The sequence below is a fragment of the Lactuca serriola genome, chromosome 5 (assembly GCF_051521515.1).
Source record: "Lactuca serriola cultivar US96UC23 chromosome 5, Lser_US96UC23_V15, whole genome shotgun sequence".
Taxonomy (NCBI): domain Eukaryota; kingdom Viridiplantae; phylum Streptophyta; class Magnoliopsida; order Asterales; family Asteraceae; genus Lactuca; species Lactuca serriola.
In genome coordinates this window covers 251,960,216-252,032,304 of record NC_136412.1, presented here as the reverse complement: position 1 = coordinate 252,032,304, position 72,089 = coordinate 251,960,216, and the positions used below count along the sequence as shown (strand labels likewise).

Below are 72,089 nucleotides of genomic sequence, written 5' to 3'. Positions count from 1 at the left end.
TTTGAAAGCGAGTATCAGCCTAAAGCTGGTGAATTCATATGTATTTAAGTGTCATTGTCTTGTTTTGGAATGCTGTTATGAATGCCATGTAAATCTTTAAATGAAACAGTTGATGTAAGTATGAAAACCCTAGAAAATCTCATGTTTCCTACTAGTATGAAATGTAGTCTTCTACCAAGACCTGAATGTTTTGCTATAAGAATGATAGTTTTTCCTTCCTTTTTGACTATTACAAATAATAGTTAGTCTAACTCATTTTTATGTAAATGTATCACAAAATAAAGTAAAATAGGAAAAGAATATAATCGTCTTCTACCAAGACCTGAATGTTTTGCTATAAGAATGATAGTTTTTCCTTCCTTTTTGACTATTACAAACAGTACTTAGTCTAACTCATCGTTTATGTGAATGTATCACAAAATAAAGTAATAGGAAAAATATAATCATGTAAGTGGTATCCTTTTGTATTAGGATTAACACGACATCGCGATTTGCGAAATGTATAACCTTTGAACATCCGTAGATTGTTCAATTGTCCTCTGTAGCTACAGCAGGTGGGAGGAAGGGTTAGTCCCGTAAAAGTATTCTTAATATAAGTATTAACCGTAGGCATCCGTAGATGTTCATCAACCTCTGTAGCGAACAGTAGGCCCAAGGAATTGTTAGTCCCGTAAAAGTACTCCTAATATAAGTAATAACTGTAGGCATCCGTAGATGTTCATCGACCACTGGTGCTAACAATTGGGTTTCGGAATGGTTAGTCCCGTCTAGACATCCCGTTGAACTGGGATAGGCAGGACAATTTACACAGAAGGTACTAATAAATCATCCTAGTGAATCGAGGTACAAGTATCCATGTAAATGTATACAGGAAAATGTATCTACGTAAAGGTACTCATGTATGGTATTCATGTAAGCGTATTCATGTAAGCGTATCTATGTAAGCGTATTCATGTAAGCGTATCTATGTAAGCGTATTCATGTAAGCGTATTCATGTAACATGTAATGTATAGTATAGACTCATGAATGAACTGACTCTGATGTAATTCCTTGTAATAGGAATAATGTTATGTATCTCCTAACTATCCCTATAATAGTTAACTGGAAGTTAATTGATTGTCCAAACATGTTTATACACCCTTGCAACACAAGAGTGTGGGAAACTGAATGAAGGATGAAAACTATAACATCAATACATATAAAAGAACAGATTGGTCTTTTCTGACCGTGAAATTTGGGATGTCACAGTTGGTATCAGAGCCTTAGTTTAAGCGAACTAGGAATTTGTAGGAAATTTCTAGACTTAAACTTAGAATGCTAAGTGATGATCGTGAGGAGTGTGTCTAAAATATGTTAGGTAGTACACCTAAATTGACACAAGCACTAGTTTATTTTAGGAATGATGCCTAAAATGCTTTTATGTGCTAAATGTTTTGTGTGATAGCTAAGCGTCTGACTACGATATTAGAACTAGCATGTAAACGTTTCGGGGTGATAAGGAAATATATACGTTTATCGTAATTAAAGCTTTCTTATCTTAAATTCTCACTTGGTACACCGAATATCTGCTTGGATGTACAAAGAGGTCATGGTGAAGACTCGTAGAGAAATTGAGTAAATGGAGGAAATGAAGGAGGCTTATGATAGTGAATGACACATATCGGAAGATATTGTAAGATTGGTATCTTGCCTTTAGTTTATGTCTGATAAAATAACAGAACGTTTAGAGGAGTATGGTATGTATGAAGTACACCTTCGATTGGCAGGATGATGGAACGGTTGGTGTAATTCTTGAAGTTGTCCCATTCTGGAATTTCCATCACCAATCGAGTTGAAGTAGAATTGATGATTGTAGATAGAGCAATGAAGAAATCCTAGTAGAGTCTAGAGAAATTTCTATGATTATTTGGACATATTCGTATGTGTTAAATTGTTTTGTGATTTTCTTGTATGGTGACTTGGTCGACTGCGGGACAATACTTGGGACGAGTATGAGTTGGTGTGAAAGGTAGTAGATGCATATACTACTGGAAGCACAGGACTCGCACTTGGATTAGGGAAAGTCACAAGGTTACCAAGAAGCTAGTGATTGATTCCGTTTTATTTTGGTATGTCATTACCATTGTTTTGGTAATGACTAGTAAGATGGTTGTTGTTCCGACCCTAGTGGTCATATCCAATTGGAGTCCGACTACGGTGAGTATGTTACGTGGTTCGGAGAACCTAGTTCGAAGTAACATCTGACGTAAGTCAAAAGATTGAAGTCAATGCGATCATTGGTATCGCACTCGTTGTTCATAAAGTTGTAGCTAGAAATTCTACATGTTGAAATGTGATTATATCACATTAGAATATGAAGGAAGGTATATTCCATTCTCGAATTTAACTTTAAAAAGACCGAGTCTAAGCGTCGCATCGTGCGATGAGTGGTCAATGGAGCACGACCCATCAGTCTGTTACACTAGATAAAGGAAAGTATTTATCCTACGAAGAAGAAGGAGTCCACAATAAGGACTTATTTGGTAACTCGAAGGTTACGATTGAAAGTACGGCATAGTATGAAAAGCAGATGCAAGATTGGGCATCGTCTGTAGTCAAGAAAGCCATAGAGTTAGATACTCTTTCGAGGAAACATAGAAGTTACTGTTATTACCTAGGATGAAGAAATAACATGTGGAATCATTATGCAAGTCCTATTTCGTTGATGATTCCGGGAAGTAATCATCCTGGGGGGGAGATAATTGTAACGACCGCAGATCAGGGCTAGTCAATTTAGAGACGATAGGCGTGAAAAATGACTTTTTGATATAAGATTATTTAGAATGAATAATCTTAACTAAGTTATAGTATATGTTACAAGGTTTCCGTACAGATAAAGAACGCCGAAATCCGAGTTATAACGAAGAAGTTATGACCTGTCGAAGTTTTGCAACAGAACCGACACGACGCAGCGCGATGTAAATAGTGAATTTATGTTAGAGCAATATTTATCCTTAGCGATCTAAACGAAAGTCGTAGAGTTCGTTAAACCGTGAGCGTGCATAAAAAGAACGTCCAAATCTGACTTCGTATGAGGAAGTTATGATTTTTCTAAGTTTCAGCTTAGCAGTATGCAGCCCGAATACTCGATTTGAGATCGAGCGGTTTTTAGCCGAAACAATCTAAACGAGAATCAAAGATCTCGTCAATTGTATTGAAACGATAAAAAGTTAGGCGAAAACGGACGACGGATGAAGAAGTTATGAATTTATAACGAAGTTTTTCTGTCCCGACCTACTAAATATAAATAATAAAAATAAATGTCAAAATTAGCCAACGGAGTCAAAATGAAAGTTGTAGAGTATGGTCTGACCTACGCGAGGATATAAAGAACGTAAAAAACGGAGCTCGTATGCGAAAGTTACGCAATTTAGAAGTTTGATGAGTCAAATTACACCGAGCGTAATTTGAGTACGCCCAACGTACTCAAAAGGGTGCAAGTTGCCTGACCAATATTCGAGTGCCACCAATGACGCATGCAGTTACGTCAAAGTACGCCAATCGTAACCAAGATTACGTCGAGCGTACTGAGTACGCCCAGCGTAATCCCAGACCCAGCAGCCTATAAATAGAAACCGAGATCAGCCATTTTCCTTGCCATTTTTCTTCCTTTCTCTCTAGTTTTTGTCTCGATTTGCGTGCCAATTATATCCCGAAGCCCCAGTATCATTCCCGAGTCTCGAAGCAAGTCCCGAAGCCCCGAAGACCCTGAGAAGTGAGATTCCCGAGCCGAAGCTCTGCCCTCGAGGAGACTGGTTTTTGTGAAAATCTTCCAGATCTACCGAAGAATACTACTTCTACAAGTCGTATCGCTGTCCGATCATGTTCTGATCAAGTGAGTGTATAGTCAGTTTCTTCTTACACATAAGTATTTAGTATTTGCTATGAAATACGTATTATGTGTGTATATATTTGTTGTTTATTCGAGATAATTGTGGAATGGATAAATTATATAGGTTTTAATGAGTTAAACCGTATACGTATTTTGTATCAACGAATATGTTGGGTTAAGCATGGGTAGATGAGATTGTTGGTATGGGATAAAAGATGATTTGGATCATAAGATATAAGGGTACATAGATAAACTTGTTATAGATTCGGGAGTATGAATCAGATCAGGAGGTTAATTTCAGATCCGAGAATGTGGATTACGTAATGAGGTAAATTTTTGATCCGGGAGTACGGATTATGTATTTTTGAACTATGTGTCATTCGATAAGGTATCATATGTATAGTCCCTTTTATGAATGTGATTTTAATACGAGTATTGATTTAAGTATGAAATATATATGTGTGTGAAATATTTGCTATTGCTCAAAACATGTGTTTATATATATATATATATATATATATATATATATATATATATATATATATATATATATATATATATATAATTGATGATATACAACATGTGAACCAGTATGGTCCAATATGTCTTAAGATGTGTATATATGATATTATTACTTAAAACTTTATGTTAAGTATACACTACTTAGCGTTTCCTAAACGGAGTTAGTATCAAAAATTGATTATAGGCATTGTAGGCTTGCCTAGTGATGGGTTAAGACTTAAATAGGGATGTTTAGTTCCATTAAGTTTGGACATTGGGTAGCCTCTTATTAAGAGTACGTATGTTGCGAGATTGATGATCGGTGGAGTACGTCCTACGTACAAAAGTACATTTTACGTACGAAGTCCTTTTCAAAGCTATGTGTCTTGGGTGCTGCTTGTGCCAGGGTACTATTATGTTTTCAGGTACGAGTCTTTCGCCTACCAGAGTACTATAATGTGCCAGAAGTACTATCATGTACAAATTCTTTTTGAAAATTTTGTGTGTCGATTACGGGAGCGTACGGGAATACTCTATTAGTATTTTCCCATACTTTTATTTTGAGAGAGCTTTGGAGTCAGCGTTTCTTTTATGAAGTGATCGACCGAGCTTTATATGTCAGCCTTTTCTTTCACGAAGTAATTAAGGGAACTTCAGAGACTGCCTAATAAAGTGTGTCGGTAATAGACCACTGCTAGGTATGTCTGGTGTTATATTTCTAGATAGGGTGCGTCTAGGGGTGAAATACTTCATGTATTCAGACCACAGCCTAGGCATTAGTCGGTGTTTCCATTTCCGATGCCGGATAGGGTGAGTCTGGGGGTTCAGACCACATCCTAGGCATTAGTCAGCGTTTCCGTTGCCTGATAGGGTGCGTCTGGGGGTTATACACCTCACGATATCCAGACCACAGCCTAGGCAAAGTTCGATGCTGGATAGGGTGCGTGTGGGGGATACATACCTCACGATATTCAGACCACAGCCTAGGCATTGATAACTACCCCTGACTTAATTGTCTTGTGGTTCTTTCTTTTACGAACAAAGGTTCGTGGTTAAACTTATTCCATTCATTCGATATCTTTATCGATATTTGTTTACTGCTTGGGAATTTCCAAAGCAGTTTCGTCAGTTTGTGGTTCATATCGATTCCTTGGGCTAGATCTCGTAAGATCATTATATAAGGTCAGTATGTGGGGATCGACGGGATGGGATATACTATTTTAGAAATATAATTTTCATGTGTTTATAACATTAGTGGTTTTGCAGGATCGAGATATACTTTATCATCACGTTGTTTGAACTAAGAGCTTTCGTACTCTGTGTTCCTTAGGTGATTGGGTTCACCAGGGATATTCGAACTAAGTGTTCATTAGATATTTGAACTTAGTGTTCATCAGGGATATTTGAACTAAGTGTTCATTAAGTGTTTGTGAACAAGGTGTTCATTGGGTAATATTGGAACTAAGTGTTCATTAGGTGTTCTTGAACTAGGTGTTCATTAATTATTGTGAACTACGTGTTCACCAGAGGTAATCTAAGAACCTTGGCAGCACTAGACTTTGTGCCAATTCCTTAGGACAATTCTTAGGAGTGAATGGGAGAAGGGTAATCGGTTCTTAGGGTAAATCTCTATGAAATAAAGGAAGATAATGAGGGTGGGTAATTGGATTGATTGTTTGATAATTAAATATAATAATGATATTATTGTGGGTTGAAAACCCTATATGCTCACCAGGCTCCCAAGCCCGACCCACTCAGTTTTCTTTGCATTACAGGTAATGGAACAAGAGTATAAGTTGGTGGACTTGACGAGAGATTTGGATTATAGGCCAGTAGTTATGAATAAGTGTTGTAAGGTCTATTTTGTTCTGTTTATGCTTTTTGTCTGTATTGAACATGACATCCCGAGATTTTGTTATATAATGAAAATACATTTCTTTAAAGAAATGCTTTGATAATTTTTATCATATTTTGTTTTGGGAACAAATTCCACAACTGTATTCTTTAAAAGATTACTCTGATTTTAAAAACAAAGCATAAACAAATCGGTCTTTTCTGATCGTGAAATTGGGGGTGTCACACAAATCTAGGTTAAAATCAAAGAAAATGCAAATGCTAGCTCAAAAATGATGATTTTCACACTTTCTTCTTCTTATTTTGAGTCTTTTGTATATAAATCTTTTCTAAACTACCAGGAACTTATTTTAACTCCATGCATGCGATTTGGATCAGATTGCATATCAAATCAGATTACATATGATTGATGTCTAGATCATGAGTTTTGTTTTCATAGATTCCTCAAAAGTTCTAAAAATGTGACTTAGTAATGATCATGGACTCATTTATTCAAGAATGCATCTAAATGACCTCAAATAATTAAGTCTGATTTTTCTCAGTTTAGGAATGGTATAAAGAGATTTTTTGAATATTTTGAGATTCAAGTGTATTTTATTTTATTTAATACAAAATTTTTAAACTTTAGAGTGAAAAATCAACATAAAATAGTTCCCGAATTCAAAAATTAGACTTTTGTAGTTCTAGTGAGAGAGTCTCTTGTGCCATAATCAGTTTAGATGGGATTGAACATGAGAGACAAAGTAGTGTCTAAGAGAGTTGTCAGAGGAAAACATGTCCAAGACATAAGTTTCATTCTGTCAATTTACAGTGAGCACAGGCACATTCCTTTGATCAATTACTTTTCCTTTCCTCTTGTTGAAGTGAGCCTTATAGTCAGCGTCATATAGTTGCCTAACTGAAATGAGGATGTGTTGGAGGCCTTTGATGTATGACACATTCTTGAACATAACATATTTACACTTGATGGTGCCATAGCCTTTGGTAGCTCCGTTCCCATTGTCTCCTTATGTAACGGTAGGTCCATCTTTTCTAACAAAATCATCCAAAAGAGACTCAAATCTAATCATGTGCCTTGAACAACCATTGTCTAAATACCAAATATGATGTTTACCCTGAAGTGCTAAGGTATACAGTTAGTACACGCTGACCCATTTTGCAATGGGTCACATAGAAAAAATATCATAACAATTATTAGGGAGACAATTTAAAGAGTTTTCCTTTTTAATCCATTTGTTGTTTCGAGCAATGATATTATCATCATGATTAGAGTTCACTTCAAACGTGCAGTCACTGACTTTGCGAGATGAATCTCCATAACGATAACATACCCAAATTCCAGAATTCTTTCATTTAAATTTGAATGTTGATTACTATTAACATTTGGGTTGGAGGAATTTTGTTCATTTAAATTGAAAACTCTTTCTTTATTTCTGGACCAAGGTGAATTATCGATGGTTACATAGTCACTACACTCAGAGGAGTTGGAAGAAACATCAGTGAGAGAAGATTTTGATTGACAATCGGAGTTAATGTTACTGATGGAACAATCAGGGAACTTGCTAAGAATTTCATTTACGGCGTGAACTTCACCGTTAGAGATGGAAAATTTTAGAAAAATTTTAGTTGTAGGCAACACATATTCATAGAGAGGAGGTTTTTAAGAAGGATCAAAAGAAGATAATGGTGGGTTATGAGTATAAAATGTATTCCTAAGTGATGATGCAACCCTAATGCTTTGGATCTAGGTTTTCACTAGTTGAACATGCAACCTTGAATACACAAAGAAAAACCCTAGAAACTAGTATATAAATCGAAATTTACACAATAATAGGGTTTAGATGTTTACCTTGCTTGTTATGTTGTAATAACAAGAACACCTTGAAGATCTTTGACTCTTGAAATGAAGTGCCTCAAATGTTACACCTCTAATGGCTTACAAACACTATTTGCAAGAGGATGAGAGGAGGAGAGAGGAGGGAATGCACCAGAATTTCGGCTAGGGTTCTTGTGTATTTGTGTTGGCCGAAAATCCTAAGGGTGGGGTTGCTATTTTAGCAGTTGGTTGCTTAGTCCCAAAGCTAGGGTTTGCTGGAGGAAACCCGAATTCCCAGCGTAAGGCCTAAGCAACCTATAGACCCTCATTAAGGAGCCTTGGACGAAAACTTATAGGGCTACCACATAATTTTCGTCCACTCATTTTCAAGGAGTCCCTTAGCCCAGTTTCACAACTATCAACGATTTGCAAAACAGCCCCTTCATTATTAATTAGTTCATTTAATCCCAAAATTAATTCAAATTTAATTTCTGATTAAATACTAATTAATAATATGATTTCTAATTAACATATTATTCTTATAATATATTAATAAATCATTTTAAGCATAAATTTATTATTCCAAATAATAAATTCAACTCTCTCTCCAATAGTCATCCTGTCAAGTTGCATGAGTGAAGGCAACCCAAAAGGACGTGTGCTACTATCAATTCAAGTATATACCAATTATAGTTATGGGCTTAGACACCTAAACCAATAGATAAATGAGACATAGATTTAGTATTACCATCTGAGTTAGTGATGTAATGTTTATCAATTAAGGTTGGATTTATGTAATAGGTACTAACAAATCTAATTTTAAAGTCCTTCTCAAGATCATCAAAATTCTAAAAAGATTGTTCGGTTTTGATCTTTTGAAATAAAGAGACAACATCATTAATATCACCACCAAGAATTTTCACGCACCGATCAGGAATTGAAAGTTGATAATTTTAGTGACATTAAAATGAGAATGCGACCAATTATTTATGATAAGTTGAATGTTATTGGCACATTCATTGGATTTTTCTTTTTCTCAAAGGATATATTTGTTAGTCAACGAAAAATAAGAATTTTCTTAACTCAAAAGAGAAAGAATATTCACAGTGGCAAAAAACTTTTCTTTTAAGGACTTCAACTCATCTTTGAGAGAGAATTTTTTGTTGATTAGAGTTAAAGTGATCAAAACATAGATAATAAAAAATGTCAACCTTTTCATTAGAAGAATAATTAATGTAATTATTTACCTGATACATTGAGGATGAGTCCCAGTCATGTGACTATAAATCCTTTGATGCTCGAGAAAGATTAGTGTCAAATGTGTTGATGTTGTTTCTGGACTCTTCAAAGTGAATATCATCAATTCAAGCCATAAGACTCTTGTTGTAAAAAGCCCTCCTTTGTCGAAGGAAACTATTAATGTAATCACCGTCTCTTGAGCAAATGTGCATTTTTGAACTAATCGATAAACATGAGAGGGAAGATAGTTCCCTATATCAATCCTTGCATTCTCATCTAGATCTAAGAGTCTTTTATCTTCCTTGTTGTAGCCAGACACCAATTTCTTATTTAGTCCACCCGAGGACACATCATCACTTGAATGATGATGCATGGAAGCTATAGGTTCCTTATTAATGACATAGAGTATGTAATAGTCCATGATTTCAAGAACATCCATAGCCTTTATGTAATAGTCCATGATTTCAAGAACATCCATAGCCTTTGATTTCCACATAGAAAAATCACCTTCATCAGATGGTGGAATTTTGGAAGCGGCAGAGGATTGAGGATAAAATGTGGAAGACATGACAACTAGAATGTATCAAAGAACCCGTTCTGATGCCAGTTGAAAGTTTGCTTGATCGGATACAAACAAGTATAAACACAAAGAAAAGATGACATATAAGAACAAAACAACAAAAGAACAACGATGATCACAAAGATGGTTTTTCACTAAGAAAAATGTCCTCATCAAGAGAACAGGTGCACAAAGCAGTCATAAAGACGGCCACGCCACACATTAGGGTTTAACCCGAACGTAAGACTATAAACTAATACAGTAAACAAAAATCCCTTTATTTAAGGGATGTAATCTAAGCTACATATCATCTTGTAACGTCCCAAAAATAAGACCCGAAAATTTTCAATTTTAAATTACTAAAATAGTAAGTCATATCATTTTCATAAAACCAAGGTAATAATAGCTTATCAATACATTATCGTTATCAGAGTAAATCACAGAATACAGAAACATGTGGTGTGTGCTCTGCAATCATCCCAAGCTCTTCCATTTGAAAACAGAAGTACCTGAAAACCGTAAGCGCAAAGCTTAGTGAGTTCCCTAAGAGAGCACATACCATACATACATATCACATAACGGGCGCCACCCACAAAGTATAACCGGCCCCGCCCTAACTCGCATAACGGGCCCCGCCCACTGAGTATAACGTGCCCCACCATAACTCGCATAACGGGCCCCACCCACTGAGTATAACGGCCCACACCCAAACTCGCATAACGTGCCCCGCCCACATACAATTCATATAAGCATAATAAGTATTAGCATATGGAATAACCATCGGGCCCCGCCCAGTAAGCATACAAAACGTACACATATAAGTGTCACATAGACAATGAGTAATCTAACATAACAGATCATGGGTCGGCATTGGTGCCTTCGACATGCTAAACATAGTGATGAAACTCACCCCAGTCGATAGATAAAATATCCTACACTCACAGCTACTACGAACCGGCTCTTCGAACTGAGTCAAACAAACCAAAACCATACTTAATTAATATTCATGGCTAAACCCAACCGTTAGTTTTAATAATGTCTCAACTAATCAGGCCCACTAAGGGACCAAGCCTATTGTGCCACTAAAGCCCAACAACACAGTTTTAGTCCCAACGGGGCAAGCCCAACAAGGAGTCCAAGACTCTAAGATAATATTGAGTCTATTATAAGCCTAATAACACATAACCCAACCAAAGTCCAAAAGATGGCCCAAATGGAAAGTCCACTACCTAATGCTACGTTAAGCGTTATCCTGGTATGTCTTGCGTACAGGGTCGCTTGGTTAGAACGGGGAAACACATGCGTATGCTTAGCGTACGAGAACTTACGCCCGACTTACGTGCCTCTTAATCCAAAATCAACTTTAAGAACTGAATTGTGACATCCCCAAAATCTCGGCCAGAAAAGACCGATTTCATTTATGCTTTTTAAAATAATTTCAGAGTAAATCCTTTTGATTTAAAAGTGTTGCAGAATTTTTTCCCAAAACAAAACATGATAAAATAATATTTATCAAAGCATTTCATCAAGAGATGCATTTTCATTATATAATCAAAACTCGGGATGTCATGTTCCGATACAGACCATAAAGCATAAACGATAACATTACAAGTCATTCAACAAATATATACATATACAGACTTGTAAACAAAACCACTCGATGATTCATCCATATTACGCCCTTGCGCCACTTCCTGTAATACAAATAAAACTGAGTGGGTCAGGCTTGGGAGCCTGGTGAGCATATAGGGTTTTCAACCCACAATAAATAAATGATATTTAATTTCACCAACCAATCACTATCCCGATTACCCATTCCCGTTATCCTCACTTTACGTCCCTAAAATAACATCTATCTCAAGGGACCTAATCTAGGATTTTCATCGGGACGGACATTACTGCTAAGGGGTTTCCTCAACAATAGATATCCTAAAGGCAACCATGAGGGGGATAGAGTACACCGGTGAACACATCGTTCACAACACCTACAGGTTATGAACCTGCTAGCGTTCCACTGGACTGTCTAGAAAGAGTCTGTGGTCGTTATCCATACTCCGCTGAATAACTAGATCAACAACAACAACAACATCGAGGCCTCTCATCTGTTTATTACACACCAACTATCTACCCATGTTCTACCCAACATATTAGTAGATAAAAATATATATTTTCATCATAGTTTAAAACCTGTATATCATTTTCATTCAATACATATTCCACATAACAGATGAGGCACACCCACGTAACACGTATTTCATAGGAAATAGATCAGATCTATGAGATAGAAGAGAATGAATATACATTCACACATATAACAACAAAATTATACACATAAACAACAATATACTTAATACACTCAAACCATACTTGTATTATTATCGTGTTTATGAAAGGTAGTATACACTCACTTGATCAGAAGACGATCAGACAGCACTACGGCTTGTAGAAGTAGTAATCCTCAGCAGATCTGGAAGATCTCTACAAAAATCGAACTTCTCGCGGGCAGAGCTTCGGCTCGGGAATCGCACTTCTTGGGATCTTCGGGATCTCGGGACTTGCTTCGGGGCTCGAGAATAATACCGGGGCTTCGGGGTATTTCTGGCACGTAAATCGAAGCAAAACGGGAGAGAGAAGAGAGAAAAAGAGCAATTGAGTCGGCTGTCCTCGCATCCTATTTATAGGAGGCTGGAGCCTCGGAGTACGCGGGGCGTATTGCGTTACGCGGGGCATACTGCCTCAGAATCGTCATTGCTTATGTATCCGAAGAACTCGAGTGCGAGGCGTGTCATGCTTCGCTGTACGCGGGGCGTACGCTAGTACGCTGGGCGTACTTCGGATGAGTCCGATGACTCCTCTTCGGATAATGCCGGATTTAATAATTAAATTTAATTATTAATTATTTAATAAACTTCGAAAATTCATATCTTCTTCATACGAACTCCGTTTTCGACGTTCTTTATATCCACGCGTAGGTGAGACTACGCTCAACAACTTTCGTTTAGACTCTATCGGCTAATTTTGATTTTATTTTTATTATTTATTTTTAATAGGCCGGGACAGAAAAACTTCGTTATAAATTCATAACTTCTTCGTTTGATGTCCGTTCTCGCCTAACTTTTCACCGCTTCGATACCAACAACGAGACCTTCGATCCTCGTTTAGATTGCTTCGGCTAAAAACCGCTTGATCTCAAATCGAGTATTTCAGGCTGCATACCGCTAAGCCGAAACTTCGATAAATCATAACTTCCTCATACGAAGTCAGATTTGGGCGTTCTATATATATTCGGAAACCTAGTTTCAACTACTACAACGTTATCCAAAGATATCAAGTTTATTTTACACTTAAATTTTGACGCTTATTTTTATTCTTAATTAATCAAACCACATAATTAAGCAATTAAGCACAAAACACATAATACTCAAATAATACACTCTTATTATTTCAAAACGGGTTACAAAGGTTAACCTAGACTATTACATTGTTAAAAATGGTAAGCCCGAAAACACAGGCGTTACAATGAATGCGTAAGACCAGGAGTCCAAATTATAGATCTAACCCTTGGGAATGTCTAAACCCATAAAGTCACTGACTTGGTGGCTTTTCATGCTCCACAAAGACCCAACCTCAAGATTTAGCATCCCTTTATCACCCAATCAACATAAGCTCATGCATGGGTGGTACTTTAACCCTAAAGATGTCAACTTTATGGACAATAAACCTCATAAACATCAAGAGGAGCAACTCATAACTTATGGAGTGGTATCAAACCACTAGATCTCATTAATTTGACCAACAGAGAACAAAACTCACATAAACATAGATCTATGCATTCAATAAAAAAGTTCAGAGCTTTGTACCTCAAACAAGCTGAAAATGAAGTGGGAAATCAGGATCCATAAACTCTTTCTAGATCAACTACCTTGCACCAAGCTTCTCTTTCTTGAATATGCTTTAAACACCCACCAAAACACACACGACGAGCTAAAACTCTATTGGGATGATTTAGGGTTTCAAAATGGGACTTTAAGGACAGTGGGGCTCAGAAATGAGAGAATATTGGGCTATAATGTTGTATAAATAGGGGTCCCAACCCTAAGAAATAGGGTTTGCATGTCACGACATTACGCCCAACATTCTGAAAGGAACACCCAACATAATGCGCTCCACCCCAACTTCTAGATTCTGGAAAAACTACTCCCTCTAATCCCCAAGTCTTACATTATGAGGACCAAAAAGGAATAAATCTCAATATTAAGGGCCAAAACCGATTAATACCTGAATCAGGTGTTACAATTCTCTCCCACTTGAATTAGATTTCATCCTCGAAGTCCGCTGCACCGAATAACTCCTGATAGCGCTCCTTTACCTCACCTTCTGTGGTCGACGAATCAATAATCCCTAGCAGAGTTCTCCAAACCTGAAAATGAACGAATAACTTCCCAGCCTAAACAATCCCATGCAAAAGAACCAGATCTGATCAACCTGAAATCTGAAGTCTCGAATTGGTCTGACTCCTTGACAGACCGCCCATACCGAACCATTGCCAATTCCATTCCACTTGACTCCCCAATTGACTACCCAACTTCTGGTTACCTGAGGTTCCCACTAGAAAACAGAGTCACAGACCATATGTTGCTACCGAAAACTTTTCACTTGACCAAAGGAATTAGATATTCCTTCGAGAGAAAGCTCGCCTTGATGATAACAATTCCATGAATATAATGAACAACACGAGACAAACTGTGAGATAAGCCTTCTAGTGCTAAACAATACACTGTTTTCTTTAACTGTCGAACCAAGATACCGCCGTCGAGATCCCGAAACCCCATACAGATAGAACCAATCCAAAACACAATCACATGACCCAGATCTACCATCAAAACCGAAACCACCCTTTAACCCTGAACAATTTAACTGATACCCTCGACATATAGATTCCTAAATTCATATCCTAATGAAATGAAGACCTTTCACACAAACACTCGTGATTCCCAATGCGAGTTCCCACCAAGAACTAACTCGGTACTAAACTCATAACCCAAGATCCAAGGATCTACATTTTCATTTCCTTCGAAACCTTCTGATTCACGTCGCAACCCTTCACTAAACCGGGATATAAAGGTTCCCAACCCATTACTGACACTACCAATCTCGCACCTAGTCTAGCCGCCAGATTCTCAAAATGTCCAATGACAATAATGTTGGATTAGGTGTCTAAGCCCATAACTATAATTGGTATGTACTTGATCTGATAGTAGCATGGTCCTTTTGGGTTGCCTTCACCATTGCAACTTGACATGATGACTTTTGGAGAAAGAGGTTGATAAATGATTTATTGATATGTTATAAGAATAATATATTAATTGAGAAATCATATTATTTAATTAATATTAATAAGAAATTAATTTGGAATTAATTTTGGGATTAAAAGAACTGATTAAAAACAACGGGGACTGATATTACAAATCACTGATAGTTGTAATATTGGGCTGATGGACTCTTTAAGGAAGGAGTGGACGAAATATATGGGAAGCCCATAGAGATTTCGTCTAAGGCTTTTTAAAAGGAGGTCCATGGACTGCTTAAGGCATAAGCAATCATATTAGGGTTTCCACCTAAAAACCCTAGCAGCCTCAACGATATAAGGAACACCTTGGTATACAATTTTCGGCCAATGAATTCTAAGAGAACCCTAGCCGAAAATTGAAGACCCTCCATCACCTCTCTCCTTCATCCTTTGCTAGTGGTGTTTGTGACTCCATCAGAGGTGCAATGCTTGGGGAACTAAACTCTTAGAAGTCAAGATCAAGCAAGGAACAGTTGTTATTACTAGATAACAAGAAAGGTATTCTTCTAACCCTAATAATATATAGATTTCGATTTTATATATACTAGATCTAGGGTTATTTCTTTGGAAAATTTATTTGAATGTATAACTTGAGAAAACCTAGATCCAAAGCAATTAGGGTTGCATGTACACATATGAATGTAGATATGCACATAGCCCAATAGTGGTATCAAAGCCTAGGATGTATTTCTGTTATGTTTGATGCAATAGTGATTAGTCTAAAGCTGGAACAAAAACGATTTTGCTTTCTATCTGATGAACTCAACGAGTTCAAAGATGAACTCGATGAGTTGACTCGTCTGTCATCTAATTTTTTGATTTTCAAATCTATCTTAGATTAGGATGATTACCATAATTCATTTTTAATGCCTTAAATTGAATTATCTGGTTGGTAATGTGATTTCCCTATCTAAATAGATTGATTTCGTCAAATTTTACGATAATGTCTAATTATATGTTAATTAATTATTTAAAATTTGAACTAGTAATTTTGAAAAGTTTCAAATTGCACCCTTAAAGTTTTGGAATTTAAAATTTAATTAAAAGTTTAATTTTGAAATATTAAATTCTAAAACCCTAGTATTTTAAAAGTTTAAAATACAACCCTTATACTATTATAATATTAAAAGATTTATATATATATATATACAAGATGAGTCAATCTTACCGTTAATAGGCCCCATTCACAAAACCGATCTATAAGGGCGGTATAAGGAAACCGTCTATAAAATGGTGTTTGTATGGGTATCCACTCTCAACCACCGCTTCCTTGATTGGTGGAGGGTCGTTAGCCGAACGGGTAGGATATGACATTAAATCCTCATTAATAAGCATAATGATAAATATAAAGTAACTAAATGTTTACATAAATTTCCAATCTTAATTACTTTAGGAAAAATGTGAAAATGATGTTGGTCCATGAAATTGCACTTTGCACCTTGCCAAGTCGTTAGTGGAGCGTGTGTGGTTAACCGACACACTAACTTGGACTAAAAAGGGTGGAATGGGTAGCTCGTAAATTATCGTAGATCAATGGAGCATGTGTGGTGAACCGACACATTGATTAGGTGGTAAATGACATCGAGAGTACCAAGCTAATTATCATGGTTATTCACACATTGTTTGTGATCCTCGTTATCCCAATCACAAACTTGAAGGGCATAATCGAGATTAAACATGCCACTGAAATGTTCAATGAATCTCAAAAGAATCTAGGAGTTTCATTTCATTTAAAACCCAATTCTTTATTTTGTTTTTCATGGTGGAATTGGTAAATCGTCATTTACCTACCTTCAAATAATTTATAATTGGATTACGACATCCCTCTTCCGAATTGTGAATTAGTGTTTTGGGGCCGAGCCTTAATATTTCATTTGGGTGTTACATTTAGGATTCCTTATCTAATCAAAACTTTGTCCTTTTTCTTTTTTAGATATCTGGCTCAAACAGCGCTTATGGCTCAAACTCCAACTCCTCTCTTATGAACATTTTTGCTAGGATCACCTTCGATGGATCCAATTTCAATGATTGGATTCACAACATTCGAATGGAGTTGCGATACAAGGAGAAATGATACATCCTCGACAAAGAACTCAAAGAGATAGATGAAACTAAAGCTACTCCTAAAGAATTGGCTGAGTATAGGGCTCACGAAAAGGACGTGACAAAGGTGTCGTGTATTATGGTGGCCACTATGACTCTGAGCTGCAACGGTTCTATAAGGACTACTGGCTTTACGAGACCTACCAAGAATTGATGGAAAAGTACCATCAAAGTGCACATCAAGAAAGGTACGAGATTGTTACCTCATTCGTAACAACCAAAATAAGGGACGGAGAGTCCATCACGACCCACTTACAAAGAGTGCAAAGGTACGTGGATCGTTTGCTGAAGTTGAATGTCAAATTTGATGAAGTGTTGGCTATTTATATAGTCCTACACTCTTTACCTCCTTTCTATGATCAGTTTAAAAGGACCTATCATATTAGCAAGGAGGAGGTCACCTTGAGCAAACTTCAAGGTTTGTTGAGAACTGTTGAAAGTGGATTGAAGGGAAAAGTTATCGAATCCACTCCTACTGCTGCCCCAGTCCTGGCTATTGGAAATGGAAAAGGGAAAAAGAGGAAAGATCCCTCTAAGAACCACAAGGGAAAGTCCCGTGTTGGATCTTCTTCCAATGGATCCAAACTTAAAATCGGTTCTGCCACTCCCACTTTCGATCCTAAAGAAGCAACGTGCTTCTACTGTCATGAGAAGGGGCATTGGAAACGAAGCTCCCCGAAATACTTATAGGACATCAAGGATGGGATGATAAATCCCACATTCGTAGTTATTTGTATTGTTATGTCTAATAACTCATCACATGCTAGTTCTTGGGTCCTTAATATAGGATGTGGTTTTTACATTTGTTCTGATTTGCAGGGGCTAAAAAGAAGTAAGGATGTGGAGCATGGGAAGATGAAACTGATAATGGGCAATAGAAAATCGTCGCCTGTCACCAAGATCGGGGTTTATTCTTTAGTGCTTAATAGTGGGTAAGGATTAGATTTGAATGATTGTTGCTACTCTTCAAAAATGACGAGGAATATTATTTCTTTTCATGGTTTGTATAGACAAGGTTTTAGATTTTCATTTAATAAGAAATTGGTTCTATTAATGCTTATTATGATGGTTTATTTTATTTTGAAGTATTGCTTTGTAATGGTGTATATGAAACTGCGATGGTTATAGACAACTTAAGAAATAATGTGTTGCATATTGATTCATCTAATGGTTTAGACAAGGCATGCTTGTGGCATTGTCGCCTTGGACATGTCAACAAGAAGCGCGTAGCCCAACTCCAAAAGGGTAGAGTGTTGGAGTCATTTGACCTAAAATCAGATGACACGTGAGAATCTTGTTTACTTGGAAAGATGACTAAATCACTTTTCACTAGTACTTGTGAAAGAGGTGAGGGATTGTTGGACCTCATAAACACAGATGTGTGGGGGCCCTTCAGATCCACCACAAGGGATGCTAACCGCTTCTATGTGACTTTTACTGACGATTATAGCATATATGGACATATCTACTTAATCAAGCACAAGTCGGAAACCTTTGAAAAGTTCAAAGAGTTTAAGCAGGAAGTGGAGAATCAATTGGTCAGGAAGATACGATGCTCAGATCCAATAGAGGTGGTGATTATCATAGTATCGAGTTCCACGACTATCTTAAGGAATATGGAATTCTTTCACAATTGGCGCCACCTACCACACCATAGCTTAATGGTGTGGCTGAGAGGCACAATCGAACCTTGTTGGACATGGTTCGTTCTATGATGAGTCGAGATACGCTACCAATCTCATTCAGGGGGTATGCCTTAGAGACTTCCACCCATATCATTAATCTATTCCCAACTAAGAAGGTAGCCAAAACACCTCACGAAATGTGGACAGGGAATGTTCCCTCGTTCGCATATATCAAGGTTTGGGGTTGTGAAGCTTTCGTAAGACGAAAGACTCACGACAAGCTTGAACCTCGTAGTGAGCGGTGTATTTTCATCAGTTACCCACAAAAATCCTTTGGATATTTTTTCTACAGACCTAGTGACAACGTGGTCTTAGTAGCGAGGAGAAAAGTTTTCCACGAAAACGAACTCATTGCTAAGAGGAAATTGGGAGGACAATTGATCTTGAAGAGATTCAAGAATCAAGCGGTGAAGGAACCTCAAACACTAGCGCTCAACCAGAGGCAGAGATTCATGTTGAACCAATTGATGAGTCATTACCTCTTCGACGTTCCACTCGAGTTAGAATGGCACCAGCATTTTATTGTTTTCATATTACTATGGAAGGTGATACGTTTAACAGTGATAGTATAATGGTAAATTTGGATGAGCCTACTAACTACAAGGAAGCCATGGCGGGCCTTGACTCTGCAAAATGGAGAGAGGAAATTGACAACGAGATCCAGTCCATGTATGACAATCAAGTTTGGAACTTGGTTAACAATGTACCAGGTTGGAAGACAGTTGGGTGCAAATGGATCTTCATGAAGAAGACATACATGGATGGAAAGGTGCATACATTCAAGGCACGACTGGTTACAAATGGCTTTACTCAAGCCATGGGGGTTGACTATGATGAGACTTTCTCACCAGTGGCCAAGATCAAGTCTATCATGGTTATGTTAGCCATCGCTGAGTTTCATGATTATGAAATCTGGCAGATGGATGTCAGAAGCCTTCCTTAATGGGAAGCTAGCTGAAGGTGTTTAAATGTGTCAGCCAGAGGGTTTTGTGGATGCTAAATACCCTAATAGAGTGTGCAAGCTTGAGAAATCCATTTATGGATTAAAGCAAGCATCTCGCAGATGGAATCTTTGCTTCGATGAGAAAGTTAAAGAATTTGGGTTCTCCAGAAGTGAGGATGAGTCATGTGTATATGTCAAGGATAGTGGGAGTATAGTTAGATTTCTAGTATTGTATGTCGATGACATACTGCTCATAGGAAACGACATTTCAACCTTGCAGGAGGTTAAGTCCTGGCTTGGGAAGTGTTTCGCTATAAAGGATCTAGGAGAAGCTCCTTACATTCTGGATATAAGGATTTTGAGAAATAGGAGTAGAAGACTAATAGGACTTATTCAAAGTACTTACTTGGACAAGGTGTTGAAACGTTTTAGCATGGAGAATTCCAAGAAAGGGGAGCTGCCTATCCAGAGCAATACCAAACTGAGTAAGACTCAGAGTCTGAGTACCGAGGCTGAGATAGCAGAAATGATTCGAGTGCCATATGCTTCCGCCGTTGCCTCGATCATGTATGCTATGACATGTAGTTGCCCTGATGTGGCTTTTGCGTTGAGAATGGTTATCCGATATCAAGGGAACCTGATTAGAGCTCACTGGACATCAATTAAGAACATTCTTAAGTACCTGGGAAGGACTCAGGACTGGATCCTTATACTTGGTGGGAGTGATGACTTGAGAGTGATTGGGTATAGTGACGCCAACTTTCAAACCAACAGAGATAACTTCCGCTCTCAGTCAGGCTGGGTGTTTACCCTAAATAGAGGAGCAATGACTTGGAAAACTTCCAAGTAGGAGACCATGGCTGATTTAACATGCGAATTAGAGTACATAGCAGTGAGCGAAGCATCGAAGGAGGCGATATGGTTGAAGAACTTCATTGGAGACCTTGGAGTTGTACCATCCATAAAGGAGCTCATGGAGATTTTCTGTGATAACGAAAGAGTGGCTTACTTGACCAAGGAACCAAGGGATCATGGTAGATCCAGAAATATCGACAGAAAATACTACTTCATCAGACATCAGGTAGAAGAAGGGATCCTCGTGGTTAAGAGGGTATCGCCGGAAGAAAATCCTACGGATCCCCTCACAAAGGGTCTAAGTAGGATCATGGACGTTCCACATGTAAGGAGCATTGGTTTGAAGGACGATATTAGTTTTAGTGATTAGATAGATGTTTAGAAACTTGTAATAGATAAATGTAATTGACATTTGGTGATTATATAATGGAGATTTATATATAAGTATTGTTTAATATCTTGTGTCAATTGTTTACTATTGTTTCACTTTTGCATGTTTTACTTCCTGAATACTTGGATTATTCAATTTATTCCCAGTCGATCATAGTCTGGAAGTAAGTTATGAGGTTAGAATGTCATGAACTGGTTTGTAGATTGTCTAAGTGCTTAGACATAGCAAAGGTTTGCTGCAACGTTCATGAGTACTTCTAAAATAATATTTGAGTATTGGATTAAACCCATGCTTATATGAATCACTTCATGGAATTTATCATGAGTGATTGTGAGACAATAATATCGTATACTCCTTAAACCAATATATACGAGTTGGTTCTACATTGATAATGCGTATACGCATCAATAACTTGATGTTATAAAATGTGTTGTTGTGTATGATTTAATGAATAAATAATACAAACATATAAGTCAAAGTTTATATGTTCCTTTTATACTAAGAGGGTAAAAGTGATATCTTGAGCCCCTCGATGATTTTGTGTTGACTTATGTGTCGGGCCCGGTCAGGACTGAATTGATGTGTTTAGTTAAGTTCTATGTTAGACAAATCAGAAATCGGGAAACAAACAGTTGAACATGGAGTATGACTTTATTCCATGTCTTTGTCCACACAATATCTTTCAGAATGGAGGATTATATGATCCCTTATCTGAAGGACGCGTCATTGACTAGGTCAGAGTTCGACAACAGCTTTTGAGAGCTACGATTGTTGGTCAGGTTTTGAAGTCATACTTGCAATTTTAGTTATTAGTCTTATCCAAGTGGAAGACAATTGGATTATGTGTCTAAGCCCATAAGTATAATTAGTTTGTACTTGATCTGATAGTACCATGGTCCTTTTGGGTTTCCTTCACCATAGCAACTTGATAGGTTGACTTTTGGAGAAAGAGGTTGATAAATGATTTATAGATATATTATAAGAATAATATATTAATTGAGAAATCATATTATTTAATTAGTATTAATAAGAAATTAATTTGAAATTAATTTTGGGATTAAAAGATCCGATTAAAAAGAATGGGGACTGATATTACAAATCACTGATAGTTGCAATGTTGGGCTGATCAACTCCTTAAGGAAGAAGTGGACGAAACCCTAGTATTTTAAAATTTTAAGGAAACTACCTATAAAATGGTGGTTGTATGGGTATCCATTCTCACCAACCGCTTCCTTGATTGGTGGAGGGTCATTAGCCGAATGGGTAGGACAGGACATTAAATCCTCATTAATCAGTATAATGATAAATATAAAGTAACTAAATGTTTTCATAAATTCCCAATCTTAATTACTTTAGGAAAAATGTGAAAATGATGCTGGTCCATGAAATTGCACTTTGCACCTTGTCAAGTCGTTAGTGGAGCGTGTGTGGTTAACCGACACACTAACTTGGACTAACAAGGGTGGAATGGGTAGCTCGTAAATTATCGTAGATCAATGGAGCATGTGTTGTTAACTAGCACATTGATTAGGTGGTAAATGACATTGAGAGTACCAAGCTAATTTGCATGGTTATTCACACCTTGTTTGTGATCCTCGGTATCCCAGTCACAAACTTGAAGGGCATAATCAAGATTAAACATGCCATTGAAAAGTTCAATGAATCTCAAAAGAATCTAAGAGTTATATTTCATTTAAGACCTAATTCTTTATTTTCTTTTTCGTGGTGGAATTGGTAAATCGTCATTTACCTACCTTCAAATAATTTACAACTGGATTATGACATCCCTTTTCGAATTGTGAATTATTGTGTTGGGTCATAGTCTTAATATTTCATTTGGGTGTTATATTAAGGATTCATTATCTAATCAAAACTTTGTCCTTTTTCTTTTTTAGATGTCTGGCTCAAACAACGCTTTTGGATTGAACTTCATCTCCTTAAGCTCCTTTTCTCTTATGAACATTTTTGCTAGGATCACCTTCGATGGATCCAATTTCAATGATTGGATTCACAACATTCGAATGGAGTTGCGATACAAGGAGAAATGATACATCCTCGACAAAGAACTCAAAGAGATAGATGCAACCAAAGCTACTCCTAAAGAATTGGCTGAGTATAGGGCTCACGAAAAGGACGTGACAAAGGTGTCGTGTATTATGGTGGCCACTATGACTCCTGAGCTGCAACGGTTCTATAAGGACTACTGGCTTTACGAGACCTACCAAGAATTGATGGAAAAGTACCATCAAAGTGCACATCAAGAAAGGTACGAGATTGTTACCTCATTTGTAACAACCAAAATAAGGGACGGAGAGTCCATCACCACCCACTTGCAAATAATGAAAAGGCATGTGGATCGTTTGCTCAAGTTGAATCTCAAGTTTTATGAAGACCTGGCTATTGATATAATCCTACACTCTTTACCTCCTTGCTATGATCAATTCAAAATGACCTATCATATGAGAAAGGAGGAGGCCACCTTGAGCAAACTTCAAGGTTTGTTGAGAACTGCTGAAAGTGGATTGAAAGGAAAATGTGTCGAATCACATTTACAACACTTCAAACCAACCATGGTTACCACCCATGGTCTTACCACACCAAACCATCACAACCCTACTCATCCTGAATCGAAACCCGCATCCGACTACATCCAATCAGGTTTTTGTGTCATGCTTCGAACCCCAAATCCTTCATCGTACAAGAAAAGGTAACAAGGCTCTAACACAACCATCAACCTAAATTCACCCAAAAGCCTGCTATGCATAACAAAGAAAACGCCGACCGACTGTGGGAAGTTTCGTGAACTCCCAACATACACAACTTCAATCCCAAAGGCCACTTGGGTCGTCTATCCTCCTAAATGGGATGCAAAACTTGCCCTGGTTCCACACTCGATCCAACTCCTAGAAATTCTGATCGATTCTCCCCCACTTGGATTTTTCGAAGCTCTCCCATCCCATAAAATTTTATGGATTCCTAACCCATCATATCTTGATAAAGCATGAACCAACTATGACCTAAGTTTACCAATACTAGTGTTCCATTACTAGCCAAAATCGATGATCACCCAACTTCTGATATCCAGAAGAATACTCTCGAATCTTAACAAGTCCGATAATCCCAATCACCTCCCATGATACTGCACCACACCCCGAGTTCTTATGTTAGCGAATCTTCACGCCAACTTCCATCCTAAAAGAATCATTGAATTCTAACCATATACAACCCATGAATATATAAAATTCCGCTGACACTTCCAATGACCAAACAACTCTGACAACTATCACCACCATCTTCCTGCTACCGCTCCAACCCTAGCAACGGTAGTGTTTGAACCCAAAAGTTCTTCCACAGATGGTCGTCGATCCCATCATATTAAAAGATAAAATAATTGAACCCTATCTTCGTTGGAGAACTAACCCGCTAATCCTGACCATATACCCTTGTAAGTCCCCCAAAATTGCTTGTGTATCAATCAGATCCAATTGATGGTGCGGAATCCCAATCAATTGGATGATGTCAGATCAATATAGAAGAGAATGAGAAGAAGGATAACTTGAATCTAATGTATTGATGATATGATTGATGCTCCTTACAATAGATTCTCTCTCACACACACTTCTTCTCTCTAACTTTCTCTCTCTTCTCTAGCCTTCTCTTTTTTACTAACCATACACTCCCACATGCACTCCTCTATTTATATTGACCTCCAACCATACACATGTGTACAGCCGTACACACGTGTATGGTCGTACATATAAACCGCAAACACATACAACATTACATAAAAATATATTTTCCTAGAAAAGCAAAGTATAAACCATATTTTTGACCTAACAATCTCCCCCTTGGTTTATAGCTTTCTTTTCTAATTGAACCAACAAACTCCCCCTAAAAAGTAGCTGGCTTTTCTTGTTAATCTTCATTGGGAGCTTGGCTTCAGCATTAATCTTCAAATTTCTTCACAGCATCAAGATGAACATATGAATCTTCAATTAATGAATTCATCTTGAGCGGTTGGGTTTTTCTTCAAAAATTGACATTGAACGCACGTTGGGTGAGGAGGCATCTTGAAAAGATTCTTGAAAGATAGCTCTTTCAGCTTGAGAATCTTCAGGGAGAACATCAGAGAGAAATAATCTTCTGGATCTCTTCAACAGGTACAAGATAGCAGCGGACTGATTGAGGAGGCTTCAATGCAATCTATCACATGATCTTCAAGTACAGCTTCACCATGCTTCTAGGATTGACAGATTGAATGTCGAAAGAATAATCTTCATTTCTTGCTCCTGTGAATGTGAATTCTTCGATGTTCATGGATGAAGCCTTGGCTCAGAAGATCTTCAATACAGTCTCCACGAGTCTTATCTACGCCTGAAATCACTTTTCAAGACAAAACAAAACTAAAAGAAAAATTAGCACACAAAAGAAATATTTTTGGATTTTTGATATTTTCTGGAAAAATAAAACAGAAATAACATTTTTTTTTTAATTTTCTATTTTTTGTTTGATTTTTGAATTTTTCTGATTTTTGATTTATTTTCAATTCTCCCCCTAAAATTTGTGCATAGAGGAAAACTATGAACAAATTTAATAAAATGATATCTAACTTTGAGAATGATTTGGGATCAAAGTTTTTAGACAGCCTTTATCCGCTTGTCGGTACCTTCCATCTTCACGTCTTTGTCTGGTCGATCGTCGGTATTGTTGTCCACTTAAACACGAAAAATTGTGACAAAATTAGGACATACTATAAGTGACAAGACAATGTGATCCTAAGTTCCTAGATATTATATCTGATCCTAAGTTTCTAGATACTATATCTTAAGGACCATTCAGTTGACGACGACCAGGGATATTGTTGTCCACCTAAATTGAGCAGCGAAATCTATAGACAATCTTTGAGTGTTCAATTTTAATTGTACTGGAACATGCTTCCCGCTTCCAGATATGCCCCGGTAATCAAGGACTTCCAGAGTACTCCTTACATCGGATGAGCAAACCATCATTAGGGGAGAAGATAAATTCAAAGTATTATCACTTATAGTGCATATGCTGTGTACCAGGTCGGATTGTTAGTCATGCAAAGGAGACAACATATGGCTAACAGATAAGAGTAATTTCATATATATATATATATATATATATATATATATATATATATAAAATATGCAGAGAAATAGCATTGCATATGTTACAGTCCATGTCGGATCTCTTCCAATCACGCAGAGGAGGTAACATATGACTAACAGACAGAAAGAAAGAAAATGATTTTCTACAAACCTAATTTATCGGAATTTACCAGTTACCCCATCAATACCGGAATTAAGGACAGAATCCGCACATGGAGGAAAACTTAAACCACGGTTCCAGATACGGGTTCATTTAATGTGACGAGTAGATTCCCATATATATCTCCCTGCTCAACCTATCCAAGCGTCGTATTGTCAGGCTAAACGGATCTAACTAGGTCAAGATTTGTCAAGTCATTTGATTTCTTAAGTTCAACTCTGCCTAGTTATGTCCATTTAGAATCTTTCGTGCCTACCGACGCATCAAACCAGAGCATAGACCCTTCAACTTTGGGTACGTTACACAGACTCAGATTGCCCGTTATCACTTGATAATATCACTTCCCAAAACATCTCCCTCAAGCACATTCCATAACCAACATATTATTATTTTTTGATTTTTGATTTTTTTTTTAAAATTTTCTATTTTTTGTTTTGTTTTTATTTCTCCCCCTAAATTTGTGCATAGGAGAGAAACGAAAGTAAATGCGCAAATTTAAACTATCCTAAAACAAAATTTTGTCTTTAAAGCGAATCGGCTTAAGAAAAACTCAGGAGTATAGAGAAGAAAACTCAAATCGTAAGTCACCGATTGAATTTGCATCCAGAAGGTCTGAGGACAACACGCGTAATCTCAGAACAAATCCGAAAATTCTTCATGTCATTAAGCACTAACCCTACGAGTGATCTCTTCCTTTCTTCCTTTCCCGCAAAGGACACATACTCTCAAACAAAGGTCTGAATGGTGTACAGTTGAAAGATGCCTCTTATCAAGTGTCTGGAACAACCACTATCAACAAACCGAAGTCTGATGATATGCCTCTATAGCTGCTCCGACACATAGCAGGATCAGTTGGTCTTTGGAACCCAGTCCATTTTGAAACTGGGTTGACCTTTGTCATCCTTGCATGGTACTCTCTCCCATGACATGTCCTGCTTATCACAAACATAAGATGTAGAAATATTAGAATCGTTAGTAGATTTGGGAGAGTGAGCCTTTGGAACCCATTTGTAGTTGGGTTTAACCCATTTCTTTTTCGTTCTGATGGGTGGCTCAGTACTTTCTTTTGATCTTGATGTCGTTCGTTGAGATGACTTTGATTTTGGCTTCATGCGAGCATCTCTTGGATTTGGCTTCTTGACCGACATTCCCTTCTTGACCTTGGGAGTTGGATTCTTGACCTTGTGGGATTGATTTTTGGCCTTTGTGGCATTCCAGTCGCTATTTTCTGAATATGGCCACGAAGGGTTTCTTTTGGGGTATCTCCCTCTTGGTGTTTTCTGTCACCCTTGTGCATAGTAGGGAACGTATGCTCGATTAGGACAATTTTTGGCAATGTGTCCAGGTGTTCCACAGTGAAAACAAGTATTTTTCTTCACTGTGAAGTTGTTTCTTCCTGCCCCTGGTGGCATATCCATGCCTTATCTCTTATTGTTCCCACATGCACACTTGCAACAAGAACTCTGTTGCGTTGGAATTGGTGGCCTATATTTCTCAACGGCAGGTTGATCAGAAGCATTTGAGTTCGAAGCAACAGATTCAGAGTTCAATGAGATGTTGGTTTGTTTAATGGTGTTCTCCTTGTTCTCATCCTCTGCTACTTTACCTACACATAAAGTAGAAGCATTAGTATCTTCAACTTGAATACCTCCTGACACAAATCCAGCTGGTTTGCCATATCGAAGATGTGCCTCCCTGTCAATTTCGTCCTGTGTCATAGGGATGGATGTGTAGTTATGATTGAAAGGTGGAGGAACACTATCATACCCTAGACCCTTGTTTTGATTTTCTTTGAATTTTAATTGGGTTTCATATAAGGACTCGACTGTCTTACTTGACGCAGTGTAATTTTTGAAACTAACATCTGTTTTTCCACACTTTATTTTCAAAGCGTCAAGTTCTTCAGTTACAGCAGCAAGTTTTTTCTTAATGTGATCATAATTTTCACACTTGTTGCTGTAATCTTCTTGGAGTTTTCGGAAATCCTTGATTTTGGTTTCTAATTGAGCTTTTAACGGTTTCTGACCTTTCCTTCGAGTATAGCCTTCATATTTAAGGTCCTCATTTTCCCTTTTTAGCAAATCAATTTGTTCGCAAAAAAATTTAATCGTAGCTTTACAAGATGGAGTACATGAAACTTCATTTACCAGAATTGATGTGGAACTCATTTTTTTTTTAAATTTTTTATTTTTTTTTAATTTCCCTTTGACTTAAAAACCGGGAAAGTCAACCTTAAAAGTCAAATTTAAAAAGTCAAACCAAAAAAGCTAAATTTGAAAAATTAAAAGTCAAACGAGAAAGTCAAAGTTTAAAGTCAAAGGTCAAACTTGAAAATCAAAGTCAAAATTTTAAAGTCAAAGGTCAAAAATTAAAATAAAAAATTTTGGGTTGAAAAAGGATTTTAAAAAATAAAATTTGAATTTTTGGGGTTTAAAATGTCAAAATTCGAAAGTTGGAACCGAGAAGACTAGCTTATGTTTTAAAAAACCGAAGGATTGTCACAAAAGAATCGTTGGATGAGATGGCAAGGCGCGCAGACTTGAATCTGGAGGTTTTGGATTCAATCCCCGCCACCTTCAAATCCGTTTCCTTTTTTTTATAAAAGGGCTGCTGTGCGAGGTTGCTGATTGCGAGGTGGGCGTTGTTGATCCGAGAGCGAAGCTGAGCCGTGGATTCCGAGGCGAGACCGAGAACCGAAGACCTAGCCGCACACTCCGAGCCATAATCCAAGACCGCACACCAGGGCCGCACACCGAGGCTACTGAGTCGCACACCTTCGCTGCTGAGCCGCACACCTTCAACAGATTCGCGAAAAAACGACTTTTTTACCCTTTTTTGCTCCAAAACTCGATCAAAAACTCGTTTTTATGAAAAATGCAAAGAAGTAACCCCCCTTATTTTTGCGAGATCAATCCAAAAACGCTATTCTCTTTTCAAAATCAGATCAAATAAGCTCCATATCTGACAAAATTGATTGATACAACCAAGCTCTGATACGAATTGTAAGTCCCCAAAATTGCTTGTGTATCAATTAGATCCAATTGATGGTGCGGAATCCCAATCAATTGGATGATGTCAGATCAATATGGAAGAGATGGAGAAGAAGGATAACTTGAATCTAATGTATTGATGATATGATTGATGCTCCTTACAATAGATTCTCTCTCACACACACTTCTTCTCTTTAACTTTCTCTCTCTTCTCTAGCCTTCTCTTTTTTACTAACCGTACACTCCCACATGCACTCCTCTATTTATATGGACCTCCATCCATACACATGTGTACAGCTGCACACCCTGTGTACGGCCGTACACAGGGTGTGCGGCCGTACATACGTGTACGGCCGGACACACAAACCGCAAACACATACAACATTACATAAAAATATATTTTCCTAGAAAAGCAAAGTATAAACCATATTTTTGACCCAACAACCCTCCAAACACGACCTCTCAATTGATCTCGAAAAAGACCCGGGATAGCAACCGAACACTTTGAAACCCTCTCAACAAGATACGACCTACTAATGATTCATGACATGCAAAATGGCATATAACAATTCTTGATTATATAACTTAGACAATAGCAGAGAACCAAACCAAAGATAATGCTTACCCCAAACCAATACATATTTCCCAGGTAATATAAATTCTTACAATAAACAAGATGAAAACAAAAGACAACATACCCGAAAAAGCACCTGTCGCACTTAGATAATGCTTGCCCTAACCATTGAGCATGGGCAATTTTCCCTTATATGACCTGGCTGATGACAACGATGGCACAATTCTACCTCCAATGTGCATTCTTGGTAGAAGTGGCCCTTTTTTTCGTACCTGTCGCACTTAGACCTATTATGCACGTCCTCATGTGACCCTACGTCCTTCGTGCAACCATGAAGGTCCCTTGGGTCTCTAACACTATATATGGCAACGTCCAACTGCTCCAACTGCCGAGCCAGACCATGGGTCCATTTCCTCTTTCCTAGATGCTAAAACGAACCAATCTCCCGCTCCATGGTTAATCTGACCATCCCATTAACCACCTGAACGTCCGAGGTCTGAGCCTCGAACCTGGCAACCAATCTGTCAGTGACACGCCCAATGATGTTGGGTAACTCCTCACGTAAAGCCAGCAAAACCTCCGCAGCAATCCAATCATGGGATTGACCCTCCTGAAAACATGGTGCATAAACCACCTCCAATCCCAAATGACGAGAATTAGAAATATGATTCTCCTTCCTAAAGGATTCTAAGGATCCACAAGCCGTGGGCTCCGGAAGAGCCCCCAACTGCCCTACTATAATATCGGTCTGAAAGGCCCCGAGACGACCATCCAAGAGCTCCAGTATCCCTTCCTTGACTGAACCAAAGATCACAAGAGTCCATTCCAAAATATCGTGGGTAACCTCCGACGTGATAAACTCCCACATCCACTCGTCGATCGAATCACTACCTGCACCTAAGCCGGAACCAGAATCTGAACCCTTTTACTGAGTGCTCAACGCCATACTGAAAGACAACATACAAAAGATCAGAACATACCCAAGAACCCTCATCCCACAGACTTCCTAGATTATCCAAGACTCTCCATGATTTGAGTATGGATCTTGTGCCTTCAGTAGTACGGGCCCAATACTACCTTCCACACCTATCCATACTTTCCTCAAGAATCATCTTGAATCCTCCAAGTCACATTCTCAAACTAATACTCCAAGCACCCGCTAAACAGTGCAACAAAACCCACTGAAGCATTTCCTATGCTTTTGTAACACCCAAGATCAGAAAGTCCAAGAAAAGGAAAGAAACCTTAAGTCAAGGAGTGGAATCGTCGAGCCCAGGGAGGAACTCGACGAGTCGGAGCGGGATCCGGGGGATCGAGTAAGTGACCAACTCGGCGAGTCGGCTCGTGAACTCGGCGAGTTGGGTCTGAACGAGGAAACCCTAATTTCTGGACTTGGTACCCTATTTAAGCATCTTATTCTCTTCCCTAGGGCTCATCTGCGACCCTATAGTCCAGAACCAGAAACCCTAAGCCTCCATTGTTTCTCATTCAAGCTTTCTTTCCATTTTGGGTGATTTGAAGGAAGAAGGAAGAAGGCACACATTGGGGATTCAAGAATTGGCAGTAGATCCAGAGTTTGTGAGGTCTTCCAGAGCATTTGAAGGTAATGAGTCGCTACCTTCCCTCTTTTGCATATAGATCAACCTTTATCATGGGATTTGGGGCTTTTAGGACAAGTTTATGAACCATTTCGAGTTAGAAGCCCAGATCTGAAGTTGCTACTTCAGATCTATGTGTATCTTGGCCTAGAGAATCATAAAGCATCAGTCTATAGGTTGATTGTTGAGCCCCTTTGTCTCAAACCCTAGTTTATAGTGATTTGAGCCTAGATCTCGTTAGCTACACGTAAAGTTTTCCACTTTACGTAAGGAATAGGCTTTAGAAGAGTGGATCTACAGTTTGGAGTCTATGCATGACTCAAAAGTCCTCTGCATGTATGTAGATCTGAATGGACTCGGCGAGTCCTTCGAGTGGACTCGGTGAGTAGCATGAAGATGAGGAGGAACTCGACGAGTGGGATGAACAACTCGTCGAGTCGGATGAAGTTAGGCATGAACTCGGCGAGTTGGAAGAATAACTCGACAAGTTGGTTGAAGATTGCCTTGGGCTCGGCGAGTCTATTCTTGGACTCGGCGAGTCAGGTCGCGAAACCCCAAACCCTTCGAGTTGAAACTCGAATTAGTGAGTCGGGTGGAGACTCAGCGAGTTGGACAGGTCAGGACTCGGAAATAGTTGGACTCGGCGAGTCATGGACTGACTCGGCGAGTTGAGTCGCGAATAGAAGGATCCTGAGCATATGAACTCGGCGAGTCAGTAGGTGGACTCGGCGAGTAGGGTTGACCTGGAAGGTTGACTTTGACCAGGATTTTGACCTTGACCAGAGTTGACTTAGTTGAATTTTAGAGGACTGTCAGACTAAGTGTCATATGGATATTGATAGCTCGGAGAGCTAGAGGAGCAGCGGCTCAGGGGATTGTCGAGTAGCAGCCAGAGGATTATCAGCAGAGCTCAGCAGTTCGGGTGAGTTTCCTTCCAGTAGGAACGGGTCTAAGGCCACAATGTCGGCCCGTTTAGCTAGCAGTAGTTTCCGGATTTTAGTCTGATGCAGTAGTTAGTATGTTTGATGTCTTCGTGGCTCAGACAGGATTTATGTGTTATGTGTTCCGGGCTACGGCCCGATGCAGTATGCAGTATATGTGTGTTCATGCTAGTTGATATGTTTATGTTATGTTCTGTTCAGTTAGTTCCGGACTTCGGTCCGATGCAAGGGCAAGGCCCCAGTTAGTCCGGACTTCGGTCCGATGCAGGGGACAAGGTCCCAGTCAGTTAGTCCGGACTTCGGTCCGATGCAGGGGACAAGGTCCCAGTCAGTTAGTCCGGACTTCGGTCCGATGCAGGGGCAAGGCCCCAGTTAGTCCGGACTTTGGTCCGATGTAGGGGACAAGGTCCCAGTCAGTTTCCGGACTTCGGTCCGATGCAGGGGGCAAGGCCCCAGTTAGTCTGGACCTCGGTCCGATGCAGTGGGCAAGGCCCAGTATGTGTTTTATATGTTATTGTACGGTATGTGGTAATTTGGGGGAGCTCACTAAGCTTCGTGCTTACGGTTTTCAGTTTTGGTTTCAGGTACTCAGTTTTCAAAAGAGGAGCTCGGAGAGATTGCAGTGCACACACCATAGTCAGTTAGCCTGGGAAATGTTTTACTCTGATAATGAGATTATGTTTTGAATCTAATACTCGAAAGTTATGTTATGACTTATGATACGTTTTTATAAATATGGTTTTAGTAATGTTTTAAAAAGAAATTTTTAGTTATGATTTTTGGGTCGTTACAGCTTTCCTAGGTTCCGGGCCTCACCCTGCCATCAGCTGCTGAAGAACACTTTGTGAAGAGAATCACATGCAACAAAGCTCAGATAATCCTTAAAGTAAAAGACTCATCCCTACAACGGTTAGACTCAAACGAGAGCTGCACAATAGGGTCAAATCCATCACTCTGAGATTATTCAACCTTTATTACATGCGACTTAAGATATTCACTTAACAACTAACTCACATCACTTAGGAGTCCCACAAAGCACAAAACAAGAAGCATTCATGCAGTAGCACTTCGAGCCATTGATTAACCCGAGAACATTCAAACTCACACCCCACAAATCATGCTAGGAACCTTTACTCTCGTTGTCGACTTCCTTACGCATTGAATATCAGGCCAATCTATCATTGAATAATGAGAACTAGCATGCAAGTCTACAAGCTCATACAATATGCATAGATGACATCTCTCTTAGCATTCTACCATGCAGAAACTGAGCAGATCCTTAGACCTAACTAGCATGCGATTCACAAATCCATAAATCAATCATATCGAATAACATGTATGGGTATTTTGGGAAAAACTTACTTGGACTCGGCTGATTGCATTTACCACACCCCTTTCTTAGAAAACTCTTTTCTAAAAAAAACATGTCTTTTTGAAAAGACTTTACCAAATCCTCAGTTTGAGTTCAGACACACCCGAGAGTATGTTCGAATCCCTCAAATGAAGGCTCTAATACCAACTTGTAACGTCCCAAAAATATAACCCAAAATTTTTCATAAAACCAAGGTAACCAAAGCTTATTAATACATTATCGTTAACAGAGTAAATCACAAAATACATAAAGATGTGGTGTGTGCTCTGCAATCATCCTAAGCTCTTCCCTTTGAAAACAAAAGTACCTGAAACGTAAAATGAAAACCATAAGCACAAAGCTTAGTGAGTTCTCCAAGATACCACATACCATACATACATATCACAAAATAGGCCCCACCCACTGAGTATAACGGGCTCCGCCCTAACTAGCATAACGGACCCCACCCACTGAGTATAACGGGCCCCACCCTAACTCGCATAACGGGTCCCACCCATTAAGTATAACGGCCCCACCTTAACTCGCATAACGGGCCCCGCCCACATACAATTCATATAAGCATAATAAGTATTAGCATATAGAATAACCATCACGCCCCGCCCAGTAAGCATACATCACGTACACATACAAGTGTCACATAGATAACGAGTAATCTAACACAACAGATCTTGGGTTAGCATTGGCTCCTTCGACCCGCTAAACATAGTGAGGAAACTCACCTCAATCGACAGATAAAAGATCCTACACTCGTAGCTGCTGTGAACCGGCTCTTCGATCTGAGTCAAACAAACCAAAACCATACTTAATCACTATTCATGGCTAAACCCAACCATTAGGTCCAACAATGGCCCCACTAAGGGCCCAATCCCATTGGGCCCACTAAAGCCCAACAACACACTCCTAGTTCCAACAGGGCAAGCCTAACAAGGAGTCCAAGACTCTAAGATAATATAAGTCTATCATAAGCTCAATAGCACAAAACCCAACCAAAGCCCAAAACCTCAAAGTCTAAAAGATGGCCCCAAATGGGAAGTCCACTACCCAACGCTATGTTGAGCGTTATCCTAGTACGTCTTGCGTACCGGGTCGCTTGGTTGGATTGGGGAAACACACACGTACGCTTAGTGTACGAGAACTTACGCCCGACGTACGTGCCTCTTAAGCCAAAATCAACTTTAAGAACTTAATGCGTAAGACCAGGAGTCCAAATTATAGATCTAACCCTTGGGAACATCTAAACCCATAAAGTAACTGACTTGGTGACTTTGCATGCTCCATAAAGACCCAACCACAAGAATTAGCATCCTTTTATCACCAAATGAGCATAAGCTCATGCATGGGTGGTCCTTAACCCTAAAGATGTCAACTTTATGGATAATAAACCTCAGAAACATCAAGAGGGGCAACTCATAACTTCTGGAGTGGTATCAAACCACTAGATCTCATTAATGGGACCAAAAGAGAACAAAACTCACATAAACATAGTCAGAGCTTTATACCTCAAACAAGTTCAAAATAAAGTGGGAAATATGGATCCATAAGCTCCTTCTAGATCAATGACCTTGCACCAAGCTTCTCTTTCTTGAATATGCTCCAAACACCCACCAAAACACACACAAAGAGCTAAAACTCTCTTGGGATGATTTAGGGTTTCTAAATGGAACTTTAAGGACAATGCGAGCTGAGAAATGAGAGAATCTTGGGCTATAATGTTTAATAAATATGGTAGCAACCCTAAGAAATAGGGTTTGCATGTTACGACATTACACCTAATGTTCTCAAAGGAATGCCCATCATAATGGGCTACGCCCCAACTTCTGGATTTTGGCAAAAACTAGTCCCTTCATTCCCCAAGTCTTACATTATCAGGGACAAAAAGCAATAAATCTCAATATTAAGGGCCAAAACTGATTAATACCTGAATTAGGTGTTACACATATGATCCTAAACACTAAGATTACGAATCAAATATTGATTCTATAAATACAAATATATCAATGATTACAAAGTGTATCATCGACTAATCCACAAAAGGTATCAGACTATTATACAAATGGTCACATTATCACTGATACTATGTAGACATTAGCACTTGTGCTGACGCTGACGTTGGTGCTGATGCTGGAGGACAGTTTGTGAATGATGTTTGACTCATTAAATCATATGGTGTATATAATGAAACGTGCAAGGGGATATAATCCAATCTAGTGGTCTGATGGATGCCATTTTATGCATCTTTTAGGGTAGTTTATATTAGCATTTAGCATCATATTTTATACATTTTCATGTCATTAGTTTAAATAATGGTTAGCTTATATATTTTATCAGAATTCCCATATTGTTAGCGTTTTTTTGTCGTTTTTAGATAATTCGTGTTGAGCAGTACTTTGGGAGTAGTTGTATGCATATCTGGAGCCTAAATGGAGTTGGAACTGAAGAAGGATGGTGAACAATGACTTGGAATGCTTAAACTGAATAATCGTGTCCAAAACGTGCCAAAAAGCCAACTCCGCGATCATATATTTGGACATTTGCGTTTGCATTTGTTGATCGAGGATTTGCAAGGTCGAAAAAGTCATTAGGAAGAATTTTTTAAAATTTATGATCGTATTTCTATATTTGCGATCACAGTTATTTAACGCAACTCCAAAAATGTTGGCAATAGCATCATACTTCATTAACTGACAATTCTAGAAAAAATCAACAAATCTATGTTCGTGTTTCCAATATTTGTGATCACAAGTTTTGTTTTCTTGCTCCGGAAGATTACTGCCTGCATATAAATACGACCCTCCTGAAAAGATTTGATGGTTAGACGATTCCAGACGAAGAAAAACCCTTTTGAAGGCGATTTCTGATACTTTTCAGCACTGCCATAAAATCGAATTATGTAAGAATATATTTATATGAAAAATAATAAAACAAATTTTATTAATTTTGATAGAATACATATTAGAAAAATGCATCTTGTATTGTTTTTATTCCTTTTATAGTCTTCAGTTTCATGATAAAAAAAACAATTCAAAAATCAACATTGAGTAATAGAATCTAGACTAATTCAATAAAATAAAAACTTATGTTTTGTGGATGAGGGGTATAACAAGCAAATTTTCTTCATATTTATACGCGCCTTACCCTAACTAACATAATGATATGTAAATGTTATCAACTACAAGATATTAATGCTTTATCAAAAGAGGAACCTAGATCACCCTTAACACATCAATTTGAAATGTGCATCTAATAACGAAAAGAATATTGAATTGAAAGATTGATAAAAACACTAAATTAGAAAATATAAAGAAGAGGGTAATGTCAAACAGAAAACAGTAGGAGTATTCTATCTCATAACAGTTCAATTGTGGGGAATCTAGTAATGATATCTACCTCATCGTAGATTGTGGGGTGTGGTGCTCGCCTTTGTGTCTAGACTTGAGAGATGGAGATATCACAAAAACAGTGGACATTAAGTCAAAATTAGCATGACATTGAGCCAAGACTACCTCAAAAAAGTAATAGAGATTTGGTGCCTTTTAAGAAATTGTGAATTCATAAACATTGAAATACTCAAACAATTTTTGTCACATATAGAATTATCAAATGTCAAATATTGATAAAGAATTATAGAATTAGAGAGAGGGGAATCGAATAAAGTAAGATATAAAAATTATGAATCATGAGAATGGTATACTACAGATACATGTGTCCATCTATAAACCGAGATATAAGAATGGTATATCACTTTCATGCATTCCAAGCCTATCTAATTTCTGGGTAGCTCTAAATCTATACTGAATGATCAAGAACAAAAAAGTACCTTTAAAAAAATTTCTACCATTAAAAATATAATATAAAAAAACAAGTTTACTTAATTTTCTACCATTAAAGTATGAGCAAAAGACTTGTTGTTCCCTTTTCACAAGACCATCGTCTTTTAGGTAACTTTAAAAATTAGATGCATATCAGCTTCCACATTAATGAAAGGTATATGGCTGCTTCTTCTGGATGTATACACACGATAATTTCATAACAAGAGAACATATACGAGATAGGAAAAATAGAGACATTTACCAGAGTTGTAGGCGTCGTCGGAAGGCATTGGCAGTGCTAGGAAGCAGGGGTGTCCATACCGTGCAGGTGCAAATCGGAGAAATAGAGATGGATGCAAAGAGGGAAACAAACCCTAGGTCAAAACATAGTAGTGATTACCCCTTGAAGCTGGACGATTCAAGTTGGAATTTAAGTGTGCACTCGTTTTCCTTTCATACGCGGAGCTTCGAAACAAAGACTCAAATTAGGAGGATGTGTCGTTTGTATCAGGTTCCATTTTTTGTTGGGAAGAGGAGGAGGACCGAGGAGAATCAAATCAGGGGAAGAAGAAAATGCGTATGGATAACTGATATAAAGAAAGATTAGGTCAACCTAATTATTTTCTTTCGATTTGGATTTGACACTCCTTTGTTGATTTTCAACTTTTTAAATATTTTCTTGAATAAAAACCTTTGTAGTCCTCCCATTTAAAATATTTATCTCCAATCGTTCAAGAATAGAAGCAGTGGCGATGAGGATGAAGAAGTGATGGAGACGATGAGAAAAACGACTGATGGTGGGGAGGGAGGAAGAAGAACGGATGCAGATAAATAAGGGAAAAATTAGGTTAAAAGTCAATGTAATTAGCATGATTATAAGGAGTAGTTATGGAAGTTATTTATCAAATTACTTAATTATTCTTATTTATTTATTAAAATATTTATTTATTTATTTATTTTTAATTTTTGATTGGTCCACAATCAATGATACATCCACACAATAAATAGTTAGAACATATATATATATATATATATATATATATATATATATATATATATATATATATATATATATATATATATATATATCAAACCAATCTAATCTAAATCTTTTTGGACAAAATGATAATTTCTACATATAACACAACCATTTTTGCAGTGTTGTTTATTTAAATTAAAAAATGTAGCATATACATGAGGGGTTCTTAAAATCATATTGGAAAATGAGGAACTGCTGCATGAATAACAAAACCCATTGCGTTCGCAGATGCTAATGATTATAAAACCCTAGTACTCGAATATAAACCAGAAAACGTGTCACCAAACCAGATAGAGAATCATAGATGTAGATATTCTTATATTCTCCCACGGTCCCACCTGCAGAAGTTCTAATCAGATTACGTCCTCGTATTATGATTTATTCTGTCTCATTAGTAGTAATTACTATATTCCTTTGTCAAAGATCGTGCGTTGGCGGGTTTTTAAATTAGCCCACGATTATTCCGTCATTGTCAATGCCAATCTATGCAGGATTTTACGCAAAAATAGCAAATCATCGTCTTGGAACTGAAAAATTACCCTTCGAAGACTTCGATTTCACAACCGGGAACATCGGCGGGAATATCTGGCGCACGTTGTTTTCGCTCGTTCTTCTCTTCCGCAAGACTGGTGTTTTTTTTTTCTTCATATAATCTATGTTTGGTAGCCGAAATCGGAACATATGGTTCAATAAACAAACTTATCTCGATGGAATAACATGTGTCTCTCATTTTTAGTATGTGAATGTGACAATGACTTTGATGTAGAATGCACTGTTCTAGGCTTCTAGCCGATATTTTCTTTCAACATCCAATTGGATCTATTTTTTTGATCCATCTCATACTCATTGGAGAAAAATAAACAATAAGGAACCTCTCGTTTGATCTTAATTGAGAGCTACTTTTGTTTTTTTCTTCAATTGAATCATTGAAGGAATAATGTGAACTATTATCTCTGTCCTAATGATACATGTTATAGTCATTGACATGCAAAAAAATTGAATCTTACAGTTTTGAATCTTGAATTGATTAATTGGCCCAATTATACATAGATATTGTTTGCTTAATTGATTGTCATCGATATTCAAAGAAAATTCTTGCATAGATATCTTTGAAGCTGTAAAATCTGGTTATAGTCTTATAGATAACTACTAAATGGAGCTTCTTGTTGACACTTTTCTGCATATAATGAACCTCTTTCTTTGTTCCATGATTAGATATCACTTTCCATAAGTAAAAAAAATTACTTGATAACTACCAAGTTGGTTGTTTCACTGTACTTGTCCAAATACACAACAAAATTTGTAATTCAAAGCTTATTTGTTTAAAATATCCCGGTTTTAATAATCCCACATGTTGAATTAGTGTTTTATAAGTTCTATTTTTTCCTGCATCATGTAGGACCTATTGAGTATCCATATGTACTAATCTTTATATTAAAAGTATGTTAATCACCTGAAGGAATTAAACTTTTGTCCTTTATATATATTTTGTCCTATATGTATCTTAAAATCTAAAAGGAGATCTGATACAGCTCACAATGCCAAACTTGCCCAAATTACACAATTTAGAAATCTGGAATCTTCAGCCAAACAAGAATCAAATAACAACAGACTTGCTTTATCTTATATGTTTATCTTGAACAAAAAATGGAAGCAGAAGACTTTGATGATGATTGCATTTGATTATAAAAAAGCATGCATCACGTGGTTTTGGAGAGTAAAAGGTTGAATGTTAAATGTCAAATGAGGGGAATTTTAGTTTGGTGACATAAGATTTGTAATGATTGGCAAATATATCAAAATATTACACATTCTTTCCATGTTAGCAAGCTTTTAATCCAAAATTATTTTGTGCTTTTGCATGTGGTCAACTTCTCATCCACTTTGTGAACCAATGTTTAATTAGTTTCCCTAAAATAAGGCTTTACATTTGCATAAATTAAACATGCATAGGTAGCTAATACCTGTCTCTCGCTTTAACAGTTAACACAATCTCATATAACTAGTCAAACAAATAACAGATATACCCTTGTCAATGATTGCCCTTTCGACACTTGTAATTATGTTTTCTAATCTGATTTAAAACTTCTGAAAGGTTACATTAAGCCCAAAAAATAGTCTGCACAGCTGTACAAACCCCTGAGACTGGCTCTTAATAGTAGTTTATAAAATACGGATCTCATATGTGATATACTATATGACAAATAATATTATTAAACAAACAAACCAATCATTTCCAACTCTCCCTAACTAACTATATATATCTCTTTTCATACTGTTTCTTTTCTTCCAACCATTGTTCAAAACACATCTTAAAAATCAACAAATTACACCTTGTATCCACTTTCAGCAAGGATGGAATTGGAATCTGTGACTTCAATGTTAGGAGATTGGAACTCCTTCAATGGAGTAAATGTCGGTGATGAGGCTTATTTTATGTCACAATTGCTTGATAATTTTTCAGTTCCAAACGAATCACAGAATTCTTCTCCCTTTGAAGTTTCTTCTACATTTTGGCCTAATTATGAGGTTGATCATGAAACTTGGGTCCATTGGCCACAAGAGAATGATTTGTCTGCAAGCTCTAAGAAGCGTTCTAGTAGCATGGCTGATGTAAGTTATTAAATGTTTTGCAAGTTTAACTTTATTTAATCTCTTGAATTTATTTTGAAGTTTTTTATAATGATTTGACATATGTAGGTGTATGAGAACGTGGAAAAGAGAAAGTGTAGAAAAAGTCAGAAGCTTGTTTCTAATAACAACAAAGATGAAGGTGACAATGATGCAGTTTTTGGACAAACTATGAAAATATATGGATCTGATGAAGACTCAAATTGGTCTCAAGATTCAATAAGTCCAAGGCCAAAACAGGTACAAATTTTGAAGACAAGAGCAAGTAGAGGGACAGCAACTGATCCACAAAGTGTCTATGCACGGGTAAATAATCTAAATTCACAAATTAAATTTACTATTTTTTTTAGCGACTTTAAAACTAATTAACATAATTTCTCTGTGTGTTTTTGCAGAAAAGAAGAGAAAGAATTAACGAACGCTTAAGAATATTACAAAATCTTGTTCCTAATGGTACAAAGGTTGATATAAGCACAATGCTTGAAGAGGCCGTTGAGTATGTGAAGTTTTTGCAGCTTCAAATCAAGGTGTTAAACAAAAACTAATTAATTGCATACTATTTTTATTTTTATTTTTTTGAAATTATTGATCTATGGATCCTAATATTTTATGATGTTTTCAGTTGTTGAGCTCTGATGATATGTGGATGTATGCTCCTATTGCATACAATGGAATGGACATTGGGCTTGACTTAAAAACGATCTCATCTTTATCGCCAAGTTGAGTGCAAAAGTTGCAATATTAAAGTTTGTTAAGTTTCTCTGGAATAAGGGGTAGTATATATATTTTTAGTTTAGAAAATATAAAGAATAAAAATCGATCAGAAGAAGCTTTTATGCTCATTATTGCTTCATTATGTACATTCATGTAAATATTCAATGATTCAGGATGATGCATACATGTCTTCTTAATTTAAAGTTTAAAATTGCTTAGGTTGAAAGACATGTTGTGATTCTTTTGGACAACTAGACAATACATAAAACTCAAAGAGATTAATATTTAATTATCGATCGAATGGCTGGATGGATGGGAAGATTTTAGTAATAGATGTGCGTGGACTAAATTATAAATTTGGTCATGTGCTTAGCGTTTTATTTTTGTTTATGTCCATTTTTATTTTTAAATTTTTATTTTGATTTGATGGTTTCACGTCTCTGCCTCTACCTTAATAGATACAATTTGTTTCAATTAACAATAAAATAATAATAATAATAATAATAATAATAATAATAATAATAATATTATTATTATTATTATTATTATTATTATTATTGTTATTGATGATGTAAGTTACAAAAATGATCATTATCGAAAAGGGAAAATACCGGCTATAGTAAAAAAATTGGGGGTATTTTCAAAATATAGTAAAAAAAAATTAGATTTCCGGATATAGACATGGATTTCGCGGAGCTCCGCAGAATCTATAATAGCTCCGCGGAATGACAAAATCGTAAATAAATTAGTGTATTAAAAAAAAATTCAAGATCCATTCCACAGAGCTACCTCCGAGGAATGGATCTTCAGATTTTTTTTCACATCGATTCTTCGGGGTTTATATTCATTCCCCAACTAATTATTTTCAAGAAAATATTATCATACTATCATGATCTTTTCTTGAAAATAATTAGTTGGGGAATTAATATAAACCCCGAAGAGCCGATGTGAAAAAAAATTTGAAGATCCATTCATCGGAGCTACCTCAAGTTATATATATATATATATATATATATATATATATATATATATATATATATATATATATATATATATATATATATATATATATATAAGAAAACTGGTTTGCTTCGGTTTCGGGTACGATACTAGGTTGTCCGGATATAGAACCACTTTGGATCGTTTGGAATCGGATTTGGGGTGTGAACTAGTTGAACCGGATTGGATTTGGAACCGAAAGTCAGTCAATACATAAACAACTAAGGTGTATTCAACGTCTAATTTAAGAGAAAACCTTGAACTACATTTTGGAAAAAAAATATCATGCCAACCGGACTTATAACTAATCGGTTAAAACAGCTTAAAATGGAACAAAAATATTTCAAAGCCTTCATGAAAGCTGCAATAGGATAAAGGATGTCATATCTTCTCACTCTTTCTGTTTAATGCCTTCTATTGAATCTGTTAAAGACTTGAGAACATAGCATTTATGGTTGAACATTTTGAGAGAGCATTCTGGTAGAGCATTGTGACAAAACATTGTGACAGAGCATTCTGACAAAGCTCTGTTCGGTGACTAAAAGCTCTGATAAATTATACTTGTAACCTCTGTTTGAGAACTTGTGAATAAAGAATACCCCTTTCATGTCCGTGAATATAGGTGACCTTAACCGAAGCACATAAATATTGTCTCTTGTGTGTTTGTGGTTTTTCGTGTTTTCCGCATTACTTCCAAACATAATCGATTGTTGCCATTTCTTCTCTTGAAGACATGGCAATAGATTCATCTTGTCCTTGTCTTATGAAGGGAATGAGGTAAGGTGAATGCTAGGAAAAAAAAACAAATTTCAGTTCTGTGTCTCAGACTTGATTAGCATCGGATCCAACCGATACCTGATCTTAGGCCAATGATGGACTTGATAACATGATTGTTTTGAGTAATCTGTTTCCAACCAGTTCCGGTTTAGTTTCGATTCTAGCTTCGGTTCCGGAATGGGTTTTCGGCTTCAAATCTCATCATTACCTTAGACTGCACAACTCAAAATCAAGCATTTACTCATTGTAAAATGACAATTCTATCCTACTTTGTGATTTCACTATCTTTAACTATTTTTTGTTATAAATAAATAAATCCCTATCGCTCTTCCCTTTTATATATCTAGTGAAGCAAGTGACATAGTCCACTGAAAAGAGGCAAGGAACATTGTTGCAAAATCTTCTTCATAAAGTGTCAATGGATGTTACCTAAATCTCCTCACCAAACTGTCACCAACTACTCTCTCTTTTTGTTGGTGAATGCATTAATTTGAAGCGGGTTTAACGAAACAATTTCTAGATTGGTTTAGGATCGCACAAAGAATCTTTGTCATGGCCAAACATCAGTCACGCAGACTTGATGATGCATGTTATTTTGCAAAGCTTCCTTAGTAGTAAGCGTAAGCGACTTAGTTAATCATGTTGATCACTTAGTCAACATAGGTTAGTGATAGCTTGGGCTACATTGCCGTGTTTGGTCGGCTGCCTTTATAGCCTTGTGCTGGCCGAATATGTTTAAAATAACAACCAATAATAATACATAATTTGCTTATGTTTATAGGTTAATGTCATAAAATAATAACCAATAATACACAATTTTATTTTTAGGTCACTTATTTTTTAATTATATTGATTGGGCCATTAACATTTTTTGAGTTCTCATTACACCATTAGAGTGCATCTTAATCAGTTAACTTACCATCTCAAATGCCACATTGGACGCAATATCAACATCACATAAGCCTAAATGAACAAATTATGACATGTTGAATGAAATAGTGGACGATACATATGACTCAATAAGGTCGAAATCTACGATAATGGTATAATGAAAACCTAAAAATGTTTAGTGGCCTATTGAATACAATCAAAAGATAAGTGAACTAAAGATAAAAGATTATTACTACTGATTTCCATTTGATATTAACCCTTTTCTTATTTGTATTATAGGGATAAACATATATGACCATGGTAAGTGGAGCTTATGTAACATCCCGATTCCCAGGTATAAAATTTAATTAATTTATATTCATTTTGACAGGTCAACTTGATGAGTTGGAGGCCCTAACTCGTCGAGTAGAAATTGAGATAGCCACGTGGGTTTTAGAGTCAACTCGACGAGTAGGAGCTAAGCGTGAAAACCCTAATTTTCAGGGTTTGCACATTATTTAAAGGACCTTAAGTCCTTTACTCCGCCTCCCTCATCACCTTAACACCCTGAGAGAAGCCCTAATCGATCTATTATCATCTGAGAGAGAGAGAGAGAGGCTAAGGGTGTGTGTTTTGGGTGCATTATTTGAAGGAGCTTGAGGAGCAAAAGGCCTGGAATGAGAAGGATTCCTTGGATCCGGCATTCTTACAGTGTTAGCGGCCATTTGGAAGTAAAAAACCACTAACTTGATCACTTGTTTGTTAGATCTCTCCATTAGAGAGTTATGGCCATTTTTAGCATTTCCCTTGGGTCCTTATTGGCTTTGAGCTTAACCTGAAGCTAAGACTTCAGATTTGGACATTATAAAATTTAATTAATTTATATTCATTTTGATAGGGAAACTCGACGAGTTGGAGGCCCCAACTCGTCGAGTAGAAATTGAGATAACCACCCGGGTTTTAGAGTCAACTCGACGAGTTGGAGGACCTAACTCGACGACTAGGAGCTGGGCGTGAAATTAAACTTTAATTTTCAGGGTTTGCACCCTATCTAAAGGACCTTAAGTCCTTTACCCCGCCTCCCTCATCACCTTAACACCCTGAGAGAAACCTTAATCAAGCTATTATCATGAGAGAGAGAGAGAGAGGGTAAGGGTGTGTGTTTTGGGTTCATTGTTTGAAGGAGCTTGAGGAGCAAAAGGCCTGGAATGAGAAGGAGTCCTTGGATCCGACATTCTTTCAGTGTTAGCGGCCATTTGGAGGTAAAAACCTACTAACTTAATCACTTGTTTGTTAGATCTCTCCATTAAAGAGTTATGGCCATTTTTAGCATTTCCCTTGGGTCCTTAATGGCTATGAGCTTACCTTGAAGCTAAGACTCGAGCTTTATCCAGTTTTGGCCAACTTTCATACCTTAAACCCTTTTTTGAGCTTTGGTTTGGCAAACTTAGCCCTAGATGCCATGCATAGACGTAAAGCTTGCAACTTTACGTGGTATTTCAGCCTTAGGAGGCTAGATCTAGAGTTCTGGGCCTGATTCTTGCTAAAAGGCATCTGAATGAGAAAATGGCTTGAAGGAACTCAACATGTTAGTGAGCCAACTCAATGAGTTAGTTAGGGTTTCCCCGATAGTCTGACGCATTATAAACTCGACAAGTTGGTGAGACAACTCGGGGGAGTTGAGTTGGATTTTCTCGACTTTTCTAAGGACAGAAGGAACTTGGCGAGTCGCACAGATGCACTCGACGATTGGGTCAACATGGGTTGTTGACTTGAGGGTTGACTTCCGTTGACTTTTAGGGTTTAGTCAAGTTATGGACTTAGGAGACCATGGAGGGGTAAAATGGTCTTTCACCCTTTCTGAGAGTTAGTAAAGGAATAGTCGAATACCTTGGAGTTGATATTATAAATTGTTAATTAGAAATGATTATGATATATGCAAGCGGAGTCTAGACCTATCGTTGAGTGCGAGACATACTTGCTTATTTACGAGTTGAGTCTTCTCACTATACTTACCTGAGTGGTAATACTATATAACCGGAGGGTCTTATTTGACTTATTGACCGGAGGGTCATATGTACTTATACTGAGTTATGTGATACCAATTTAGGGCCGGTCCAAGCGTATATGGGGCCCGGGGCAAAAGGAAAAAAATGCCCCTTAAAGACAAATATAATAAAGATTCAAAAAGAATATCATTTATTCTTCACTATAAACATGTTCAATTAGCAATAACAAGCAAGACAAATTATTTATCTTTTAAGCTAGTTTGAGTTTGAACCAACTTTAGGCCCTAAAAATCATTTTGGTAATATTTGGTTTATATATGTACACTATATAACCCATAAATTTTGGGCCCCTTGGAGTCGTGGGCCCTGGGCGGTCGCCCGGATTGCCCACCGTCTGGACCGGCCTTGGATACCATGCATTTTTTCTTTGTGATTTATGCTCTATAGGACCGGAGGATCCAAACCGAGTTGTGAGACCGTAGGGTCATCACTAAGATACCGGACTGGAGGGTCCGACCTGAGCAGTTAGACCATAGGGTCTTCACTGGGATACATGACCAGAGGGTCCCTATCGAGATATAGCCATGAGAGGCTAATTATTTGTGTGTGGTATTTTGGGGAACTTAATAGGCTTCGTGCTTATAATTTTGTGTGAAATGTGTTTCAGGTACCTCTCAGGATCGCGGGAAGGTGCCGACATGATTGTACACACCAGCTTGAGATTATGTTTTGAGGATTTTGGGATATTGTTAAACATTTTGTCGTCTTGTGTTTTGAACAACTTATAAATTTAGGTTTGAGAAATGTGAAACTATGTTTTGTGTGATTTTTAAAAATGAAATTTTTATTTGGGAATTTAGAGTGTTACAACTTAGTAAGTCTTAGTGAGCATTAAAGCTTAGTGGGTTTGGATCCGCTTTAGTGTAGAATTATCAAGTTAGTATGGAAGAGTTTAAATTGAAGATAATGATAAGAAGATCAAGTCCACATTATAGACATATCAACCTGGACCTAATTTTTGTTTATTTTATGGGTTGTTGCAAGTTATTTGAATTTATGTTAAACTAGTGATTAATATGTTGTTTTTCACATATGAGTATTCCCATTTAGAACAGACTCCCATTTCTAGCCACTCCTAGATGAAGCTCCTAGTATTTGAACTTAAGTCTCTTGTGGGGAGGTTTATCAAGTCTTACCAAATTCTCGGAGCCTCGGCCTTCCCCAGTCGGCCATCAGTAACGCGCAAAGCAGCAGGAGCAGAAGCATGGGCTGGTCCTGAGTGAGTTGGGGACACTCGGCCTTCTAGTGGCCAGTCTGATTGCAATGAAAGCAAACTGAAAATCCCTTGGGGCAGTCCTTTACCATATGCCCCTCCTTGCCATATTTTTACTAAATCCCTGCTCGGCAAGATCCCTCATGACTCTTGTTGCACTTGCCACAAGTGCGGCCCTTTTGGCCTCCTGCTCTCGTATCAGCGGGCTTATCCCACTTCATCACCGGCTGCGACTACACTACTCTCCTGTCTCTCCCCTGAGGCTCTCCCTCCTCTCTAGTCTGAATCTCTAGCTCAATCTCTCTCCTCCTGGTATTGGTTTGTAACTAATCCAATGTCTGATACGAAAAGTTCACCACGAACTCCCGAATATCTCTCCTCAAGATGCTCAAATACCGGCTCACACGTGCCTGCTCAGTAGACACATGCTCAGGGCAAAACAACGCTCTCTCATGAAACATCCTCGTAATCTCTGACATTGTTTCTGTCTTCTGCTTGAGAGACAGAAACTCATGGGCCAATCGTTCCCTCTCCACCTGGGGAAAATACACGTCTCTGAACAACTGGGTAAACATCTCCCAAGTCACTGCAGCATGATCTGCAGGAGTGAAATAAGTCGTCACAAACTTCCACCAGTCCTTCGTTCCTAAACGAAGCTAGTTCAGTGTAAACCGAACTCTCAAGTGCTCCGGGCGTGAACACGTATAGAAACACCCCTCAATGTCGAATATCCATCTCATGGCATAAATCGGGCCCTGGGTCCCATCAAACTTTGGTGGCTTCATGTTGTTGAACTTTCGAAACAACAACGAGTCACCCCCATATTGTCTCGCAGCTACCAGGGTTACAGTGGCTTCAGTAGCAGCAGCCTCTGTGACAACAGCATAACGCTCGTCAAAAGTCTCAATCAACGTGGTCTTAATAGACCCGAACATCTCTGGAATGGGCTCTCTGATAGTTGCGGCCACCTCCTCCGCAATGATCATGCGGATCTCCTTGTCACTGGTACCACCACCCCTGGGGTTGTTGTGGGTAATCACCATAGTTTCTCTGAAACACAAACACAAAAATCATCAGGGACTAGCTCAAGCGCACACTCAATTATCCACCCATACATGCTCCTTAGTATCCTAAGATTCTTACTTGGGTCACATACAGATCCGGTGCTTTCAGTAGTACGGGCCCAATACTACCTTCCACACCAACCCATAGTCATCCCAAGTCCTCCTCCTAGGGTCCTAATTCACAAGTATTCTATCCCTCATGGCTATCAAACTACTCTCTTTGTATATTCCTCAATGCACATCTAGGTATCTCTCCTAGATTACTCTTTGACTCAAAACTCTCTCTAAAAGGTTCATACTATGTACTCCTAATCAGCACACACAGAGAGAAAATAACAGATAATATCAATCAATAGCAATCCCCATAGGCTAAGACATCATGAATCAGACAACTCTATCTCTAAATTCCTGAACTACCTAGCCTATCATCTAGCATGCAGCTCTAATATCTCATAAGTATCTCATCTCTAATATCTCAAATCCTCAGTTTGAGTCCAGACATACCCGATGGTACATCTGAATCCCTCAAACTAAGGTTCTAATACCAACTTGTAACACTCTAAATTCTCAAATAAAATTTTCATATTTAAAAATCACACAAAACACAGTTTCACATTTCTCAAAACCAAATTTATAAGTTGTTCAAAACACAAGACAACAAAATGTTTAACAATATCCCAGAATCCTCAAAACATAATCTCAAACTTGTGTGTACAATCATGTCAGCGTCTTCCCGTGATCCTGAGAGATACCTGAAACACATTTCACATAACACTGTTTTAAGTGGTCAAAGTTGAATGATCATCCTTTATGAAACCATTCTCATATAAAATATTACCACCCCAGTACAAACTAATCATAAATTGACGATCTAGGCTCATAACGATAAATAAACCAGAACATAACTACAATAATCATAGGATAAAAGAGGTACCTTCCATAGAATAGGATAAAAAGAAAGGAAGGAAGGAAGGAATTTTATATGTTGAAAGGGATGAAAAAACTAAAAGAAGATAAATTTATAATATAAAAAATGAATTGAGATTTAAATTTTTTGGGTTTTCATTTCATAAACAATGACAATTGTCTTTTATCAGGATTTATCATGAATAGATGATATTTTGTAGTTTACAAGAAATAATAAAAATATTTATATAATTGTTACTTATAATAAAAACGATCACATAATTGTAATATATTCAATAATGGAATTCATTTAAAGGTGTTTACGGGATCTAATCTAAATAATAATATAAGTTGCTAAAAATAATAATTAGATTTAATTATATACTTTTAATAAACCAATTTACATATTATATTTATAATATATAATAAGGGTCAAAACTAAAGTTTTTTAATAATAAAAAATGAAGATAAACTATTAGATATAAATTGAAGGACCAAAGTTGTAAATTACAAAGGTTGGTTATGTAAAATCATGATCATGAGCAAAGAGCCTATTTCTACAAAAGAAAAGAAAAAACATCCAATTTCTACCGTATCATTTTCAAAACTAGCAAATTTAGAAGAACAATTTGGGCATGATATACATATATTCACCAACTCGAAGGGAGTATAGAAAGTTGTATCTTCTTTTTAAATAAAGTTTATATAGGATCTCCTATTTTAGGTTAGTCTATATATATCCAGTTTCCTTGTAAGATAAAGGTTTCCTGTGTATATATAATATATTTACACAATCAATGAAATATGAGATTAATTCCACCGTTTGTAGGTATAGTGATGTTCACCAGTTCCCCAGAAGTTGGCTTCACATCACTTTTATTCGTTTTCACATATTTGTTTTGGCCAAAATAGAAGAGAAGTTCAAATCTTTGAAGCAGGAGGGGAGTAAAATGTTAAAAATGCAATGAACGGAATCTTAGTTTGGTGATTTAAGATTTTAATGATTGGCAAATATATGGAATATTACACATTGCGTTACATGTTGGGAAGTTTTACAACCAAAACTATTTTGTTTGTTTACAACTGCTTTTGCATGTGGTCAACTTCTAAATTCTAATCCAGTTTCTGCAGGGAAAATGAAAGCTTCAGTTCAGGGATCTATGCACAAGTTTGAATCTGTCTACTCAATTGAACATTGGACCACAATTTGATTGTTTTTTTAGTAATTATACTCACGGATATTCCCTTCTGAGTGCCCTTTCGCCACCAATGATCATGTTTTCTGATTTAAAACTTCTGAAAGGTTACATTAAGCCCAAACATAGTTTGCACAGCTGTACCAACCCCTGAGACAGGCTTTCAATAATAGTTTAAAAAATTATCGAATCTCCTATTTTAAATACTTCTATTCTAATTTATTACAAATAATATATTTTAACAAACAAACCAATCACTGCCTGTCTCCTTACCTATAAATATCTCTTTTCATACTGCTTTTTTTCCAACCACTGTTCAAAATATACTTCTTAAGATTCAACTTCATCGATCAACATAAGGATGGAATCTGTGGTCTCCATGTTAGGAGATTGGAACTCCTTCAATGGAGGAAATGTCACTGAGGAGGCATATTTTATGGCACAATTGCTTGACAATTTTCCGCTAGTTCCATATGATCCACAGAACGCTGCTTCTTCTCCATTATGGCCGCACCTTAGCCTTGATGGGGTTGATGAAACGTGGGTTTATTTGTCAGATGACATAAATAGCAGCCTAGATTTTCCTTCACAAAACCATAATTCTTCCTATGGAAGTAGGGATCTGTTTCCCACTCTAAGTGGTCCCACTAAAGATAATGAATTATCTGCAACTTCTATGAAACGTTCTAGTAGCATGGTTGATGTAAGTTAAACTTGCTGCATGCATATAGTTGAGTTTAGTGATTAATCTCGAATGTGAATAATGCTAAACTTTTTATAATTGTTTGATCATGTGTATAGGTCTATGAGAACAAGGATAAGATTAAGTGTAGAAAGAGTAAGAAGCCTGTTTCTACAAGTAACGAAGATGTAGACATTTCTGGGCAATTTATGAAAATATATAGAGCTGATGAAGATCCAAAACAGGCTGAAATTCTGAGCTCAAATGGCAAGACAAAAGCAAGTAGGGGGTCAGCAGCTGATCCACAAAGTGTCTATGCACGGGTAAATATATAATCTAAATTCACTAATTAATTTTGCTACGAGTATTTTTTAGTGGCTTTAAAACTAATTAACATAATTTCTCTGTGTGTTTTTGCAGAAAAGAAGAGAAAAAATTAACGGACGTTTAAGAATATTACAAAATCTTGTTCCTAATGGTACAAAGGTTGATATAAGCACAATGCTTGAAGAGGCTGTTGAGTACGTGAAGTTTTTGCAGCTTCAAATCAAGGTGATAAACAAAAGTCAATTATACTAATTAAAAAGAATTTTACGTGAGTTGGTTTTTGATATTGTTTACCTATGGGTGATATTTGCAGCTGTTGAGCTCCGATGATCTGTGGATGTATGCTCCGATTGCGTACAATGGAATGGACATTGGGCTTCATTCAACAACCATCCCATCATCGTCACCAAGATAATGCAAAGTTGGGCTATCCATATTGTCACATTTTTGTTGAATAAAAGGCAATCGATATATTTTTAGGTCAAAAAATAAAGAGATTAAATTCATCGGAAGAAGATTTTTATAAAGATTATACATTTATGCAAGTATTCCATGATCTCATGATTTTTATGTCTTCCAAGTTTAAATCGCTTATGCGAAGGACATGTGGTGATTCTTTTGGACAACTAGATAAAAAAATTCAAATATATTATATTTAATTAACTGATCATAGCTGGATGAATTAAGTAATAGATGTGCACATAATAAGTAATAGATGTGCTCATGATAACGACATTAGATGCCTCATACTCAACTCAACCAAGTCGTTTAAAACCAAACCATTCCATAGATTTGATGATCAATTAGGTGGTATTTGTCTTTTTTTTTTTTTTTTGCAAAACCTCTTCTAGGCCTCTTTTGTCAACGGAAGGAAGACTTTTTGCTCGAAGACTTTTTGTAGTTTAGAAGATCGCAGACGTCAAAACGTATGTGCATCATCTATTCTTACATGACTTGGACAGTCACTTTTAAGGTTTAAGAGAGAATTCTAACCTTGTACACTTCTTCAACTACACGCCTCCAAATTTATTTTCATGTTCATGCCTCTGCTAGTCTCGCAGACCATTCCCTTCACCGGCCATCCCCTTCAATGACCTCCACATTGGCGCTACCTTCATCACCACCACCTCCTCCTCATGTAACGTTCTTTCCTCTCTCCCTTCTCGATATATATCTGCCTTTTTTTATCTCTCTTCCCCATTCAAATCTATCATCTATTATTTTCTCACTTTTATCACCTTTGGAATATGTTCCCTAACATGAGATTGACATTACTTAACAACTCAAGTTCTTGTATTTATGTGTGTGGTTAATTATTCATGATATTATACTATAACATTTTATTAGAAATCAAAATTAACCACATAATTAGGTCATGAAAATTCTAATTTGATCTTGTGTTTGTATGTATCTATGTTGAATCTTGCTTCAATTGATTCTCAAGTTCTTGTGTTTATGTTGATGGTTATGCTTTTTTGAAATATCTTATTGTTGCTTTGGTTGAATTTGATCAGTTTATTCTTAAACGTATCATAATTTTGTCATATATACATGATTATACACAAGAAAGTTATAGGATTGCAAAAAAACGGTTATAATGTTTTTCATAAATTAAATTTCAGTGTTGTAAAACTACAATTAATGAAAAAGTTTTTTAAGTTTAAGATAATATCTATTTAAAACGTTAGTTTTTATGCACTCTGTAAACTTTAAAAAATAAACAATTTCTTTCTTCCACATTACAAATGTGTTATGTCTTTGAAGACAAATAGCACCTTAGTGTTTTCAGCCTACTTTTGGCTTCAGATTATGTTATAAATCTAGCACGCGTGCTTAGCTGTTTTTCAAATAAAAAACAAAATATTTTTATCATATATATATATATATATATATATATATATATATATATATATATATATATATATATTGTATCTGTATCTGAGTACTCCCCGTCTAGGTTAAATACTTGCTACTTCCTGGTTGATAGAACGAGTAGCGAATAGCAAGTTTTGTAACATTGATCTCTATAGGTATTTCAATGATCGGTACTACTTCTAACTCAACAATATTATCTAGGATGCCTCTTGAGTTGAGTAAGATGCATTAATAATATACTCCCACTTTATTATAGACTATGCAATTGTGCTCCTTTTATAGCTACACCAATGCATTACTTCTATATTCATGATAAAGACGTATACCGAATAGGAAGTGAAATCATTTCAGTCTATTTGGAAACTAGCATCAGTGGAACATTTTACACTAAGTTTGTTCTCTAATCTTGGTAACTAAGAACATTCCTTTAGTCCTTTGTAATTAAGGGCATCCATAATGCATCGAACTCCATAGAGTTTAATGGATTGTCACATCATCATTTTAAAATTCATGCAACTCTATTATTGTTTTCTCAACAATGCATTGAACTCTACAAAGTTCAATAGAATGTTATAAAATGTAATTTATAGTAAATATTTAAGGATTAAAACTTTTCTTTTTCCCATTGAAGAGTTCAATGGTCATTGAACTCCAAATCCATTGAATGCCAAGGTGGAATCTCACAATGGTTGAGTTTCATCCATTGAATGACACATGGACTTGCCACCTCATTCAACTCTCTCATTGAACTAACCATTGTGGATGCTCTAAGAGCATTTCTTTAGTCTCATATTCATGGTAATGGGGAATATATAAGTGTGACCCATAACTCCACAATTGTGTCCTTTTTTCAGCAGGTATACTTATTTAATTCTTGTGTTTTTATGGATAAAAATAAACGTATGTTGCTATTATGCACAAAAATATGTAAATACATTGAATATATTGATAAATATAGTAAACTATCTTACAGATACGGATAAAAATATATATTATGTTCCTATTATATATATATATATAACAAAACATATTGTTATTATAGACAAAAGAGATATAAGTGCATTGTTTCTTGGTAAAAAAAGGTAAAATATGTAGTTACTATAGATTACAAATGTAAGTATAATGTGCATATTGGTAAAAGAAATAATGTATGTTGTTATTATGGATTTAAAATAAAGTATTTTGCTACTATGTATAAAACAAATAAAGCATGTCGCTATATTATCTAAAAAAAGGTCGGGTATATATATATATATATATATATATATAGAGAGAGAGAGAGAGAGAGAGAGAGAAGGAGAGTTTATATTGAGAATGCGATAAGGTTGAGAATGCAAGAATGATTGTGGATCAATCGTTACTTAAGGGCATAAAAAGGAAATATACAATATAAAATAGGTTATCAACTATAATAAATGAATATCCATTTTGCCACATATCAATCTCTCATGAGGTTTGACACATATCATTTTGTAATATTTTTAAATAAATAATATCCACATGTTAATTCTAAGGTTTTTCGAATTCTAAAATTAAAAAACAACATAATATTTATATATTTATATATGTAAAGTATTAAATGTCATAAATATGATACTAAATTACAATTAATATATTTCTTTATTTCTTATTTCAAAATTTTCTTTTATCAACTATAGTAACCGGAGATCCATTTTGGTCAATCTCTCATGAGTTTTGACACATGTTATTTTGTGATATTTTTGAAATAAATAATATCTACATGTCAATTCTTAGGTTTTTTAAATTTTAAAATTAAAAATCCACATAATATTTATATATATTTATATATATATATATATATATAATATTAAATGTCATAAATATTATATTAAATTACAATTAATACATTTCTTTATTTCTTATTTCAAAATTTTATTTTAAAAAATATTTATTGTTTAAACTTTAATATTTAATTTCTTTTTTAATCAACCTGTGTAATACATAGGTTTTACATGTAGTATGTAATTAATGGATTCAAATGTAACTTTCACCTTCCAAAACTATAGATACATCATTTATAAAATAAAGATTTTATCTTTTTAATATGAAACTATCATTTAACATTATAATTTAAAAAAAAAAAAACATTTTTTGTTTTGTTTTTATCAATCAAATATTAAAAGATATTGAAAAAAATTATTTGGATCATTTGTAATCATATATATATATATATATATATATATATATATATATATATATATATATATATATATATATATATATATATAATCAATGTTTTTTTGTACCATTTGATTTATACGATTTCTTTCATCAACGAATAAAAATAAATAATTAATTATAAATTATAGACTATACCATGATTGAATTCAAACATTTGTATTAATACAATAACATTCGTAAATTATTAAATCACCTCAAAATAGAGACCTTGTATAAATTTATGACTATATTTTGTTGATGCATTTGTAATCATAAATGAATAACACATGTAGAGATAAAATATAAATTATATTCGTAATCATCATGAAATAAAATACAATGTATAGATAAAAGAAAGTAACTACATTTGTAACCGTAGATGAAATATATAATTCAATATATAGAAAAAATACAATAAAAATTAATCATAAAACTTTTTCTTTATACATATATGTGTATCCATATCTCACCATGCACCTGAATACATACAAATTGCATGTCATTGATGGATGCAATGTAAAATGAAAAATACAAATTGCATGTCGTTGATGGATGCAATGTAAAACGAAAAATACCAAGTAAAAACAATATAAACAAGTAATATGGCTTAATCTAAAATAGAGAATAAACAAGTAATATGACCTAATCATCAATGAATAAGTAACAAGTAATATAATTTAATCATCAATGTAATTACTAGTAAAATAGAAAACAAACAAGTAATACGATTTAATCATCAATCAATAATTAACAAGTAATCTGACTTAATCATCAATACATTTGTGATTATAAATAATAAAGCTAAAAAACTATTAAATAATTAAATCAAAAGCAAATTAAATTGCTATATGCTTTTGTGTAAACAAATGGCATCTCTCAAATGTTGTATATGTAGAAAAAAAAGTTAGAATAAAATGTATAGAACTAAATAGAGATTGTAAAAATATTCATTTTAGAATGATTACACGATTGATAACGATACAAGTAGTTTGTACCTTTTATAATTCCTTGAAAAGCTCCTGGTTATATGTATGAATTATATTCATTATGAGCCAAAATAAATAAATAAATAAAATAATAAAGACATTATTTAAAAAAAGGAAAAGAAAAGTGATCAGCAAACAAAGTAGATGTTGCGGTTATTCAATTTATTTGGAATTAATTGATGATCTCTACCTACTTTTTAATCTTCACTTGTAATTTCCAGACACCCGGTTTATTTTCTGTGATGAAATTTGATTGAAATTATGTTATTTTCACTTGTAATTTGCATAAAACTAAATGTTTTACTCTTGCTTCTATTAGTATCTATATTTCAATTTTTAGACTATGCAAGCTATAATATTGGTCATCTTGTCAAAGATGGGAAGTAGACACAATTAAAAGTGTGCACCTATCATTTCTGGTAAAAATATTAATATGTTGCATTAAATAATTTTTTTTATTAGAGTACGTAATTTTGTAACCAAGTACTTTTCTTTAAAGAATACGAATCAAAGCATCAATCATGTATAGTTTTATGAAATTGGATATTCTAAAATGGAAATACAAATACTAATAGAAGCCATACATTTAGGGTTCATCACATCAGCATCTTGTACCCATGCTTCAGAAAGTTGTTAAATTAAATTTGGAATTAATTATTTAAATGGTGCGGTGATTCAATTTACCGGATGATCATTGGCCAAGAAAGGTACTTGTTGTTGTTGGTGATTTTATCACCAAATATATTTTAGTGTAATGGACTTAACAAGTTTTTCAAGAATAATATTTTAGTTATAATACTAGTTATGATGTGTGGGAGTGCACACTTGTATTTACTAAACATTGTTAGTACTGAACCCTAATCTAGGGTACAAGGTTTAATTTGTAATTCTTGAAAGATGACAACAGTTTTGATTCATCCGTTGTTGGATAAATCAAGGAAAAAACGGCTCCCGTTTCAACACAGGAAACTAGAAACGCTCTCTCTTAATCTTCTAAAAATTGATTCTGATTTTGTGCCTAAAATCATAATTGGTACATCATGAATTATCTCAGTTTGGATTTCGTGATACCCAAATCGAAATATCAAACAAAAAAAGTGTTTTACACGATTCCTGTTTGTTATCCGGTTTGTTATCCAGATTTTCTCTATACCTATTTCGTATTTCCCCAACACTTGTCGGAGCTTCATCCAATACCCACATTTTTCCGCTATGTCGTCGCTTGTTGTGGTGGTGGGAGATCTTGGAGAACCCGTTCACAATTCCTACCCCTACATACATTTATAATTTACAATCTGAAGACACATGTTTTAAAAAGTTACACAAATGGTATATTAATTTAATTGTCGTAGATATGAATATTTGGAGTATTTGGTTCGGTACGTGGTATTTTTTTTTTCATAAATTTCTATATTCGGGATTTTTGGTTTGATGTCATGCTCATGGTTTTAAATTGAAAGGGTATTATCAAAATGTAAATAAGTTGGAAAAAAATAAATATACTTGGAATATTCATTTTGTGTAAAAAACAGAATGGAAAATAAAATAAAACGGAAGATAAATCGCTATTAGCACTAATTTAATAATTTTCAATTTTTAATATTAATATCATTATCATCCTACCGACTATTTGGTTTTTATTTATTTGGTCACTAAAATTTTGTGTACCTTAAATCACTGAACTTTCATTTGACCATTAATGAATGGGAAAATACGTAATTTGATCTGGTTGCACCTACGCCATGCAGCTTTTTATTTATTTTTTTTAATAATTAAAATTTCAAAAATGGTCTATATGGCTTTTCTTTACTAAAAAATTAGTTGGACCACTTTTAGGGCTTGTTTCTCACCATTTGAAGATCATTAACCTGGTTTCCTTTTAGAAACAATTCCCCCTCCATTTATCGTTGTTACTATTAACTCAAGAAGGATCGTTAAAATCCGAGGATTCAGGCCGCTGCCGCCGTCATGACTCCGCCTTAGCTCTTTGCCACTTATCTCTTGTTCTAAGAAACCGCTCAATTCCAGTCAAACTAATTAAGGTCAGTTCATTTGTTTCTAAACATGGTTAAGTCAGGTCACATGTTTCTCTTGGCATTATCGTATTTCTCTTGGTTAGGGACTTTAGGATCTGATGATTTTGTCATGAATGTTATTGTAAACGTATGAAAACTTGTCAAATCCTTTCACTTTCTTGGACCAAATGTGTGACAAACCTATTTGAAATAGTTCTCGGAAACTCATTTGTGGTCACAAGCAATTAAATCTTCAACATCTTTGCAGACGAAGCACCATTCGTCAGAATAATCTTCCTGTTTATAAGCTTTACTTTGGTTCCTTTTTCATGTCTTCAATGTAATGTGTGTTCTGGTCTCTTCTTGGAAGAAACCATGACCGTTATCTTTATCCCTAAAATCTCAAATCGAATGTAATTATTTGAAAAAGACGATTACCATAACAAACTTTTGGAGAAATGCACATGAATCAAACTGAAAATTAAGTGATTTGGGTTCATATACTACTAGAAACATGGGTTTTAGCCACAGATGAGCCAGTCTCCATTCCGTGATCTTTTGCGACGGATCTGTGAGAGACTTACTCCATAGCCAAATAAAATGTGGTTAATGCCTTAGCGAGAGATTTAGCAACGGATTTGATTTTCCTTGCGACAACTTTAGCAACCGAATATCCATCACACATTGCTCCCTTAATACCATTATTTTAGGACATCAACAACAAAACTAAATAAATATTCCGTCGCTAATCCCTTGCAAAACTCTATTTTTGTCTTTTTATATTCGGTCGCTAATCCCTTGCAAACCTCTATATCTGTCCTTTTATACTCCGTCCTTTTATACTCCGTCGTTGATCCCTAGCAAATTTTAGATGTGATTTTTTTTGTTTCCGCTGATCCCTAGCAAATATATAATATACATTTTTTTATTACAAATCTAAAACAAAAAAATACTAAAAACATCAAATAATTATACAATCTCAAACTAAACAATAATAAAATACCAAAAACATCAAATAATTATACAACTCAAAACCAAACACTAACATTAAAATACCAAAATCAACTATCAAATTTTAACAAAACATCCAAAAACATCAAATATCAATGTTTACCAAAACGATCAAAATCATCAAATATCAAAGTTTAATATTGATTGATATTTTATTTCCAAGTATAATTTACAAAAATCTCAATTTCTTTTCATATTTTGCATTTCCACATACATCTTCTCCATTGCTTCATATCTTGCATCCGAAAGAAGAATCATAATGGAATTGGATTCCGATTCCTATTCCTGGTAAATCCCATGGAATTAGGCGAACAAAGTTCGACTTACTTTTTCCTGCAATGGAAGGAGACATGGTGTTTGTTGGAAGCATGTTTTTTCTATTGATGAAGGACATTATTGTCTACTCATAACTCATTTGAAACTAAACTAAATGCAGGACTAGAATGCAATTGAATTCTGATTCTGACCAATAAATATATGAAAAAACATGTTGGTGAAAGAAAATATCGTGTTTGCATATTGGTCTTTAGAAATTTCTCTTTTGGGGTTTGATCTTTCAACATTTGTATTGACCATTATGGGCCATCTACCACACCAAAACTAATAGCACTATAAGCATCTATAAAAATGGATGCATAAATTTTAATTAGGAAGAAAATTACAGAACTAACCTTCATGGTCTCTAGTGCTATTGGTCCTTTTTTGATCGCATACAACCAACCTTATCAATACAATTACAGGTACCACCCAAGAACTCTAGAAATCAAATTCTGGAAAGCAAATGCTGACAAATATGAAAGTAAAAGTAATAAAAAGAACAATTTACCTTAGTATCTTTTCTGTAAACTCGTTTTCAGGATTCACAAAGCTTCCCATCTTTCTTTCCATAATTTTAGATTTCCTATAATTTTGCCCAAAAAAAGTTATTATCAACAAGATAAGAGTGGTAAAAAATAAAATATATATTGAATGAGAATGGACATAACAGACATACTTAGTATGATACTTATGCAATTCAGAATAATATGCAATTTTGTTAGCCTTGTTGAATTGTACTTGATGGAGAATAGCATCAGGATGACAATCACGTGAACAAACCAAAGAGCTAGCCTTTGAACATGAATTTAGTCATGTAATTATAATCAAGGGTATAGTTGTATTTTGCAAAGTATTAGTTAGAATGACTTCAAGGACATTCAACAGGAAAGACCGAGGGTTGCTTATTAAGAATAAAACTAATTTTTCATGTGATATGGAATACGGACACAAATTAAGAGGTTTTGGTTCAAAAGAAAAAAGAATGTAATATAAAGCTAAAGTCTTTTGTTGGACTATTTTACCCTTCCTAGTCCTACTAGCGTGTGCAGGGTACATGTAAATTATTAACTATTTAGAGGGTGTTTGGCTTGTCTTTTTTATGGATAAAAGTCCTTTTTGGAAAAGATAAAATGTAAAAGATGTTTGGTAGAAACATTTTAGAAGCTCCTTTTGGATTTTAGATAGAAGGAAAACTGACTTTTTTGAAAAGTTAGGAAAACCTGACTTTTTGTAACTTTTCCAAAAAGGACTTTTGCCTCTCAAAAGACAAGCCAAACACCCCTTTAGTTAATAATTTCCCCCTGAAAAGGCTCTAAAAAGTAAAAACAAACTTATAAATATGGAGAAAATAATACCAATACACAAGTCTTTCCTTTCAAACCAAGTTCTGGAAGTGCTCTAAAAAACTAGAAACCAAAAATAAATTTATGTCAGAATGATATAAAATTGTGTCATAAATAAAACTGAGAATCACCTTCCATGCATCACTAAATTTCTGTGTAGATACAATCTGGAAATTCTGGTAAATGGGAGAACCCTTAAAAACTTTTTGTGGAAATCACATTTCCCAACAACTTCATGTTTCAAATTGTCTAAATTGCCCTTCTCAACTTCTGAGGGCTTTCAGGAGAATGAGTGGCATTCCTTGTAAATAATATCTTACAGATTGTGATCCTGATATCCTTTTCTTTTTTTACTAAATGAGTTAACTATACCTATTTTCCCTTCTCCTCTCATGTTAAAATTTGTTAAGATTGATATGAAGTTTGTTTTTTGGAATGTAAGGGTAAAATGGTCGCTTGGTCTAATTCAGACGGTTTATTTAGTCTTAGACTGAATAAGGGTCTGGATGAGAGACTAAATTACCATATCACCCTTATATTTAACCCATTAAGTGAAAATATAAGTAGATGGAATTTTGGTTGAGGTTTCCTTAACTGGTCAAACATAGGAGGGTTATGGAAAATTGGTGCAAAAAGAATTAGAAGAACAAAGGCAGGTTGTTGATTATGGGGTTGGATCATTGGGATCTTTTCAACCACCTCCCATGGTTGCCAACTGTAAGTTTACAATTTTATTTATTTTATTTTATTTATTATGGAAAATTTATTATTTTGTTTCTTGTGAAATTAGATGGAAGACATGACTAAAAGAAAGTAAATTTACCTTCATTAGGATAAAGGAATGTATACCTTCATAAGATGGTCATCAATAGAACCGCCAACATACATTGTTCTCTGAAAGATGAGGCATGAATGCTAGAAGGCAGGGTCTGTTCGCAACTTTCTTTCAATTGCTGGCAGTTGTCCCTGTCGATGGACCACCCCCCCCCCCCCAAAAAAAAAAAATCCTAGATTGAGCTTTCTTTATTTTGCAGCTTGAATTCTTCAGTAGAGGAATCATAACTTGTTGACGCAGACCCAGATATAGGCTTTTCTTCGCCCGTGCATATGGCAGTTTCAGTAGGTATCAAGGAAAATCCATTCTTGGTTCAAAAGGGACGTTTCTTTTGATGAATAAATGGAAATATTACTCTTCCCTTACTTTGAAACTAAAAATAATGTATTTTAGTAATTACAAAAATTCCACCAAAAAATGAGAATTGAAGCAAAAAATTTCAATGGAGACTAGTTAGTTATGAGTCAATCTAAAGTTTATTCTATACAAACAAAAAAATCTCAGAAATTTCTCAAACCCAAGGAAGGAAAGTGTGAAAATAAAGAAAAATGGAGCCTGTAAAAGCTTAGAGTTGGTAATGATTTTCTATTTGTCATCCTGTGTAGCCTAATTTTCTGAAGATGTAGTTTTAATCTTCGCCTGTAGTAAGTTGATTTACTTGCAATCGAATGCAAAGAACCAGAGTAAATCAACGGAAATTTGCCAAAGTCCATACCAGATTCAACAATCCATAAATCTAAAATTAAATTCAACACAATTACCAAACTTAATTCAAAACTCAAGTTTTTCTAAAATTTACAGGTGATTTGGGAAATTGGCTAGGATTAGGATCACCAACAGAACCGCCGCCGCTACCCTATCAGGTGATCGACACTGCTGGTGATCGACGTCGTTGTTGCTGATGTGCAGTTGTACGATCTAAATCAACAGTATATGATGAACCAATAGATCGAAAGGCGTTAACTGGGAATTAAGTGGCGAGTCAACAAGAAAGGGAGACGGACCGAGAGGAAAGCCAACGAGGATGTGATTTTTGATTAGGCTTTCCTTTCAAAGGCTTCAAAGATGAGCGATGAGGGTTGACTATGGTGGAGGTGATTTCCGGGGCGGAGGAGAGACTTGACGGTCATTTAAGGCTTTGGGAGGAAATTGTTCGCTTTGTGAAGAATTTAGAGGGAATGAGAATAAAAAGAGGGAACAAGAAAAGAAAGAAAAGTGGGGGATGAAAAAAAGGAGTCGTAGATATTCTGCGAGGGTTTGGCGAGGGTTAAGAAAAAAAGGCCTCTAATTTTTGCAATCGGTCGTTCTTCCCTCACTAGGAGGTTTTACTTCCCGACGGTCTAGCGAGGGACGGTTTTTTATCGATAAAATCTTGATAATCCGTCGTTGATCCCTCAGTAATACCTTACTAAAATACTATATTTATTTTGATTGAAATATTTGTTGGTATCGTCGCTGATCCCTCAGTAAATTGTCACTAATTAGCTACAGATAGAATCTGTCGCAAATTCCATCACTGTAGGTCAAGTTTCTAGTAGTGATAAGATGATGATCAAAAAAAGTACTAGTCAAAGTAACCATGAGAGAGAGAGAGAGAGACAGAGAGAGCAGAGAGAGAGAGACAGAGAGACAGAGAGAATAAAAATAATTTTTAAATTACAAAAGTAACAGAAAAATCGACAAAGAGGTTCCTAGGGGTGTAAACGAGTCAAGCCGAGCCCGAGCCTGACCAAGCTCGAGCTCGGCTCGTTTAATTTTAAGGAAGCTCGAGTTCGAGCTCGATTCGAGCCTTAAAATAAAGTTCAAGCTCGGCTCGTGAACAATTTAGTGGGCCCGCGAGCCTAATTGAGCCTAAACGAGTATATATATATATATATATATATATATATATATATATATATATATATATATATATATATATATATATATATATATATATATATATGTGTGTGTGTGTGTGTGTGTGTGTGCGCGCGCGCACGCGTGCATGCGTGCGTGTGTGTGTGTGTATGTAGGCTCGTTTTGGCTCACGGGCCTCATATTTAGGCTCGAGCTCGGCTCAGGCTCGTTTAATTCGATCTTGAATCGAGCTTTTAACAAGTCGATCCTGAGTAGCTCACGAGTAGTTCGGCTCACTTACACCCCTAGGGGTTCCGACTTCCCTGAACGTTGCAACCACTTAAATTTTAAATTACGATGTAATTTTTTCGAAAATCAACGTACCAACGCTAAAATCATGTGTCAACATTGAGATTATGTCATGTGTCCGCCATGTAAGCATCACATGGACCACTTCAATGGACTAAACTGTAAAGTGGACATTATTTATACATGTAACCGGATGAACTTTTCATTTTTTAAATATATTTTTTAATATAAACCGTAATTTGAAAGTTTAAGGAGTCCCACACAAACAAAAAAAAAATCAATGGTTATTTAAAATCAAAAACAAAAGTAAAAGTTAGTTGGACTAATATAATATTAATTTTAATATTTTATTCTAAAAATAAAATAAAATTGGAGATGGTGTAAGCCAAAATTTAAGTCATATCGTCTGCAAATCTGTATTACTTGGAGTTCTTAATGATGGATTTTGATCGTGGCCCGAATTTGTTGGTAAAACCTATTCAGGCCTTTCTTGTGTGTGTGTGTGCATGCTCACGAGAGACTAAAAACACTTATTTGAGAAACACGTAACATCATTTGGTTGAAGCACATGTGTAACATCATTATTTATTATTATTATTATTATTATTATTATTATTATTACAGAACGGCTTTAGCATCATTTGATGCCTCACTGGTGACGTATTTAATTTTATATTAAATAATTGCAATTGTAAAATGACCTAGTGGACTAAAATTATGTATAAAGAATACATCACAGGGATAAGGGATAAAGGTTGTAATCTTAATCTTAATCTAAAAATAAAGGTCGTGATTTGTTTGAAGTTTTGAAATGTCAAAAACGACAGTTTACTCGCCACTTTCCCAAGACCGAAAATTACAATAATAACCCTTCCGCCCATTGAAAAATTTGGTTGAATACCATTACCTCTTCCATGATCTACCTTACCCACCCCAGTTAATCCATATATCCTAAAAAATGAACACGGGTTTACATCTTGTTTTGTTCAAAAACAACATCCTACCAACAAAGTCAACATACGACAATGTCTAACAAACCTATGTGCCACACCTTCTCCATATATATACCATCATCATAATAAGTTCATAAATCATAACCCTCCAAAAACATTCATCAAATTTACATCCACAAATATCGACCAATACTTATCATCAACAAAAACAATGGAAGGATTAATACCACTTCTGATGCATGCCGTGAAGAAGCACAGTCTTCACAACAGCTATCGAGTCCTCTCCCTCTCCACTGGTTCCACTGGTTCATCCCACCGCATGACAAGGTTGGAGTTTCAGCCACCCACGGCGGAGTACTTGACTCATAGATCAGGGTTTGGTGTTGGTTCCCAATCAATGAGCTTCAATAAAGGTTCCACCAGTTCAATCCCAAATACATATCATGCATCAAAGCTCAAGAGTAACTAAAGCAGAAGCAAGCATTTTGAATGAACATTGATTCCAAGAAAAAGAACTATTTTGTTAATTTGTATATATACACAATATGCTTGTTGTCTGACCCTACATGAGGTCCAAAAGAGGTGCATCATAAATAAATGGTTAATGTAATTAATTAGCATATGTGTGTAATCGAACCGAACTACTCATGATCAATAGACTCGTTAAAATCTCAACTTAAGATTGTATTAAATGAGTCTCAGCCTAGCTCCACCTTATTAGTTATCGGATGTCAAGCCAAGCTTCAATCATTGAGCTTAGTTTTTATTTTACATACTGAAATAATTATAAAATTAAAGATATTAATCATATTATAAAATATTATAATTCCAACTAAATAGATCTTAGTTTTTGCTTCTGTACGTTTCACATTTGTAACCCACTTTCTATCTATCTATGTAAACACATAAACGCATAGACTTACAGCAGTAGTTGAGATAGAAATCTTATATTTGACGTAATATAACCCCGAGGGTTGGCTTTCATTATATATAACATAATTACAACTGAAGATCCTAATTATATGGATCTGACAATACAACAATGTTTATCTTGTATTTAGAACAACCTAATCATCATGTTTATTATCTTTACATTCCCCCTCAATCTTGACCATTACTAGGTTAAGATTGTAACGCAATTTCTCCAAAATGCTCCGTGTTGTAGGCTTTGTGAGTCCATCAGCAACTTGATCATTTGAAGATATAAAACGAACATCCAATGCCCCCATCGCTACCTTCTCTTTAACAAAATGGAAATCAACTTCTATATGCTTGGTTCGAGCATGAAACACTGGATTTGTTGTCAAATAGGTAGCTCCCAAGTTGTCACACCAAAGAACCGGTGCTCGTGTCTGACAAACTCTTAACTCTTTAAGTAAATGTTGTATCCAGGTTGCTTCTGCAGTTCCATTTGCCAATGCCTTGTATTCTGCTTCTGTACTAGATTGTGACACGGTTGGTTGTTTATGTGAGCTCCATGAAATGAGATTAGGCCCTAAAAACACTGTAAAACCTCCGGTAGATCTTCTAGAATCCAGGCATCCAGCCCAATCTGCATCAGTAAAAACACTCAACAATGTGGAGCAGGACCTTTTTATATGGAGCCCTATAGACATCGTGTCTTTAACATATCGTAGTATTCGTTTTACAACTTCCCAATGAACATCTGTAGGCTTAGAAAGATATTGACACACCTTATTAACAGGAAAAGAAAGGTCCGGTCTTGTTAGGGTAAGGTATTGTAAACCGCCTACCATACTTCTATACTTGAAAGTATCTTCTTCATTCAAGAATTTTCCAGAGTGTCGATCTAGCTTATCTGTGAGTAACATTGGAGTTGAGACGCCTTTACAATTCTCCATATTCATACGATGAAGTAAATCAGAAGCATATTTGCGCTGTAGCAAAGTTATTCCCCCTGAATTGTGAAGGACCTCAATTCCCAAGAAATACTTCAATCGCCCAAGGTCCTTGATAGGAAACGAGAGAGCCAAAGCACGTATTAACTTATCTATAGCTGCTTGGGAGGAGCCAACAATGATAATATCATCAACATAGACAAGCATATAAATGGAAACTACGTCATTTATAAGTATAAAAAGAGACATGTCAGCTTTAGAAGAGTGGAAACCAAGATGATGTAGCTTATCACGAAGACGAGAGAACCAAGCCCGTGGCGATTGCTTCAGTCAGTAAAGGGCCTTGTGAAGTTTACAGACATAATGAGGAGTGAAAGTATCCTCAAAACCAGGTGGCTGTTGCATATAAACCTCCTCTTCTAAGAAACCATGAAGGAAAGCATTGTTGACATCTATTTGCCTTAGATGCCAACCACGTGAGACAGCCAGAGAAAGGACTAGTCGTATTGTTGCAGGTTTGACAACAGGGCTAAACGTGTCCTGATACACAATCCCATACTATTGTGTGAAACCCCTTGCAACCAAGGGAGTTTTATACTTATCAATAGAGCCATCTGGATTTTGCTTTAATTTCAACACTCATTTACACCCAACAATATTAACACCCTTGGGCCTGGGAACGAGAGACCATGTTTTGTTTTGTTGTAATGCCGAGAATTCAGAATTCATGGCGGTTAACCAGGAAGGGTCTTTCATAGCCACACGGTAAGAGGTAGGTGTAATAGCTGCAAAAGCTCGTTTGGTGGGGTCATATCGAACAGTGCCATCCAGAAATTTCTTTGGAAACGTCTTACCAGCTTGTCCTCGAGTGTGAACACCAACAGGAGACTCATCTAAAGCAGCCATAGGAATGGGAGAAATAGGTGCAGCTGGTGACTGAGCTTCTGGCTGCTGTAGCGGGGATGACTCCAGATCTGAAGGAGATGAGCTTGATATCGACGGTGCTGCTGGTGAGTGAACCGGCATGGGCTGAGCTGGTTGAGCAGGAGAGACCGGCACATGTGGCTGCTCCAGAGATATACATGGCAATAAAGATGATTTCTGCACTGGTGATGTCTTGTCTTGAGGTGGTGTCACAATAACTGCATCACAATCATTAGCTAACAAAACAGACAAGTCATAGTTTCGCATATGATCATTTACAATTGTCGGTTCAGATTGAGGAAAGGATACAGGATCAGTTTCTGGAGATGAGATAACGGAATTTGGAGTGGAAGCAAAAGGGAAACGATGCTCATCGAAGACAACATCACGCGATATATAGATCCTACCGGTGGTTCTGTCCAGACACTTGTAACCTTTATGGATAGAACTGTACCCTAAGAAAACACACAGAGTTGATCGAAAACTGAGCTTACGTGTATTATATTTTCTTAAGCTGGGCCAACATACACAACCAAAAACACGAAGAAATGAATAATCATGATGAATTTTTAAAAGTCGTGTAATGGGTGTGGTATTACCAATAGTACGACTGGGCATGCGATTTATTAAATAACACGCCGTCAAGAAGGCTTCATCCCAAAAACAAAGGGGGAGAGATGAATGTGCTAAAAGAGCAAGACCTGTTTCGACTATGTGTCGGTGTTTTCGTTCGGCCACTCCGTTTTGAGGAGATGTATGTGGACAAGAAACCCGATGAGTTATGCCTATTTTTTGAAAGTCTCGGTGCAATTTATGATATTCACCGCCCCAATCAGATTGAACACAACGATTTTTTGTGTTTAAGAGACGTTCTACATGATTCTGAAAAGTGTAAAAAACTTGCTCAACATCATATTTGTGTTTGATAAAATAAATCCAAGTGTATCGGCTATAGTCATCCACAAAACTAACATAATATTTAAAACCTCCACTGGACACTTGAGCAGGTCCCCAAACATCAGTATGCACTAGTTCAAGAGGAAAAGTAGAAACACGAACAGAATTATTATAAGGAAGTTAATGACTTTTAGCACGTTGACAAGCATCACAAACAACTGACTCATTATGAAAAGAACGACCTAACTTATTAGAATTCAAAATTGTCTTGACAATTGTTGAAGTGGGATGACCCAGACGCTTATGCCATTGAGGGGTGGAGACCTTGACACTTGACAGACTGTGATGCTGCTGAAGACTTCTGAAACGACTTACAGGAATGGGATAGAGACCTCCTTTGCTTCTACCGAATAGAAGAATTTTCTTCGTGGCTATGTCCTTAACAAAAAAAAACATTAGGATAAAGTTCAATGAAAACACGATTATCAGAAGCGAGTCGTTGAGCAGACAAAAGATGTTTACTAATATGAGGAACATGTAGAACATTTTTAAGAACAAGAGGTCTACTTAAACTGGGAATTATTGAATGACCAATATGTGAAATAGACAAACCTGCACCATTTGCTACTTGCACTTGATCTTTCCCTTGATAATGATCTTGAACAGTAAGCCGATCCAGGTCACTAGTCAGATGATCAGTTGCTCCACAATCTAAAAACCAATTTGGATCTTGATTGTGTCTTCCTGTCATCACACTGTTCCCACTATGATAGTCTTCAGATTGATAAGCATGATTAAATCGGTTTCTGCAAGTGAGATCCGTATGACCTGGTATGCCACAAACCTGGAAGCGTGGTCCTCCACAGTTCCGACCACGACCACGGCCTCTTCCACGGCCACCTCCTCCTCTGTAGCTACCCTGCTAATTGAAATTATTATTATTACCATTATTGTTACTGTAACTGCGATGAGGTGCATTGTTGTTGTTGGTTGATACTTATCGAGAAGCAGAGTTAGCAGAGGATGTGAATTCAACGGTGTTTCCTATGGCAGTAGCTTGAGCTTCATGCGCTATTAAGTAGGAATAAAATTCAGGTAACGTTACCTTTCGCTCATTGCTCAGGACGGTAATTGCGGTAAACAAATCACTATGTCTGGGCCCTAGTCCTGCCAGCATATACACAATCACTTCTTCATCATTCGTTGGCTGACCGATATTTGCCATTGTATCAGCAAATCCGGTCATTTTCTGATAGTACTCAGCAGCAGTCATGTCCCCCTTTCTTGTTGTTGAGAGCTAAGTGCGGATTTGAATTGAATTACCGTGATGCTGGGCAGAAAACATTGTGTGGAGTGATGTCCACAATTGATGGGCAGTGCTGGTACATCGAATAAGCTGAGGGAGGACTTCCTCAGTTATGGAGGATAACAGACCTCCGATCACAGCCTGATCTTGGATGACCCATGTCTGGTAATCAGGGTTAGGCGATGTTTTAGCGGGTTATGTTGCCTCTTTTTCGGCGGTGTTGGGTTCGGTGACCACTTTTTCTGGGGGAGCCGGTGTAGTGCCATCGAGATGGCCAAACAATTGCACGCCTCGTAGAATAGGGATTACCTGAGCCTTCCATAACAGAAAGTTGGTACGGGTCAATTTGCAAGATATGGCGGTAGCAATGGTTGATGATTTTACAGGTGCAAAAATGATGGGGAATTGAAGAGATACTCTTTGGAAGGAGACCAAAAGAGTCGGGAATAAGGTTTCGTCGTTTCGGTACAGAGAGATCAGATGGATCGTGGGCTCTGATACCAAGATAGAAATCTTATATTTGGCGTAATATAACCCTGAGGGTTGGCTTTCATTATATATAACATAATTACAACTGAAGATCCTAATTATATGGATCTGATAATACAACAATGTTTATCTTGTATTTAGAACAACCTAATCATCACGTTTATTATCTTTACAAGTTGGACGTCTTTCCGGTGAACTATATGTAATCATCATGCACTACTAGAAAACAAACAAATTACAACTACTACAAAATGGGAAAATTTCGACGGCCAGTCTGTCCGAAATTGTCTTTTTCACCAATGAATTTGTAGATTGTTCTTGTTCATTGACAAAAGTACTTTTCCGTCACTAATAATTTTTGTGATTTTTGTGGTGGATTTCCGATGGATCAGTTTTGTGACGGATTTCTGACAGATAAATATTGCAACAACTTACCAACAAATTTATTTGGTGAGAAATTACCTATTGGTTTATATAACAGACAAACTGTTGTTTAAGTTACAGGTTTATGACATTTTTTTTTCAAACTAACAATTTGTTAATCATATATTTTAATTGTCATCGTACAATGAGTGAGATGTCAAACGGGCAATAAGCTGTGCCGCTAAGCCTTTTTGAATGGTAAAGCTAATTCTTTTAAAGACTACATCCGAAGATCTAGGAGATATAACATTATTATGCATGATTCATTGTACTCTTTTAAGAAGCTCTACCGCAT

The 72,089-nt window shown here is 36.2% G+C and overlaps 3 protein-coding genes and 1 long non-coding RNA gene across 7 annotated transcripts; 3 read left to right on the top strand and 1 right to left on the bottom strand.

Annotated features, from left to right (window-relative positions):
• Window positions 1-41,074: 41,074 nt before the first annotated feature.
• LOC145051565 (transcription factor bHLH84-like) lies at window positions 41,075-42,417 on the top strand. The gene is made up of 4 exons (XM_078999478.1): window positions 41,075-41,396; window positions 41,484-41,720; window positions 41,810-41,941; window positions 42,037-42,417. The coding sequence occupies exons 1-4, from the start codon at window positions 41,139-41,141 to the stop codon at window positions 42,136-42,138; spliced, it is 729 nt and encodes a 242-aa protein (XP_078855604.1). The 5' UTR covers window positions 41,075-41,138; the 3' UTR covers window positions 42,139-42,417.
• A 9,130-nt stretch (window positions 42,418-51,547) lies between these two features.
• Window positions 51,548-52,760, top strand: LOC145051564 (transcription factor bHLH139-like). The gene is made up of 4 exons (XM_078999477.1): window positions 51,548-51,925; window positions 52,024-52,227; window positions 52,325-52,456; window positions 52,545-52,760. Exons 1-4 carry the CDS (start codon window positions 51,584-51,586, stop codon window positions 52,644-52,646), a joined length of 780 nt encoding a protein of 259 aa, XP_078855603.1. The 5' UTR covers window positions 51,548-51,583; the 3' UTR covers window positions 52,647-52,760.
• A 6,330-nt stretch (window positions 52,761-59,090) lies between these two features.
• LOC145054007 (uncharacterized) lies at window positions 59,091-64,244 on the top strand. Of its 4 annotated transcripts, none has more exons than XR_013684662.1 (4): window positions 59,091-59,315; window positions 62,245-62,677; window positions 62,751-63,083; window positions 63,597-64,244. It is a non-coding gene; the product is annotated as an uncharacterized LOC145054007 (long non-coding RNA). The 4 variants fall into 4 exon arrangements; XR_013684661.1 differs by having other exon boundaries at window positions 59,096-62,677; window positions 62,751-62,887; window positions 62,995-63,083; XR_013684660.1 differs by having other exon boundaries at window positions 59,098-59,315; window positions 62,569-62,677.
• Window positions 64,245-68,394: 4,150 nt separating this feature from the next.
• LOC145050371 (uncharacterized) lies at window positions 68,395-70,849 on the bottom strand. The gene is made up of 3 exons (XM_078998633.1): window positions 70,682-70,849; window positions 70,189-70,495; window positions 68,395-69,134 (listed from the first exon to the last, which is right to left on the bottom strand). The coding sequence occupies exons 1-3, from the start codon at window positions 70,847-70,849 to the stop codon at window positions 68,395-68,397; spliced, it is 1,215 nt and encodes a 404-aa protein (XP_078854759.1).
• Window positions 70,850-72,089: the final 1,240 nt, after the last annotated feature.

Coding starts and splice junctions, on each gene's coding strand:
- LOC145050371 (XM_078998633.1), bottom strand. CDS start 70,849: ATGACTGCTGCTGAGTACTATCAGAAAATGACCGGATTTGCTGATACA. Junction 70,496..70,681: donor TCCTGAGCAATGAGCGAAAG/GTAACGTTACCT, acceptor TTCAATTAGCAG/GGTAGCTACAGAGGAGGAGG. Junction 69,135..70,188: donor GCAAGTAGCAAATGGTGCAG/GTTTGTCTATTT, acceptor GTGTTTTCTTAG/GGTACAGTTCTATCCATAAA.
- LOC145051565 (XM_078999478.1), top strand. CDS start 41,139: ATGGAATTGGAATCTGTGACTTCAATGTTAGGAGATTGGAACTCCTTC. Junction 41,721..41,809: donor CACAAAGTGTCTATGCACGG/GTAAATAATCTA, acceptor GTGTTTTTGCAG/AAAAGAAGAGAAAGAATTAA. Junction 41,942..42,036: donor TTTTGCAGCTTCAAATCAAG/GTGTTAAACAAA, acceptor TGATGTTTTCAG/TTGTTGAGCTCTGATGATAT.
- LOC145051564 (XM_078999477.1), top strand. CDS start 51,584: ATGGAATCTGTGGTCTCCATGTTAGGAGATTGGAACTCCTTCAATGGA. Junction 51,926..52,023: donor GTTCTAGTAGCATGGTTGAT/GTAAGTTAAACT, acceptor TCATGTGTATAG/GTCTATGAGAACAAGGATAA. Junction 52,457..52,544: donor TTTTGCAGCTTCAAATCAAG/GTGATAAACAAA, acceptor TGATATTTGCAG/CTGTTGAGCTCCGATGATCT.